The sequence below is a fragment of the Alosa pseudoharengus genome, unplaced genomic scaffold (genome assembly GCF_046254945.1).
Source record: "Alosa pseudoharengus isolate Yale_2024_CS ecotype anadromous, Long Island Sound unplaced genomic scaffold, YU_APseudo_1.1 YU_APseudo_1.1_scf_3, whole genome shotgun sequence".
NCBI lineage: Eukaryota > Metazoa > Chordata > Actinopteri > Clupeiformes > Clupeidae > Alosa > Alosa pseudoharengus.
In genome coordinates this window covers 13,016,068-13,087,381 of record NW_027468718.1, presented here as the reverse complement: position 1 = coordinate 13,087,381, position 71,314 = coordinate 13,016,068, and the positions used below count along the sequence as shown (strand labels likewise).

The window sequence follows — 71,314 nt, the reverse complement described above, 5'->3', positions numbered from 1 at the left end:
TGTCATTTTTTCTGTCAAACAAGTTGTGAATTTGTTGTAACATTAAAACGGGACGACTTACTCTGTGCTCAAAGTAATATGACGAGCTCCAGGACGAAATACTCGGAAGAATCATGTGAACGATTTTCATTGGTTCTTGCGTTCAATCTTACCCAACTACAGAGGTGCTATTTCCTGATTGGCTAGTATGGCCCCTTTCTTTGTCCTTGTTTTTTTTATTGGCTGGTAAGTGACAGGCTCGAGTCATGACTAAAGCCACGGAGATGCGCTCACTCATGAATGACGTTTCCAGCGAGAGCAGCGTTAGAATTTTACTGGGGCACTGGAGACTTTTACTAAGGCACGTGCCCCAGTGAATAAGGTCTAGTGACGCCCCTGGTCATAATACATTTCAGAACTTTTACTTTGATACTTAAGTACATTTGAAGGTAAGTACTTTTGTACTTCCACTCAAGTGGAAATGTAAAAGGAGGACTTTTACTTTTACTGGAGTAACATTTGACCATGACAGGATTTGTGTACTTCGTCCACCACTGTTGCTAACAGACCGCTGTCAAGGAAAATATTTTTGGTGCTTCTTATTCATGTCTTTTATATCACTCCACAAGTAGTTCGGTCACTTCTTCATTCAAGAGTGAAAGCAGACGGTTGATCAGCTGTGTTCTAAAGAATATTTGATTCAAGTTCAGCGTATGTTGTGAACTATGTGTTTCTCAGCCAAAGCCACAACAAAACGGTAACCAATAAATGTAAAGAGATATATCGTGGAGTTTATTTTTTGCTTTGGCAAGTAGCCGTATAATAAGCAGGATAATAATGTATGTGACAGGGACTCAATTAAACCTACACACTACTGTACCAATGTGCACTCAATTAGCCCTACACACCACATTAAATATATGCCTACTGTAAGTTTAATAGTTTAAAAATCAATATGAAGTATTCAAATTACTAAATATGTTTAGCTACTAGTAATTATGCAGATTATAAAATACTATACATTATTAACAAAATATATACACTTTATATGAATTCCAAAATATATGAAATAGAAACATATGACATAAGCCATAGATGTACGTGTGTGTTTGTGTGTATGTGGAGAGAGTCAAGCGGAATCTAGGATGGCCACTTGTGTGAATAATCACACTATATTCAATATAACTGATGACCTCAAGGTGGTGGGGGCTCCCAAATCAAATAAATGTTTTAAAAAGTATCGAAGAAGTATCGAAATCTTGACTTGGTATCGATATTGAAACAATATTTTTGGTATCGTGACAACACTACGTTCTATACATTATCCCTTACATAGATTTCATATCTAAAATGAAACATGCAGCTCAGAGGAAGCGACTTCTGCATCAAGAGTTCCCCAAAAAGCAATGCTATTGTAGCACAATGCTAAAGTGGGCATGAAGCATGAGCTCACCAGCATGAAATGCAAAAGATTGAGAACATTGTTTATGGCATTACCAATGGCCTGTCTCTCATAGTGGTTGGCAAGTTCTCCCATGTGGTAGGCATCATCTTCATCATTATTCTTGGACACCTGTGCCAGCTTTTTCAGAATTTTGCTGGCTGCCAAGGCAGCAGTTGTGCTGTCTCTACACTGTGAAAACAGCACAACGTTTCCATTGATACTGAACATACAACATGAACAACGGTTTTAGTTAATGAAACACTTGCTCAAATGGTTAATGGAAAATAAAGCATGCAGGCAGTAAAGATAACAGGGACAGTTTGTTTAAGCCAGTATGTTAAATTCATAAAAAACTCTCATGAACTGCATTCCCTGTGTTGATGCTATAACATATGTCTGCCATGTGCACGTTCAGTTTAATTATTAAAATACTTGCCTATACTATGAGGGTTATGAAAATATATAAGCAAATTAAAACAAATGCTGATATCTATGCTGGATAAATCTGAAACAAATTCCACTTCAGTATGTCCATTTCAGTCCACCAAACACATACATGTGACTCCCTTTCTCACAAGTCAATTGCCCAGTTTTCATGTGAAATCATCTAAATCAGGGATGGGCAACTTTTATGGTAGAGAGGGCCACAAAATGTTGTTGTCGCTGTCAGAGGGCCAGATGTGACCGCGCAGGTCCACTACTGGGAAATCAGGAGTATTGAAAATATATACAGCCTATGTCTGCACAGTTTATTAAACCAACATGCATTAATGTAATATTTTCTATACTCAAATGCATTTTTAATATTGCTTCTATTCACCAATAAACTCGAAATAAACAAAAAATATTACACATTCACAATAAACCTTTTCCTCACTGTAATGGGTAATAGTGGCTCTTGTAAAAAAGCTGTTGTAAAAGTGTATCTTTACCAGGGTTCCCACTCTAAGTCAAATATAAAATTCCAAGACTTTTCCCTGACAAAAATCCTGAATTTCTGTGACCAATCGGGAAATAAAAACATGTGCATTGAAAAAAACAGGTAGGGCTAACTACAACCACTTAAAGCGATGGTTCGGAGTAATTTCACCCTAGGGTCCTTTGCACCATGACCCGAGCCAAACACCCTCCTAGAACCTGTTTTCCCTTGGTCGAACCCTGGTCGAGTAGCCCTGTCAGAAACAAATGACTTTCTGCAGGCGTAATGGAACCAACTTTTTTTTTTTTTGAAGTATATTTTTTGGCCTTTTTGGATTTATTCAGATAGGACAGTGAAGATAGATAGGAAGCGAGTGGGAGAGAGAGAGAGAGATGGGGTGGGGTTGGTAAATGACCGCAGGTCGGATTCGAACCTGGGTCCCCTTGGGCACTTGGACCCGTACATGGTATGGGCGCTGTAGCCTGTTGCGCCACAGCACCCCCAGGAACCAACTTAGTATCTCATAAATTATCCCACTAATAATGCCCTGAATGGTAAGTACACCAGGAGTTTATTTAAATAACACTAGCCTGACGGATGCTACTATCTGCTACTATCTACCGCTGCGTCGACGCTACTTCCGTGATTTTGGAAAAGCCTGTAAAAGTCCTGGCAGGAAGCGATTACATCAAAGTTTTTTGGTATATACAGTTTTATAATATTTTTTTTCAGAAGTGTTTACAACTTAGTGTTAACTAATAATTGTTGCAAACTGGTACTACGAACAAAATATTAGTGCTTTCCTGGATCTACATCCTTATGCATGCTTCTTGCCAAGACTTTTACGGGCTTTTCCCATCGTACAGCGTTCAAACAGCCCTTGGGCTTAACATATTCAGGACTTATTTGCACGCTTGGCTGGTAAGGTAATTTTTTCAAAGGTGGACTTCATCCTCGGTTATCACCAGGTGCTGCTGCATCCACAGGACGTTCCCAAGACTGCCGTCATCACTCCTTTAGGTTTGTTTGAGTTCCTCCGCATACCATTTGGGTAAAAAAACGCCGCCCAGACATTCCAGCAACTCATGGACAGTGTTCTGCGTGACTGGACGTTCGTTTTTGTGTACTTGGATAACATCCTTGTGGCTAGTACTTTCAAGGTTGAACACCTGGCGCACCTCAGGGTTCTGTTTCAGGATTCGGGATCAAGGACTGATCATCAACACAGCAAAGTGCCATTTTGGTTTGTCTGCCATTGATTTCCTTGGCCACCATGTCACGACCGAGGGGGCGGCTCTGCTCGCTGCTAAGGTGGAGGCCATTGGCCTGTTCCCGCGACCAGCCATGGTCAGGGCCCTATAGGAATTCCTAGGCATGTCCGTGACTGGGCCGCCACCTGCCTTGAATGTCAGCAGGTCAGGGTGCACCGTCTCTCCAAAGCCCCTCTGGAAACTTTTCACGTCTCTGAGAAACGTTTCGAACATAGAAAAAGAAAGAAAGAATAAAGCGCTATACTAGGCCTACAGGAAACCAACACGCATCAGAAATGTAATCAAACGTAACTAACGCACAAATTAGTGACCTATGGTTCCAGAGTAGCCTACCCCTGAGTGGTTTGTCCTGGTGATTTTCCGTTTTTCGTTAGTGGCGTGCGCTATCAAAAGCTTCCATTTACTGCACCCTACTGCGGTGAGGTAGGGCTGTCAACAATATCGCAAAAGCTACCGGTACAATTTTCACAAAACTTATTGGAAAGGTGTAGCACAGGCTAAGGAAATCCCATACATTTTTGGAGCCGATCAGACTGAAAGGGAACATTTTCTATATTGTAGCCTATTCTCGTAATGATAGCGAAAGTGAAACGTTTTATTTTAAATGATGAATTTGTGCAAGCATGTGTCATTTCTTTCACGTCTACATACAGTACAACATAACTAATGCTAACATAAATAATGCATTCATATGCTAACATAAATAATGCATTCATATGCTAGTAGTAATGCCAGAAATTACCGTTTATAGGCCTCTTAGAAATGATTGTTGCATCTTGCATATTATTTAGATGCGCACTCAATCGCGCATCCATGCAGGCAAAACGTGATCAAATGTGGCGACAGCACACAAGTTGGAAAAAACGTTTACAATGTGATGATAGCCTACAGTTAATGTGACAAAGAAAGGAATTTGCACCTCCATTCACCAATTAAAGGCTGTAGTAGGCCTAGTGTTTCTACATGTTGGCACAAAACGTCATTTCTGTCAGAAGCCAGTCTAAAAATGCATACAGGGGTAACATGAAGTGAGTCAGACAGAAGAGGGGCCTGTCTTAGTAGCCTATTCCTGAATCCTGTCCCTTTCAAACTATGTTAAAATTGTGTGATTAGCCGCCAGCATAATAAAATCTAAATTAAAAGACAAAATCTTATTAGGCCAAACCTATGAGTCTAAGCCTTAGTTTAATCTTCAGGTGTAAGTAATAAGTCAAAGAACCACATTCTGTGTAATATAGAGGTTATCATAAGATACTCTAGTTTGTAATTTCTTTTAAAGTATACATTTTGAACACAAATGGAGTCACGGGTCCAGGGATGGATTACTGAATGGGCTTACTGGGCCCAAGAGCTCAGGGGGCCCTGAAGCCCAAGCCTCTGTGTGAAGTTGCTTCTTCTCCACCCTTCTCTTTTCACAAAACTCACCAGAAGTCATCTGGTGGGGCATTTTTTTAAAAATAAAAAAATCTTCCGAGGTAGAATGCCTCAGGACCCCTCTATCTGAAGGGGGGGGGGGCATCTGTGCCCAGGGGTTCATAATCCATCCATGCCATGCCTATGTCCGTCAAAAGTTTGGAATACCCTAATTGACTGACCTAACTAACGACTTGTTTGTGATTTTTAATAATATTTTTGCATGGTAGGAAATGTATTGAAATTCTGTTTGGGGTCCCTCAGACCCCACCACAGATTTGGTCCCCCTGTAGATAACCCTGTTAAATAAGTGTGTTTTCATACTATGTGTTTTATACTTTTATAGCTTGTTTATACAAAGTAATACTAAACTTATAAAAGGGACAAAGGACTTTTATTGAGCACTTCACTTCAAAGGACTTTTATTTTGACATGATCCTACCATGCTCTTCTACGGAAGGAAGCTGCCTGTGTCAGAACAAACAGTACTGTGAAGCTGAATGGAATGTGAAGCTGGAACTGAATGCATGTTAAGATATTGTAACGTCGGCGCATAAAGACTGTGTTAGCGTTCTCCAGCGAAAGGCATGCTGGGACACGAGGGTGAACATTTGGGGGGTTTATGTCGTTATTCTCCTAAGTTATAAGTGTAATGTTAGCGTCTTTATTGTGACATGTTTCCCTTTTAGTTCTCCCTCGTGTGTGATCCTTTTTGTGTGGGGGGCTGCGACCTCCCCTGTATGTGTGTAGTGTGTGTCTGCTTGACCTGCCCCGTGTGTATTGTGTTCTGTGTCTTAGTCTTGGTCTGTGTCCCTGCCCTCGTTCCTGAGTAATAAAGCTTGCTTTGAACTACTCTTGGCGTCCTGAAACCTTTGAACGCTACATTGGTGTCAGAAGCGACTTTCGAACATGGCCTCCACTCAGCGGGAGAAGCTGGGAGCGGGAGACCTCATCACTGGGTGGAGGCCCACGCAAGAGGATCCAGAGAGAGCCCTTGTCAGGGCTACTAAAAAGCTCGAGGCCTTCTATCGTGACTGCCGCCGGAGGAGAGGAGCTGTTACCGGGACCTGCCTGCTGCCATGGGAGGAGATCTGGCCGGAAGAAGCGGTCGCGGAGAAGACGACGCTGGCCTGGGCGCTGACTCCACGGCGAGCCGCGACGCGTGAGCAGAGCCGAGGGAGTGCGGCGAGGAAGAGGTTCTTAGTCGATGGACGGTTGGCGGAGCCGCTGAGGGCAGCGAACTCACGACGGTGGGGCAGCTTCGACGGAAAGGCTCTCTAGAGTGTGACTGTTTCGTGTGTGCTTTAACTTTTGGGTGCGTGTGAGGGGCACCGTGCAGTGCTAGGCGCTAGTTCTAGTTGGCCTGTTGGCCGGCGCCTTTTAAAAAAAAAAAAGAAAAAAAAGTTCGTTGTGTGGAGTTCGATAGCACGACCATCTCGGGGGTCGTGCCTTCGCCGAGGCCGCGAAGGAGTGGAACGGGCCGGGAACAGAGCAGTACGGCTCTGCGAGATGGCAACACGAGGAGGGACGCCGAAGACGGTAGCTGCAGCGGGAGAGCTCAGCGCGGTCCGGTTGCTGTGGAGTCGGTGCCTGTCTGTCCCGGTCGGCGACTCGACGGAGCGGAGTGGCGTTGGTGCAGCTTCATCTGGCCCCCCTCGAACCCCGGTGCTTGGTACAGTGTCGACGGTTGTAAGGCCACCTAGGGCCCCGTCTGGAGAGGAGGAGTGCCGTGGTGACACGCCGCGGAAAGTGCAGCCTGAGGGCGGCTGCTGAGAGGGAGCTGGTGACGAGCGGGTCGGCCACGTGGCTGCTAGCACGCCCGAACTGGATTGCTAGCAGCGTGGCGCCCCGTTGAGTGAGCTCCTGCGGCGCGTGCACCCCACGTGAGTTGGCGGAACTGTCGCACTGAACTGAGTGGCGGGCGACGCGCGCCGACGTTAGCATGTGGCTACCTCGTGGGCATTGCCGAGGACGGCAATGGCTTGTTGGGGGAGCTGTGTAACGTCGGCGCATAAAGACTGTGTTAGCGTTCTCCAGCGAAAGGCATGCTGGGACACGAGGGTGAACATTTGGGGGGTTTATGTCGTTATTCTCCTAAGTTATAAGTGTAATGTTAGCGTCTTTATTGTGACATGTTTCCCTTTTAGTTCTCCCTCGTGTGTGATCCTTTTTGTGTGGGGGGCTGCGACCTCCCCTGTATGTGTGTAGTGTGTGTCTGCTTGACCTGCCCCGTGTGTATTGTGTTCTGTGTCTTAGTCTTGGTCTGTGTCCCTGCCCTCGTTCCTGAGTAATAAAGCTTGCTTTGAACTACTCTTGGCGTCCTGAAACCTTTGAACGCTACAATATGTTATAGTTTAAAGAAAAGTTTGCTCCTTTACTGGAGAGTTGACAAGCTCTTACGGTGTTTGCAGGTGTTTACAAGTGTTAAAGAGTTTATGAAGTTATTAGTCTACGTATTACGTTGTTACACGGCTTTACTCACTTCTGTGTAGGCTAATAAACCAAAGTGAACTTCGTGCAACATCAGTCTTCGAGCCATCTTTCAGTAGAGGTAGCTACACCCCCCCAATGTTGACATCATGACTACGGCCTTGCGAAGCATAGCCTACTAAACACATAAGATCAGCTGTTTCCCACCTGGTCTGAACCTTTACCATCTTGTCTACGAGTTTTCTTTACCAACCGCTCTCTGTCTCTTCCTCGCTCGCTAGTGAAGAAAGCTTGACTCCAATGTTTTATATAGCAAGCGCCCCTATCAGTAGACCGTATCATTACAATAAGGATCCTGTTAAGACGTGGTAAAAACCAAGTGAAACGTACATTTAATGACATTTACAAATGGGCTGCCAGTTGCCTATCCCTGATCTAAATGGTTTCGTTATGATAGTGGAAGACATGAAAACAGAACTATACTGATTTGACAGTTTGTGTTGAACTCAATCTATTCAGCAAACAGTTATAGTGTGCACATCCCACCTTCTGGCAGGTGCAGGACAAAAGAAAACTATACTCAATTGAAAAAATATAATGTCCGCAACGCTGCTTTTGACTCCCAATTATTTAATGCAACGTTTCGAAACGTTGCATTAAATAATTGGGAGTCAAAAGCAGTGTTGCGGACATTGTACTCAACCTATTCCCTTATATTACAGACCACAGTGGTGTGTTTGCTGTTGTTCTGTACCTGTTCCCAGGCAATCTGGGCCAGCTCTCTGTTATTCTGCAGAATGGCCCACAGGAAAAAGTCTCTCCCAGGGTCTCTCTAAGGGACAAGACAGTTAACAGTTTTTTTGACACTCAGAATTAAGAAATTTTGAAGCCCCTAAAGGAATATGTGCAATTTTTTCAAGTTTCTGGTGCGCACCAGGGGCCTCATTTATAAAAAACACTCTTAATTTGATTTTAGATAATTTCTGAAATGATCGTACATGTGATTATCTTCCAGATGTGCCATTTATAAATCACAAATAAACGTGAACTTGTGCACAGCCCAATGGTTTTAGGTCTCCACCTTGTAAACACCCTTTCATCAATATCACTAGCATACAGTGTTGCCACAGTTACCTTGAAAAAGTAATCTGATTACTTTTGATTTTAAAAGTAACTAAGTTAGATTAATATGTTACAGTAACAGTTACATTTAACAGCTGCCGACAATGCCCCTGCCGTCTCAACATAAAAATGACAACTGGATTTGCCAATACTCACTATTGGAAGTGCATTTTAAGTCATGTACAGTAACATGGGACATTCCAACCTGAAAAAGGTAATTTCAGGGAGGTATCTTGACGCCGCACAACCCCCCCCCCCCCCCCCCAACACACACACACACACTTTAGCCTACTTAGATACTGAAATACAGATGAATATGTTTGTCTTAGATACTGAAATACAGATGATATTTTCGGAATTTCTTGTCAGTACACCAAATAAGGAAGGCCTATAGATAGAAATTGTGATAATAAAATAGACTTTGGTAGTTTGGGCTTTTCATGTAGCCTTGGCAACTAGCCATTTAGTATAGACCTGAATAATATGCAAATGAAATGACACTTGTTGAACTCACCTCAACAAGTTTTTTGCATTTTGCATCATTTAACCCGCCATGGGCAATGCTAAGTCATCTGATTGGTTGATTTAGTGAAACAGGCCAATAAGGATGCTCTCTGTCTTGAATGCGCTTCAGGCAGGCTCTCTCCGTTGTGTGCATGCTACACTCGGATGCACACACGATTTAAAGTTTCGGTCTCGTGTGCACACTCTTGCGCTACATTTCGGGAGATATCTAGAGACGGCAGATTTGACATGGAACTATACTCTCATTCAGGCGTAACAATTTCTATTTTCAGGTGCTGTGTGATATCATTGTGTTGCTGCGCCCATAGTGTTCTTTGATTATTACGCTGGATTGAGAGTATAGTTCCATGTCAAATCAGCCTAGAAAATTGCCACGTTTTATTTTCCGTTGGTCTTATTACACTTTCTAACTTGAGAGGAGACAAGTTTTAAACAGGAAAATTACCGGAAATCTTAGTCAGTTTTAAATGTGATGCTAGCAGGGGAAATGCTAATGGTCTAATCCAATTCAATGATCTATGCTAGGCTGGGGCTAAAAGCGGTATCGCCAGACTCAGAAAACGGCTGGATGAACTGGAGAAAATCAATTGTTTAACTCAAGGGGAGGTGGAAAATTAGTGTAATTCCCCAAATGGTGAAATATCCCTTGTTCACGTGCTGTCAGTTTGAATAACTAATTATGGCATTAGATAGTTTCCTGTGCTCACCAGCAACTTTTGCATGCTCACCAAAAACTTTTGTGTGTGCAACGAATTTTCATTTTTTTTTTTTATGCAGGTCCCTTTAGGGGCCCCATAACAAACCTCGCACACACTGTGCATCCATTATCTAAATCAATTACCCTTATTTTTCATTCATCTCCAGACACTTCAGACTTACAATCACAGTGTTGTGGTCTTCGTCGGCCATATTGATGACCTTCCCCAAGGGCGACGAGTAGATTGGCTGGGTGAATCTACCCAGTAACTGGCGCACCATCACGGCCACCGCGGGCAGCGACACCCTCTGCTGGCACCCTTTGTTACCCTGCAGCCGCCTGAGGAAGAGGCAGTCGGGCATGTTGGTGTAGAGCTCGCGCAGCTTCTCTTCTCGGGACAGGAACTGGGGGATGCTCACACCATTCTTCAGCAGCAGCCGCACAAACTCCGACTTGTGGTTCACCAGGGCCAAGGACATGGCCTTGTGCAGGTCGCCGGACTGCAAAGAGAAGAGAGGGAAAATCCATGGGGCATGCAAACTAGTGAGACTTCAATTGTTCCACTAGTTAACTAGTGGACAAAAACGGTCAGCTTGTTTGTGTTTTTAGGTGTAACTAGTTAACTAGTGAACAAAATATGCATGCCAATAGTTAACTAGTAAGGCCCACAACACCCTCACTAGTAAACCAGGGGGTATTTTGGCCTTTACATGTTAACAAGTGACCATTTTGGCATCTTACTAGTTAACTAGTTGGGCTGAAATGGCCTTCACTAGTTAACTAGTGGGCGTTTTGGGGCACACTAGTAAACTAGTGACACTTTTTGCACCTCACTAGTTAACTAGTCGAATGGAAATTGCCATCACTAATTCACTAGTGGGTGTTTTGGTGCGCACTAGTAAACTAGTGAGCAGTTCACTTCACTAGTTTACATGTAAGTGTCACATTGAAGCCACTAGTTTACTAGTTAAAGTTTCTTTTGGCCAGCATGTTAACTTGTGTGCCACATGCAAATGTTGTGGGTTAGGGTCAATTAACTTTCAGACATTACCAAAACATTCAAAAAGATAACCACACATAATGCTAGCAATAAATAAACTACACAAAGACATTTGGGCATAAACACAAAAGAATCCAACCAGAAAGCTCCAGACAATAAACACAAAAAGGCTCTTCCTTCCCCAATGGCAAAGACGTGAAATGGATGTGGCCATAGATAATTTAAACCAGCGGAACGTGCCGCTCTGTCTTGACAATCAGGAAGTCCGTCCGGACCAAATGCCATGATGCACACAGCTCCCGGAGTCGGCCACACTCAAACAGGAACGCCACAAACATGGTAAATCAACGAAATGTGTTAAATAACAAACTCTAACTAATTAACAACAGAACACAAATGTGTGAGCGTTTATGAAAAATCAACATAAGATTTAATGAAAAAGGGAGCGTTAGTGCGTTCGGTGTTGACCATCACAGAGCCTATAGAAAGCCTCAATTTCCAGAGTTCTCCGCCTCCTAATTTTAATTCTGCGCCACTAGCTGACTAGTGTGAATTTAGGCTTGAACTAGTTTACTAGTATACATTTATGACCTCACTAGTTAACTAGTTTGGACAAAGGATGCATCAACTAGTTAACTAGTTAGCCTGCTGCCATCACCTTAGCCATTTATGGTTCACTAGTTAACTAGTGACATTGACCTACTCCAACTAGTTAACTAGTGAGGAGTTTTGCCTTCTCTAGTAAACATGTGCACATTTTTGGCTGTCACTAGTGAAACCCAAAAGCCTTCGACTAGCTGACTGGTATGCATTTTGGCCTTTACTAGTTAACTAGTGGACATTTCCGGCTCTCACTAGTTAATTAGTGAAGCTAACATGTGTTCACTAGTTAACTAGTGGGTATTTATGCTGTCACTAGTTAACTAGTGTGCACAAACATGGCTCACTAGTTAACTAGTTGACAAAAATGGCTTGCATGTTGGCCTGATATCAAGATATCAGAATAAATGCTTAAGCGGCTGGCCAAATTACATTAGAAGTTAACAAGTGGGAATTTGACATTCAGTAGGCAGCTAGTAAACATTTTTGTACCATACTAGTAAAATATAGAAGTCTTTAAACTAGTTAACTAGTGCACCTTTCAATGTCCACTAGTTAACTAGTGAACATGCTGAGCGTTACTAGTTAACTAGTAAGATCTGAAACATATGAACTAGTTAACTAGAGAGAATTTGGGCCTAACTAGTGTGCATTTTGGCTGTCACTAGTTAACTAGTTCCCACAGAAATGGCTCACTAGTTAACTAGTGGACAGAAATGGCTTGCATATACATGACAATTATGCCAATATATCTGAATAAATAGGCTTGCCAATAGGCTTGCCAAACCCCACCCAGTGTTTGTTTGTATGTATATGTGATAATGTTTTTAAGATCTAGATCTGATTGTAATTATCTAACTCCGCCCACGTCAGCTGGTGTTAGTCGAACAGCTGACTCATCTTACCTGTCTGAACACCTTCCCTGTAATGGATTTTGCCCTGATGAAGGCCTAGCCAAGGCCAAAACATGTTGGCAATTTTAACATGATCTACTATGATTAAGCCTATTATTAAAGCTTTTTAAACTTTTTTTTTGAAGAGTGCCTTGGACAATCCATCTTTACACTTACCCAAATAATGTTCGAATGACTGAATAAAAAACATTTATCCTGCAGAAGAGTTGCTGCTTACGTCTCGTGACAGTGCGTCTTCAGCTGTGCCTCTCACCTCTCGCCTAATTACTTTTATCCGTCATTACCACAATTGTAAATGTGCAATTTGTAATGTTTTGCATGGATGTGCACTGGTGTGCGTTCCTGTGGATGAGAGAAGCAGGAATCGTTGTGCACCCGCCCATATTAATGTTGATAATGCGCTCTTAGAATAACGAATACACAAATCGCTACGGATTTCAGACCAGGTTTCCCTTGATCAGTAGCGCAATGCGTTTTAGTATTTAACAGGCACTCTATAACTGCTTCAGGCACTGCAAAAAGAGGACTTATTTATTAAATGACATGCTGCCAACCTGCCACTGGCTCTCCTCCGTGAAGATCTCTCTCTCAGCAATGTCCACGCGGTTCCAGGCCATGGCCAGCTTCAGCTGCCTCTCCAAGCCACTCTGCCCCGCGTTCTCCTCACTCCTGGATGCTAAAGAGACACACACACAATGTACATAAAGGGACACACCTCTACATTAGCGTAACAGTGGGCCTGCACTTAATTGGTTTTGCATTTAACTCATTTGAGTGATTTAAATAAATAACTTAATTAAACAACAATGATGAATTGGCTACTGGCTACAATGATGACCTCTCCAGTCATGACACAGTCTGGGATCACAGCACAGCCAAAAAAGACGATGATGGAGATTGGATTGCTCACTATTGGCTATTCACAGTAATGGGCATCAGTTTTGATGCTTTGCAGTTTCGCCTCAACTAAGTTTGGATCGCTAACCATCATGTAATTCAGTTTGAGGACAGAAGCCACAATGGATGATGCACTACTACAGGAAAGCTTTTAGTTAACTCGTCTTATCCTGTAGACTACTTTTTCAGATTATTCTACATCTGCTGCTATTGGAGGGCGCAGCCAGCCAGAAGCAGATGGGCTCCCCCTATTAACCCTTAGAACCCTAAGCTGTTTTTAGGGCATTTTCACTACCTTTATTCATAAGGATTTATTCTGGTCATTGTAAGTGCCACACACATATATTATATATTGTTTTTTTCAGGAGAGTTTAGGCTATTCAGATCTGCCATCATTTCATGTATTAATACTAGCATTGATTTTATTTTGATTTTTAAAGAATTAAAATATAAAAAGTGTATTATAAAAATTCTTATATTTCGACATGTATCTCACCACAGCAAGCTCACAGCTCTACATGCATTTCATGTGTGTGTAGGGCAGACTGTCCAGAATCGGGCAATATAATTGCCATGTTGGAGGGATACTCTGGGGCTGAGCAATTTACAGAAATATTTGCTGTGTGATTTACGGAAATAAATGCAATTTTTAATTTTTGTGATGAAAAATGACCTTTCTGCGCTCCATATCTGTGACACGAACTGATCTGACCTGACTTGACCCGAGGTTGCGTGTTAGCCTGCTGCCTGTGTGTATGCAGTCATAATAATTCTCAACTCTTTACTGCATTGCCATGAACAAAGTAAAGGCAAAAAAGGTGTTTATTTGTTGAACAAATTGGGATGCAATGTGAGCCTTGAATTGGATGCCATGCAGGAATTTGCTAGGATCTCAAAACCAGAATATGAACATGCTTTGCCATAGAGAAACACATGATAGCATTGGATTATAAACATGCTTTGCCACAAGAACAGACAAAAACGTGGGGTAAGTCCAGCTATATGAAGTTATTATTTTGCTGTCACTTCGTCTGTTTTATAACCCAGAAGGATGTACTTGGTATCAAATGATAGCTCTGAGTCTCCTCTTTCATCTGACATGCGTGGCATATCTATGCGATCACGGGTCCGCGAGTAATTCAAACGAGAGTAATGAGTGTGCAGCTTGGTTTGTGTACATGACGTTATTATTTTGCAGTCACTTCGTCTGGTTTTATAAGCCCGAAGGATCGATAAACATGCTACCAATGGATAGCCCTGTGCTCCCTCTTTCATCTGATATGCTTGCCTTATCGATGCGATCACGGGTTCGCGAGTAATTCAAACTAGAGTAATGTGTGTGCAGGTGAATGCAGAGAAGTATAGACTGTAAATATGATGCAATTTGATTTAATTTCATGATTTTTTTTAATTTTCATACTTGATCGTACAGACACGTGTGTAGTCTCGTTGGAAAGCCCCACTTCTGCTCTGTCGTGCAATAAAGGTTTCATCTCGCTGCGATGAACCATTCCGGAGCAATGTAACAGAGATGAAAGGGTGTGTTTTTTGACGCACTTTGCGTCAATCGGGTTCTAAGGGTTAAGTCAGGTTCTGCTCAAGGTTTCTTCCTGGAATATGGGAGTTTTTCCTTGCCACAGTTGCCATATGGCGTGCTTGTGGGGGGTAAGAGGGTTAAGGCTGCCAGTCTTATGACATGTCATTTTCTATATTTTTGATATGTTGCTGAGTGGATCATAAACGGCCCCAGCAATGAAGAAATGTGATTGATAATGACTGACTGACTATTATTTTGTTACATGCTTCAAATGTAAAGCACTTTGAGCTGCATTCTGTGTATGAAAGGTGCTATACAAATAAAGCTTATTATTATTATTATTATTATTACTACTGTTATTTAGTTTCAAAGTACATTATCTATTAATCAAATTCAAATGCACTGAGCTGTTGACTTTGGATAGAAATACACATTAGAGTAAGAAATGAGTTCTGCATCCCAGGTGACAACCAACACTATGGCAACCCCCCCCCCCCTTTGGTTTTTTAATAAACTTTTATGATTTGACTGGAATTCACGTTGTCTGCTTGGTGCTTTCGGACCTGTGACAGACCTCTCGCTTTCCCTCCTTACTGCTCTGGTCACAATCTGACATAGTCGGCAGGATTGCACAACAAAGGCTGATAATGAATGACTGCGCCAGGAGAGGGCTGCTGTAGGGGCTAACACTACTGCTTCTACCTCCACAGCCACCCCTGATGCACCAGCCTGGATAGTGCCTCCACCTGTGATTCCGGGTCCACCAGCTCCTATGTCTCACCCATCGTTCTGGTCAGGAAGAAGGATGGCAGCCCAAGCTTATGTGTGGCTTACAGGCAATTGAATACCAAAACCCGTAAGGATGCCTTCCCACTTCCCAGGATCGAGGAATCTTTGAATGCGTTGTCAGGTGCTTGTTTGTTTTCGCTCTTTGAGTACAATCGCATGCCCTTTGGGCTTTGCAATGCTCCTAGCACATTCCAACGGCTCATGCAAAGGATTTTCGGAGACCAACACTGCCAGTGGCTACTATTGCATCTTGACGATGTGGTAGTTTTCTCATCTAACACCTCCCAGCATCTTGGCTGAAGGCAAGGCTGGAAAAGTGTGCCTTTTGTAGGCCAGAAGTTGCCTACTTGGGCCACGTCATCCCTGGGGCTGGTGTCTCCACTGACCCAAAGAAAATCGAGGCCGTAGCCAATTGGTGCCGCCCCAGCCAGGTGTCGAGCTCCGTTCTTTCCTTGGCTTTGCAAGCTATTACCGCCGTTTCGTAGAGAGTTTTGCGAAGTTTGCGGCACCCCTGCATAAGCTGGTGGCGGAGCTGGCTGGAACAAAGTCTAGGAGAGGGTTGAGGCGGGACTTCACTGTGGCTTGGAGTGAGTGTGAAAGAAGTTTTGAGAGCCTAAAGACCAGACTCACTTCTGCCCCTGTGTTGGCTTATGCTAACTTTTCATTGCCCTTTATCCTGGAGGTGGATGCCAGTTATGGTGGTCTGGGAGCAGGAGGGCAAGGTTAGGCCAATAGCATTCACCAGCCGAGGTCTGCGACCCCCAGTGGAAAACATGGTCAACTACAGCTCCATGAAACTGGAGTTCTTGGCCCTTAAATGGGCCATTACAGAGAAGTTCCGGGAATATCTGCTGGGGCACAAGTGCATCATTTACACAGATAAAAACCCGCTCAGCCATCTCGCCACTGCTAAGCTGGGGGCAATAGAGCAGCGGTGGGCAGCTCAGCTCGCCTTATTCGATTATGAGCTCTGATATCACTCAGGCAAGAGCAACACAAATGCAGATGCCCTTTCCAGGCAACACTTGGAAGCGGGTCCAAGTGGGCAAGATGTGGTGGTTCCCTGGACTTCTGTACCTACTCACCTGCAGCAGGTAGTATCCTTACCACAGCCCACTCAGTTCAGCCACACTGTTATGTCTGTTTTTCCCTCTCACTCCACATCAGAGCTTTGTGCCTTGCAGATGGCGGACCCTGACATTCACCCAGTACTCAGGCTCTGGAAACAGAAGAGGCGGCCTAATCACACAGAGCGTCGGCAACTGTCAACCTCTGCCTTAGCCCTCCTGCGCCAATGGGGCCGGTTGGTCGAGGAGCATGGATTGCTGTATCGCAAGATCCTCCGCCCAGATGGGGGAGGGGAGATTCTCCAAGTCATTCTGCCCACCTCCCTGAGACCAGAAGTAATGACCCAGCTCCATCAAGACCACAGCCATCAAGGGGTGGAACGAACATTGGAGCTGGTTCGTCGGCGATGCTTTTGGCCTGGCATAGTGCCAAGAGTGCAGTCGCTGTCAAGTGGCCAAGGACTCTAGTCAGGGAGCTCCAACTTATATGGGTCATCTGTTAGCGTCACGCCCGAACGAGATCCTGGCGGTTGACTTCACTGTCTTAGAACCCTCACGCAATGGGGTGGAGAACGTCTTGGTTCTTACCGATGTCTTCACCAAGTACACCTTAGCAGTACCAACACGAGACCAGCGTGCTTCTACGGTGGCCCAGGTCTTGGTGAACGAGTGGTTCTTTAAGTTTGGTGTGCCAAGTCGCCTTCATTCTGACCAGGGGCGCAGTTTTGAAGGCGCCCTTATCCAGCAGCTTTGCAACATGTATGGAATTACCAAGTCTCGTACCACTCCCTATCACCCAGCCGGCAACGGGCAATGTGAGCGGTTTAACCAAACCATGCACAATTTGCTGCGCACGTTGCCAGACTCCAGGAAGAGGGACTGGGCCTCCTGTCTTCCCCAACTGGTCTTTTGTTATAACACCACACCACACCAGTCGACAGGGGAGTCCCCCTTCTTTCTTATGTTTGGCCAGGACCCTCGGTTGCCAGTTGACTTTTTGCTGGGCAGAGTACGGGCACCAGAGGTTGGTACGGTGCATGACTGGGTCCGGGAACATCAAGTCAGGCTCCAGATTGCATTTGATGGAGCCCAGGAGAGCCTGGCCACCGCTGCTGCTCGACGGAAAGGGCGCCATGACCAGCAGGTGAAAGAAGACCCAATACCGGAGGGCCAGCATGTGTACCTTCGGGACCACGGGATGAGGGGACGCCACAAGATCCAGGACCTCTGGTGTTCAACTGTATACCAGGTATTAAAGGCACCTAAAGTTGGCGGGGCTGTGTACACAATTGCACCCGTCGATTACCCAAGCAAGGTCCGACACGTCCACCGCATCATGCTGAAGCCTCAACTTAGGATGGAGCCCCGCAATACCCCCCAAGAAGAGCAACCGCTCCAGCCAAGGCCACATCCAGAAGAAGATTCTGGAGAAGGTCTGTGGGTTCAAGTGACTGAGACCCCCTCCACCTGTAGGAAAGGGCCCAACTGCACCTTCTTCAGTATACCCCTCCACCATAGAGGCTGTAGCTCCTGTCCCATTCCAGATTGACCTGGAACCATGCTCTTTGAGCCTTGATCCTATGGATGGTAGGCGTCCTGTTCCACCTGCACAGGTGCCGGTGGACCTGCCACCTCCAGTCCTGACCCCTCCCCCTGTGTTGTCGACATCTTAAGGCGAGAACAACTCTGACCGCAATGAGACTACCCTTAGGAGGACTGCCCGGGGCACGGCAGGGCATCACTCCAACATCCATCACCTCCCCCGTGGCGTATAGAGGCCGAGTAATGTGATTGCAAGCTCTCCTTGACCTGTGTCTTGAGTAATAAGAGTTCCTCTTAGATCTTAAACTGTCGCCCATTTTCCAGTTGGCCTGTTTATCGTCGGGGCGACGATAAAGAACAAGGGGGTAGATTGTAGCCAGTTCACCTTGTTTCCCTGTCTTTTCCCTATGTTCCCTGTTTTCCCTACATATCCCACACTGGCCTGCTCCCGCTAACAAGGGGGGCGTGGTGATTAGTTACACACCGGAGTTTGTTCGCGCTGATTAATGGGCGGACAGTATAAAACCACCCAGGTACGAAGAAGCGTTGTAAGCTCTGCCTGTTTAACCCCCTAGCGTGTCGGATTCAGTCATCAGGTATGTTGCAACACTCCCGTTTGCTGCCGGACTATTAACATGGTTTAATCAATGTTTGTCTTCACCTGTAGCTTCGCAGTCAGGTACAGGTATGCACCTATGTTTGTCTTAATCTCTCGTAGTTTATTTTCTGTTTTGAGTCGTAACATTTTCTCTTGTATGCCTGTAGCTGAACGTGGGTGAGTGCTCTTCATACGGCGCTTTGTGCACTTATCGTAGTTACGAACATAGGTATATACGATGCTTGCTTTAATGGGTAACTTTCTAGGCTGCAGTAGAAGGCTTTATGTTCAATGTCTTTTCTGTCCTGTCCAGGTAGCGCGGCCCTTTTCATCTACACACAGGGCTGTACAGTGCGACATATATGTCGCACATGCTACAAAAAAATTTGTTTGTGCGATGGATGATTTACCAACGTAGCACTGGTGCTACAGTAGGCCTATACAGTTTTGCTTATGGCAATACAATGCATGCGTGTGAGACTGACAGGGAGGCTACAGCAATTACCTTCTACTGTGATCAGTGCAACTGGCTACACCAGATGTGATAGCGGCGCGTAGGCTACGTTAAAAAAAAAAACAAACCCGTCTTCTGTTTTTGTGCGTCGCAAACGGAGCTCTTCGTTACGCGCCCGGTGTAGGCTCCCGGTGAAACGCTTGTTTGTTTGTTTGAAGTGCGTATGTATAGACTACTTCTGTGAGAGGGGAATCGATGTAGGCTACTTTGATTTCAACTTAGTTGCAGTCTACGCGATTAAAAACTATGTCTACTTGTTTGTAGGCACAGTATCCAAACAATCCAACTCCAAATCAAACAACACCTTTCAAATTATCCTCGCGAATCAAACAAGTGATAGCTATGTTTAGCCTAAAGCGAAAGTATCTTCCGACCGGGCCGGGCTGAGGTGATTAGATTAGGCAAACAGAGGTAGAAGTTTGTGGCAATCGCCTTGTTGCTTTGCATTTTTAGTTCAGTTTAAAACGAACAACGTTTGCTTCTATCTGTCAAATATGAGCCCACTTCATGCGCAACAGTCTCGCTTAGTGCTTAATAACCTTTACAAGATCGGTTCCGAAAAAACCTTCACGACACTTTAATTAGCCTACGACTGCGTTAGCCACAGACCTTCAGCTATCTTTAGTAGGCTACCTATTGTAGCCTATGTGTATGGAACAGTCTAGGGATGCATTTGACATGTCAGTTAGCCTACTCATTTGCACCACTGGTTAGATGTAATTACGGTATTTCACTCGTGCAATGACAATAAGGTTGAATGTAGGGTTACACTAATCTAAAAACTTAGAAATATGAACTAAACGTGAATTAAATCTTAGTGGAATAAAATCTTCAGCATATCTTCTACTTATTCAAAAATAAATGAACTGACTTCCAATGCATGAATAAGGAAAATTAACAAAACATCAATGGCATGACCTGTCTTCCTGATACCCATTGAAAAGTCCAGTTGCAGTAGGTCTAGATCCCAACCACAATTGATGAACTGTGATGAACTGATTGTTTTTAGAGATTTTAGAGGTTTTATATCGATGCTACAGAATTTGTGGCTGGTGCTACAAAACTTTTAACCTCTGTAGCACCAGTGCTACTTGCAAAAAAAGTTAACGTACAGCCCTGACACGGGGTGCATAGCATGGGTCGTGCTGCTGTCTTGTCTGCAGTTAGTTTATTTTGGGGTAGCCTAATTGTGTGCCGTTTTCGAGTAAGGTCCGTGTTTGTTTTGTTTCTTTTTGTGGGCATTAACTTAGTGTCTACGTTTGCTTGTCTGTATAATTTTGTTTCTTTGGGTTTATTTGCCGTTTATATCAGCCTGCATGTTGCTTGCTGCATTAGTAAAGAGGAATGGGTTATAAGTGGCATATGCTTCATTCTTGTAACTGGTTATATAGTGCCTGTCTGGTGCTGGCTGTCATTTGCGTGTGTTTGTATTTCTTTTGTCCTGGTGTGCCTGTATAATCTACCATGTTTGTTTGGCAGATGTGGGGCCCTCTTTGAGGGAGGCTAGTCACCTGGTGGTGGGACCCTGTAGCTGCACATTTGTGGTGTCATTGTTGCTTGCGGTGGGCTGCTGTGTCACTGGTAAGTCACTTTCTTGCAGTGTGTATGCACGTGTGATGGCTGGAACTTAGAACACACCTCCAGTTAGTCTGTCTCCCTCAGGTAAGCCCCCATCTGCTGTATCTTTTTAGCCTTGGCCCCACTTTAGAAATCACCTGTCCATGCTGTATTATAATAATAGATAACAATAATAAATATTTTTGTACTTTCATAACCTCTGACTCATTTCAGGTATTACTGCAGAAAGCCCCCCCCCCCCCTTTTGTTATTTAATAAACTTTTATGATTTGACTAGAATTTACATTGTCTGCTTGGTGCTTTCGGACCTGTGTCAAACCTTCCCTAGCAATTCTCTTAACAAAGTCCCTGGGTACTAAGCCCAGGGTGGCATAGTCAGGCTACTAGGAGTGGCTCATAGTCTCTCTCTCTCTCCCTCCTTACTGCTCTATATACTATATATATTATATTGTTAATAGTGAATAGTTAATATTAAAGTGGTTACCTAATTGGGTGGTTTGGGCCAATATCCCAATTAAGGACAATTGATGGGGTTATTTAAAGGAGAATTCCGGTGTGATTTTGACCTAAAGTGTTTTGAAACATGATACCGAGTGTGAACGTATGTCTCATAGCCCATCTCGGCTTGTCCCCTGCACTCCGAAATCTGGCGCTAGTTAGCCGATGCTACCAACAAGGCGGTCAATGGTTGTGCCTCGGCATCGGCATAGCCATGCAAATAAATCACTGTTTTACACCATTTACGAGGCTCAATGTATCTCCACACTTCATTGGCAGACTTCCAAGGGCCCTGACATTTAAAACGAGACATTGAGAACTTTGAAAAAGCACTGGTAGTTTACTTACAAGACGATATATACAGACAGTATCTTCTCGAAGTTTAGCGTTTGCAGCCATCTTGAATTTAGTCACGATAAGTCGAGCGACGAGTAAGAATGAACAGGTATGATAAGGGATCAGATTCCAAAAATAATTCCGTGGAAATGCATGGATTCCAGTTGCTGCTACTGGAAGAAACTGTAATCCATGCATTTCCACAGAATTATTTTTGGAATCTGGGGGTAAAAAGTGCAGTAGAAGAGGGGTTTAGTAGATTAAGTGGCAAGGGCTGCATACAAAAAGGTGGGGGAGGATTGGGATTGGGTGGGGGGCACCAACAAGGAGCACCCAAGAGCAACAGGGGCAAGGAAAAACTCCCTTGGAAGAAACCTTGGGCAGATCCACGGCTCAAGGGGCTAACCCAACTGCCAGGGGTCTTGGTGTGTGTGTTGGGGGGATGACAGAGGAGATGGGATAGTGTGCTGTGTATGTGGGGAGAGGGCAGTGTGCAATATGTGTGTTGGAGAAGCTTCCTCATGAGACAATGTGCTGTGTATTGGGGGGGGGGGGGCAGTGTGCTGTAAGTATGTTGGGGATGTGTGTTGGAGAAGCTTCCTGATGAAATAATGTGCTGTGTATGTAGGGGGGGGGGGCAGGGACTTACTATTGCAAGCAGAGTCCTGTATGTATGATGTATGTGAGTGATGACAGTGAAGATGTGTGTGTGGGCGGGAGGGGAGTGGAGCAGTGACTGTGTGTGTGTGTGTGTGTGTAGTGTGTGTGTGGGCAGTGTGCTGTAAGTATGTTGGGGATGTGTGTTGGAGAAGCTTCCTGATGAAATAATGTGCTGTGTATGTGGGGGGGGGGGCAGGGACTTACTATTGCAAGCAGAGTCCTGTATGTATGATGTATGTGAGTGATGACAGTGAAGATGTGTGTGTGGGCGGGAGGGGAGTGGAGCAGTGACTGTGTGTGTGTGTGTGTGTGTGTAGTGTGTGTGTGGACAGTGTGCTGTAAGTATGTTGGGGATGTGTGTTGGAGAAACTTCCTGATGAAATAATGTGCTGTGTATGTAGGGGGGGGGGGGGCAGGGACTTACTATTGCAAGCAGAGTACTGTATGTATGATGTATGTGAGTGATGACAGTGAAGATGTGTGTGTGGGCGGGAGGGGAGTGGAGCAGTGACTGTGTGTGTGTGTGTGTGTGTGTAGTGTGTGTGTGGGTAGGTGGGGGCAGTGTGCTGTAAGTATCTAGAGGATGTGTGTTGGAGAAGATCCTGAAGACAATGTGCTGTGTATGTAGGGGTGGGGGGCAGTGTGCAGCAAGTATGTAGAGGAGGCTTACTGTAGCAAGCAGTGTGCTGTATGTATGTGAAGTGATGACAGTGATGATGTAAGTGTGTGGGGTGGGAGTGGGGGGGGCAGAAGGCTAGGCAATCAAGGACATGGGTAGATGGAGGACAAATCAAAAATAATAAATAAAAAGTTCTATGGAGATGTGCAAAAGTTGGAGAAAGTCAGATATGTGTGTGTGTGTGTGTGTGTGTGTGTGTGTGTGTGTGTGTTCGTGTGTTTTGACGTGTGATGAAATAAGAAAATAAATAAAAGGTCTGTAGCATAGGGAGAGGGATGTAAAAGTGCTAAAAGTCTTGTAGGTGTGTGTGTGTGTGTGGGGGGGGGGGGTCATGAGTGCTGAGTAGTGAATGAGTGCAAAGTCAGTATAGTGTGAGTTCAGAGTTGGGAAATGTTTGAGAGTGCTGAGGAGTGAATGTGTGCAAAGTCAGTATAGTGTGAGTTCAGAGTTCGGATGGCCTGGGGATAAAAACTTCTCCTAAGTCTCTCAGTTCTGGCTTTGTGACTACATAGGCGTCTTCTTGATTTCAGTGGTAGGAATAATCCATTGTTAGGATGAGAAGAGTCCTTCAGAATCTTTTGGGCTCTTAGGAGTACTCTTCTGGAATAGATATCTTGTAGAGCAGGGAGTTGAGTTCTTATAGTACGTTCAGCTGAGCGCACTACTCTCTGCAGAGTACTACAATCTCTAACTGTGGAGTTCCCATACCAGGTGATGATGCTACCAGTTAGAACACTCTCAACCGCTGAAGTGTAGAAGGCCTTCATGATGGATGTAGAAACTTTGAATTTCCTTAGCTGACGAAGGAAGTAGAGTCGTTGTCTGGACTTCTTCAGAACATATTGAGTGTTAACAGTCCATGTTAAGTCTTCAGTAATGTGGACACCAAACTTGTGACTCTCTCTACAGGTTGCCCGCTGATCATTAGTGGGGTGTAACTGTAGTTCTGCTGCTGCCTTCTGTACCACTACCATTTCCTTGGTTTTATTGATATTCAGTGTCAAGCTGTTAGATTGACACCACTGTGCCACCTCATCAACCTGATCCAAGTAGAGCTGTTCATTGCTGTTACTAATCAGGCCCAAGATCACTGTGTCATCTGCAAACTTGATGATGGAGGTATGACTACTGTTGGCTTTGCAGTCATGTGTGTAGATGTTGTACAGCAGTGGACTCAAAACACAGCCTTGGGGAGCACCAGTGCTGATGGTTAATGAGTCAGATGTCAGACCCCCCACTCTAACCACTTGTGAACGGTTGGTGAGGAAGTCAAATATCCAGTGACACAGGGTGGTGTTCAGTCCTAAGGCCTTCATCTTTGTGACCAAGGTGAGAGGTACTATCGTGTTGAATGCTGAACTAAAGTCAATTAACAGCATCCTCACATAATTCCCATTCCCCTCCTCCAGGTGAGTTAAGGTGGTGTGCATGAGGTTTGAGATGGCATCCTCTGTAGACCTGTTGGCTCTGTAAGCAAATTGGAGTGGTCAAAGGAGGCAGGGAGGGATGAGCAGATAATGTTTTTCACAAGCTTCTCAAAACACTTCATCACTGTAGACGTCAGGGCTACTGGGCGGTAGTCATTCAGACATGATGGACTTTTGTTTTTCGGTACTGGAACAATAACAGACTGCTTGAGGCAAGTAGGAACTGTCTCTTGAGCCAATGATGTGTTAAAGATATAAGTGAACACAGGAGCTAACTGAGCAGCGCAGGATTTCAAAACCCTGTTAGAAATTCCATCCGGTCCAGTAGCTTTTCTACAATTTACCCTCCTAAAGGCATTGCTCACATCGACCTCAGAGACACAGAAAGGTGCATCCTCATTTGCTTCACATGCTGCAGTTAGTCCAATACAGTCTGTGTTTTTCATGTCAAAGCGAGCATAAAAAGCATTAAGTTCATCAGGGAGGGCTTTACTCACATTCATCATAGGAGGGGACTTTCTTTCAAAGCCAGTGATGGTTCGGAGTCCTTTCCACACTCGTGCTGGATCACCCTCCAAGAAATCAGCTAAAATGTTCTAAGTCTGGATTGCTTATGACTGGAACACTGAACTTATTTGCTGTTATGCTGTTTTGTTATTTAATAAATAGAGTTGAACTGTTTAAAACCTCCAACAACCTCTCCTGCACCTCCTTTTCCACCTACAACACCAAGCTCACATCCCAAACTGTGGGCTGGCCGCCTTGGTCACTCACAATCCCTGTCATTAAGAAGTCAACTATAAAAAATATAATATGTCTGTCTGTTTTTCTAAACATTTTCAACATAAGGTGTACTCCAAACACTTCAGGTTTGGCAGTTGTTTCATTTTACCTGCTTATCCCACAACAATGACTATTTCTGCAATTGGTATTATTTTTTACCATTAGACGTCTTAAAAAGGTCTTAAAAGTCATTAAATTTGTTCCTCAAAAACATGCAGATACCCTGTTTCAGGATGGTCTGGAGGATGGCCACGTCCACGTCACTGTTCTTGTCCTTGTCCATGCTGAACACGGTCAGATGTGGCATCCTGATGATGTCCTGGATCTGTGAGACAGTTAGGTGTTAAGGTGTGTGTACTTACACATACATGTAGTATGTGTAAAGTGTTTCCATCGCTTAACTGAAGTAATATGTAGACAATTCCAAGGCTCTGAGTTTGAATCCCATACTGTAAACATATTGAATATATCGCACCTTTCCACTGCTGTGAAGGTGTCTGAGTCTTTTAATTTAATTTTGTCCTTGCTGGGGCAAGACAACCATTTTCCTAGTAAACATCACTCAGGCTTTGATTTAGGAACCCAATATCATTTCATCAATATCATTTTTCCAGCAGCAGAGGTGTTAGTCACAGAAAGTTGATAACTGAGTTAAGCTGGGGGGGGGGACTCCTTAAAGGTGAATTCCGGTGTGATATTGACCTAAAGTGTGTTGAAACATGATACCGAGTGTGAACGTATGTCTCATAGCTCATCTCGGCTTGTCCCCTGCACTCCGAAATCTGGCTCTAGTTAGCCGATGCTACCAACAGCTTTTTCAATGCTACCAACAGCTTTTTCCAGCAGCATTTCCACGGAATTATTCTGATCCCTTATCATACCTGTTCATTCGTACTTGTCGCTCGACTTATCGTGACGTCTGTATAAATCGTCTTGTAAGTAAACTACCAGTGCTTTTTCAAAATTCTCAATGTCTCGTTTTAAATGTCAGGGCCCTCAGAACAGAAGTCTACCAATGAAGTGTGGAGATACTTTGAGCCTCGTAAATGGTGTAAAACAGTGATTTATTTGCATGGCTAGGCCGATGCCAAGGCACCCCCATTGAAAAAGCTGTTGGTAGCATCTGCATCGGCTAACTAGTCCCCGATGTCACAGCAGCTCCTTGTGGACAACAAGAAGAGTGCACATATTCGATGAGATTTCTGACAATCTCTGGCCTTACCAGAGCCTTAGCAGCTATTGTTTATGAATAAAAAATGATATGGAATAGAAACATCTGGAATTTTTCTTTCAGCTTAAAGTTGGCTACAAAGAGCATTCATAGCCTAGAGAAAACAATACTTTTTCTTTATCTGCAATGTTCCAGGAAGATAGGCTTACATAGGCTATTTTTAGGCTGTCCCTGTTTGATCACAGGTCCAAGAAAACGCCTTAGAGTGGATATAACGTCAATGCATTCTAGTTATATTTCATGTAGCCCACTTTATTTCATGTTGAGTTTTGCTTCCCAGTATGCATTGCGATTCATTTATGCATTTTAGGCTATTATTAGTTTGTTTTGAAATTTGAATCAATATGGTTTGAATAATTTAGCTTTAAGCTAGCCTAGGCCTACTCTGGTGATGTTTTGAACAATATGCTACGGGACATGCCCATTAAAAAATTGTATTAGTTTATTACGAAAAAGACACCGTAGATGTGAAAGTAGCATATCCTAGCCCGGTATAAAGGTCCATGTCTACTGATCATCAGTGTAATGCTTAAGGAAGATGTGATATCATACACGACTGGTCGACATGAAAACATTAGATAAATGTAATTGTTTGTGTAATTGTCAGGCAAATCATAAATGTGATCTCATGTTACGACAACAGATCTCCTAACAGCCTATGAAGCCTACAGGATGTAATACTGTGAAATCATGTTTCATTGTTTACTGGGTAAGGTCTTCTGTTTATTTTGATATACCAGTGAAGAGTTTGTGAGATATTTCACCTAGAGTAATGGGTGTGCAGCATGCAAGTAACGTCTATCACAGCAACTTGTGATGAGGACTCCGCGAGCAATACAACTGAGAAGGAGGGGTGTGAATTTGGATGCAATTTCAGTTAGTCGGCCACATATTAGGTGGGGCAGAAGACACATTTACCTAGCCCCATTCTAGAGACAGCCATGATGTACCATGATACTTATGAACATGCTTGAGTGTTATGATGCATCATCATAATTCAACAACTGAACATCCACCAATAACAAACACGCAAGAATCTGAATCATCATGCAGCAATAACTAGATGACCACCAATAAAAACACAGATATGACCACCCCTATGACACTAGACTCCTCTGATGTACCTTTTTGACCCACTCGTTGACTTTGTCTTTGCAGCTTTCGTACTCCTGTCCGAAGAAACTTTTCATGTGCCTCTGGATCAGAGCCGGGGTGACCTGTGATTCGGGCTTCCGGGCCACGTTAGCGATCACGTCTGCCAACCGGCCCGAGCCCTCCAGAACCACACACGGGGTGCCGTTCAGCATGGCACTGTAGATGGTCTGTTAGGGCACAGAGATGGACACACTCTAAACCCTGACACTCAAACAAAATAAAAAGTGATTAACTTGATACTTAAAATTACTCACATTACACATTACAATGAATTTAATTAAAAAAATACATTGCTTAAATAGGAACTCATTCAATTGAAGATGGTCACAGAAAGACACAGACATGGACTCACAACAATATGCTAGATGCCCCTACAAGGTAAATTAACTCCATATGCAAAAATGTTAAACAGAAGCTCTTACATTCAGAGTGTCCAGTCCTCCGTCCAACACCACACACACAACAGGGATCTTCACATCACTTTCTGGAAGAGGCACGAGATGCACACACACACACACACACACACACACACACACACACACACACACACACCAAGCAGAGATTGCAACCATTTGCCTTAGGATATTGGGGAGATGTTATGTATTGTCAATCACTTTGGAGAATAGTGTTAACCAAATGCATTAAGTTACGTAACTTTAAAATGAACTTTAACATTAAGTTATTAATACATTCCAATAAGTAAGTCATAAGTAAATACTTCGAACTACTGTATATGGTCATACAGTGAGCGTGTGTGTCAGACAGCTGACCTCGGTTTCCCAGGTGCTTCTCCAGGCGGCTGCGCAGGCGATTCTCCACGCCGTAGTGGCCATGCGTGCCGTCGTCCACCAGCAGGAAGTGCGAGTGGTTGCTGTCCAGGCAGAAGAGCTGCCCCTGCCTCCGCTCGTCCAGTGTGTAGTGGGCAGGAAAACAGCCCTGGAGAGAGGAGGAGAGAGACAAGCAATAAACAAACAAACAAATAGAGAAGCAGGCAGACAGATAGACAGTGAGACAGATACAGACAGACAGTGAGACAGATGGATGTGTGTGGCATGAAGTGTAACAGTATAGTCCAAATGTGATATATAAAGTTTACAGTCTATGTTTAATGTATGCATATACTATACTGTATATGTACAGTATGCCTATGTAGGGCATTTATACAGTACATCTACAGCACACAGCAATATATAAATACTGGTGAGTCATTCTGTATCAAATCAGACAAAATCCAGGAAAATAGTTGCAGTGCCGACTCCGATTTTCCTCTTTCCTCACTTTACTATGAACTATTTACTATTAACAAATAACTAAGAATAACAAATATATACAGAATGACAATAGTGCATATTACTACAAAAGTTTGTCTACACAATGTTTAGGTCCCATTACTAAAACCTGTCAAATATTTTTGTTCAATTCTATTGTTTTCATAGTCTTTTTGCTGTTGATTGTTTACACTCTCTGAAAGGTCTTATCTTGGAGGCCATGTTTGGACATTCATATCTTAAAAAATATTATTCCTAGCCTGACCAAACAAAGTTTGTACTACAGTCTCATTGGTTTTATAGAAATCCCTAGTTTCAGGAAAAAAACATGCAAAAAGTGATATTGAGGGTCTCAAAACTCCTATATTGTGACACACCTGGGGGGTATTCCAGAAAGGAGGTTTAACAAACACTGAGATAAAACTTAATCTCTGGGTTGTCTGAACCTGTGGCGACTAAACCCGAGCTGTCAGTTCCAAAACACCGGTTACCAGTTAGTTCAATCAACCCTGTGTTAGTTAACCTACAGTTGTGAACGTTCACGGCAAACTTATAAAGGCATCATCTATTGAGAGTCTAAACCATGAGTGAAACCGGCGAAACGAAGAGCACTGTATTTTTTCAGAAGCGGAGTAGCAAGTTCTCCTCAAGGCTTGCGAGGAGGAGAGCACTGTAATAAGAAAAAAGAGCAATAGGCTACTTGAGCGTCTGCCAAGGAACGAGACCTTGCTTTGCAGAGAATGGCCTTAACCATGTGTAAATACGTAAGTTTAGCATAGCCTATTAATGTCAAAAGCACAATTAAATAATTCAGTGGACATTACGTATTGTAGGCTATTGACTGCTTTGAATTATGCTTTCTTAAACTAGCCTTGTCACAGATTGAGTGGGCCATAGACTCCTTGAGAATCCCAAATGTGATTTTCTATTTTAACACGGGTTCTACAGCTGTGGGCCAAGTTAAACCTTTGCGCTGCAGCATCGGAAGGGATGGGTATCCTCTATCCCCCAGTAACATACCCATCAAGTTCTCCTGTAATTGCATATACAGTATGACATTAAGTTACAGCCTACACATGAATTAGTCTGTAGTGGATCTGATAATATTCTAGTAAAGTGTATGCCTGTTGAAATGTGTCGCTCAAATTAGATTCCCGGTACATCCTGGCATCATATAGGCCTACTGGGCCCTCCACGTTAAGATGTGAAGCATCACATATCATCTGGCAATTATTAAGTAGCCCCCATTGACTAATTTATGCCTAATCCTGTGAACATTTCAGATGCAACACCATTGCCAAACGCACATGGCAGCAGGTGAAAATGAAACACAAAAACATTATTCATTATATAGTTCTAGCTTGCATTAATATTTCTTAATTATGAAAACATGTTGTATGCTTATTATATATCATATAATATATATAGCCTTCACTTGGCCTCTGTTTTACAGCTAACAAGAAAAAGGTGTCTTTGAACACTACTGTAGGAGGAAAAGCATGTTTTACAGTAGCAGAGGAGTTGGCCATCGCAAATAGTAGGAGGCCGATTATGGAGGGGGTTGAGGGAGGCATTCGGTCTGATTCTGGTACTGTGGAAATGTGCAGCCTTTATGTGCAGGGTAGGCCTAATATGACAGTCAATTTTATGTTAAAATGGTGATTTTAATTTATTAGGCTTATGCAAGGCCGTAGTCATGATGTCAACATTGTGGGGGACCAAATCTGTGGTTGGGTGTGAGGAACCCCTGGGCACAGATGCCCCCCCTCCCTCCCTCCAGATAGAGGGGTCCTAAGGCATTCTACCACGGAAGATTTGTTAAAAAATGACCCTTTAAATGATGACTTCTGTCTATCACCGCAAGTGCATTGTAAACGTTTTTTTCCAACTTGTGTGCCGTCGCCACATTTGATTCTTATGTTTTACCTGCATGGATGCTCGATTCAGTGCGCATCTAAATAAAATGCAAGATGCAACAACCATTTCTAAGAGGCCTATAAAGAGGGTATTTCTTGGCATTAGTACTAGCATATGAATGCGTTATTTATGTTGTAAGACATGTGAAAGAAATGAATTACACAGGCTTGCACAAATTCATAATTTCAAATAAAACATTTCACTTTCGCTATCATTGCGAGAATAGGTTACAATAGGAAAATGTTTCAAAGTTCCCTTTGAGACTGTGCTACACCTTTCCAACAAGTTTTGTGAGAATTGTACCGGTAGCTTTTGTGATATTGTTGCCAGCCCTACCTCACCGCAGTAAGGTCAGAGAGGGTTAAAGCAGAGCTAGTAATCAAGGATCTTTGGTAGGGTGCAGTAAATGGAAGCTTTTGATAGCGCACGCCACTAACAAAAAACTAGGGTGACCAGATGTGCTCTTTTACAGGACATGCCCTCTTTGAGACCTTAAAAATCGTTTTTTTCTTTCTTTCTTTTTCTATGTCCGTATATTGGGGGGGGGGGGGGGTTAGGTTTGGTCATATTTGAATATTGGGGGGGACACGTCCCCCTCAATGTCTATGGTGACTACGGCCCTGGGCTTATGTCCGATTTATTTTCGGACATACAGTAGGCTATTCTTGCTCAGATGTTCAGCATAGGCCTACTGTAGGCCTATGTCTGATTCATTTTCGGACACAGTATTCTTGCTCAGATGTTCAGCATCACCGATGGAATACATGAATTGTCCACGTAAGGGCATTGCTGGTGACATTAGAGACATCTGCCTAAATTAGCTGACAAAGATAATGAATTCCCTCGGCTAACAATCTATATCTTCATAGAGGATATCGTCCAGGTATATCAGCGGATTCTGGCGGTCTCTAAAAACCCTCGCCCTGCAAAGAGAGCTCCTCCATTGTTAGTGGAGGGGTGGTACTTATAAAGGGTGTGGTTAAACGGAAACCTCGGGTTAACCAAGAACATAACCTGCTCGGAGCAGGTTTAAGATGCAGCGTAAACACCATGGCAGCATACCTCAGTTCAAACCTATCCACCTTTTGTAGTATGGGTTAATCGGGAAGTTACGCCACACGTGATCAAGTTACTCTCGAAGTTACCCAGATAAGCCAGTAACCCCGCTTCGTAGTACAGGCCCCTGGTCTTTTGATGTGGAGACTTCAAATTGTTGGAAAACATCAATAAACTGATGTATTTGAAGAGGAAATAGTGACTGATACCAAATTAAAAAATCCAAACTGATTTTAAATACCCTCAATATGACTTAATGCACATTTTTTATGAAATCTAGGGCCCTTTCGAAAGTTCGGAGATTTTTAGTACAGACTTTAAATTGCTCACACATGCTTTTTATGAGTTGGTCTTCCACCCTAGACAATTTGAGGAGGCTAGGGAAAATATTTGTCAAGATATTAATGCCCATGGCCCTGCCCGTGGCACAACTGGCCGGGGCACCTGCAACGACACCAGCGACCCGGGTTCGATTCCCGCCCCGTGGTTCTTTCCGGATCCCACCCTGACTCTCTCTCCCACTCACTTCCTGTCATTCTCCACTATCCTGTCAGATTAAAGGCATAAAAGCCCCAAAAAATATACCTTTTAAAAAAAGATATCAATGCCCAAACATGGCACGTGTTTTTCAAGCTGTAAAAATGAAAGAATTTCAAAGTCTGAAAAATATATGAAGACAGAAGATTTGCACAGAAATATTTCACAGGCTTTGGTTTTAGGACCCATTGATGATGTAGACAAGGTTTGAACAAAATCTGAGACGGTGCAGCAACAACCTTATCTGGTTTGATACGGAATTCCGGCCCTGGTGCAAAATGGTCAGAAATTGTCAGATGGTTTATGAATCCTTACATATAGCCATATTAGCACTTGTTCGTCCATACCTCAGGGTGTACAAGGGACTGGCGTTTGTGCACGTTGCCCCAGGTGGCCACTCCGATGACCACGATCTCCCCTCGGGCAGAATTGCTGCTGAGGGTGTAGTCACGCACGGCCATCCCCACATGCTTCATCACCCCAGTGTGGGTGCCCCCGGTGATGATCCAGGCACCTGCCCAACCACCAGTAATACTGATAATTATTAGAACCATACCAGATATACAGTAAATATAGAGAGTGGGAACTTGGTCGTGTGCTTCTAATGTCAGTTGGGATGGAAATCATAAGTACTTTTTAATTTCATTACGTGCAAAATGTAAGATAATGTAATGAATGTGGCACAGTAAAGCAGCACGGTCTGGGGCAGCCGTGGCCCACTGGTTAGCACTCTGGACTTGTAACCGGAGGGTTGCCGGTTTGAGCCCTGACCAGTGGGCCGTGGCTGAAGTGCCCTTGAGCAAGGCACCTAACCCCGAGCGCCGCCACTGTAGCAGGCAGCTCACTGCGCCGGGATTAGTGTGTGCTTCACCTCACTGTGTGTTCACTGTGTGCTGTTTGTGTTTCACTAATTCACGACTGGGTTAAATGTAGAGACCAAATTTCCCTTACGGGATCAAAAAGTATATATATATATACTGTCTGTGTGTTTATGTGTGTGTGTATAGCTGATATGGCCCCCCATGAACGGAATTTTTTGAAACTTGACACAGAACCATTATTTTTTGGTTTGGTTCATCACCCCCCCGCCGGACTGGACCCCCCAAACGTGGGGTGGGCAGATACAGTTTTCTGTGAATATCTCAAGAACTATAGGAGGACCAGACTCAAGGGGCCATGTCAACCCATCCCATAATCACTCATTTGATGTATAGCGCCACCTAGTTAAAAATGGAAAAGCAAAAATGAGGTGTTGTAATCCCAGGTATCTCTGGCTGACAGAGGAGTGGGATCATTCTGACACCCTCTGGATGCATGGCTTCTACCCAGCCGTAGAAGCCGTGACGTGGAAAGCAATGTGAAGCACGCTGGATTTTTTACACGGGCACATTGTCTCCTGGAGGACTGAATGAAGACTTTGACCTGACTTGTTTTTTGTAAACATGGACATTTGTGTGTGACTAATAGTAATGTTTCTCAACTGTAATATGCACTTGCAATGTGATGCAGTATGTTAGTGTTGATAATGTTGTGCGTCTGGAGTGGATGATTGAACATGCAGCTAGTCTCTGGTTCTTGTTAATTATTATTATTAGCTATTTGCTAATTGAATGTTTGGTTGAGTCAGATTGGTCCATTTTAATCCTGCTAATGATGTCATGTCCTTTATATGCTGTGAACTCTGATTGCTGGGAATTTGCACTGAGGATGGGGTCACCTGAAACGTTTGCACTTGCACTTCAGTTTTACCAGTATAGTCAATAATACATCACTGAATTTTGTTTACAAATACAAATACAAAAATGAAATTTGTTTTTTGAGGACACTTTTTGAAGAGCAAGCTCCTTCCTTGATTTCTGTCCTTATGAATTGTGGGAAACAAATTGTTCACTAGAAAATGTTGCCAGAAGTTTGCCAGTGTAGGCCGCTAGAGGCAAACTTCCAACAAAGTTCTGGCAACAATGAGAAGTTTGGCACTAATGTATTCGCCAGTGATTTGCCTTCACACTTTGCCAATAATGGCAAACTTTCAGTGAACTTCTGGTGACAAACCTCAGTTGTTTCTGAGGGCGGGCTTTATCTCTCACTTTCTGTTACGCATAGCCTGCCTGCTATGGCCTGCAGCAGCTATATGACCAAGGAAAATAAGAAAATGTTAGCTAACAAACACGGGCCACATGCTACACTCTCTCTGACTATAAACAGGGTAAAACATCATATTGTTAGGCTACTTTTCTCTTGCCCTCGGTGGGTTAAATGAAAGACTTGCTGAGGTGAGGTGTTTAGGCCTACTCGCAAATTCACGTTTCCGCAGCTGGCCGTTTTGAATTGCTTTGCGAAACAAAACGACTCTGCACTGAGTGCGATTGTGAATTTAGCTCGGCTTAATAGTTTAATATTGTCTTGGAAAGTTATTGCTTGTTCACATGGTTGTTAGACGTGACGTTCTCAGGGAGCGCAGACCTTTCCAAGGCCAAATGTAGTTATTTGCAACAAATCTGAAAGTGGAGCGAGCAAAATATTTTGACTTGCTCAGTGATAGGTGTTTAATTTGTTTGTTTTCTGTGTAGCATATAGATGACAATTCTTGATAATTAGCGCGCAAACAAGCGAGACCTAGGCTTCTAGAGTAGACTGATAATGCACCTATTGCTGAGACCCGCCCCGAGTGTTGTAGGAGATATTGACGGCACAATTTACAAAAGACCAGAAAACAATGTTTAAGACATTTGTGGAGAAGAAGGATGGTCCATGTGTTCTTCCTACACCTCACAGTAAGCTATTTCGTTGCTCTGATTGGTTAGGTCTATCCCGTCAGGCTAGGATGGAGTTAGTATGGGAAAAACCTAGACGTACTTCCGGCAAATTCGAGATTCACTCTGAAAGTCCGTCTGGCCAAGACCCATTCTAGCCCATTTCCAATTTTCCTAGATCGAGGAACCAATCAGAACCCTTGAGGCGGGCTTTACATGATGACGATAGCGCACCCTGTTGAAGAAACCATGGCTGCTGCCACTTGTTTGAAGCTGATATCATGTTGGTTTAAGACAGGGAGTTAGATGTTTCTTAACTGCTTCCTTATGTTGGAATATGCAACATTGTACAAACATGTATGTAAGGGATACCTATGTGATATCTGCAACAGTGGTAGGCTACTGAAAACGGTTTGATATTCTGTTCATTTATAGGACTATAGTAGCTGGACACGTAGCCGACAGAAAACACATAGGCTACTTTTGAATTGGTGTGCTATGCGAGCATAACTCGAATGCTACACTTCAGTCGCTCGTCCCCCACTTCAGTCTCTCGTCCCCCATTCCTGCTTTATATGTCCCGGTCAGCCAGAAAGAACAAATGACACGGTTTTGTTCAGAGCTGAAAATGCAATTGTGTTTGACAGAGGGTAAATTGCTAGTGACAAAATATTAGCTTTCAGTGTGGCACAATGTTTTTGTAAATTAGCCTATGTTTAATTAAAAAGTGGTTAATTCTTCCTGCTTCTCCCTACAACCAGACAGTGTTGCAAATTGTGTGTTTCTGTCACTCTGTCTCTTTCGTTGCTCTGATTGGTTTTTGGCCTCTCCTATTGCGTCTGAGGCATTTTGATTGATGTCCGTTTGGGAACGCCCTTTGGAAATGGGCTGTGAACGAACCTTCCCCAGACCCACTCTCAGTTACGACTGAGAAGGGTCTGGTTTCAACCAGGCTAGGATGGAGCAGGAGATGTAGACAAATTGACAAGCATGATTTATGGAGTGTGCTGACCTGTGCTCTGTGCCACTTTGATGAGGCCCCTGCGGAATTTCTGCTTCAGCTGTGTCCTCATGTCGAAGTTCTTGGCCCCACCTGTGACCGAGATGAGCAGGTTCGGGGGGCGGAGCTTCCAGTGTTGCGTAATCATGTGGTACAAAACATCGGAGGGGGTGTCTGAGGAGACGCGCACATACTGCACACTCACAAACAAACACACAAGCACACAAACACACACACATACACACACACACACTCACACACACATGCATACAGTACTTATGAATAATTGCACAAATCACCATACAAAGTGCACAAGGTGACATGTATGTAGAGGCATCTGTTCATTCATACATGCACACACCCACTAATGGATTTGTGCATGCTATTGAGCACACAGATTTACAGACATGAAACTTGTGACATGAGACATGAATTAGCACACAAATGAACTATTATTTGCAATGAGTATGATGTAAGGCAAATGGAAAAAGATGCAATAAACCATTTATATTTAAGCATGCAAAAAAAGGTGAATGAAGTCGGAAGTGCAACTGAATTCACACAAAGCAGAGACTGAATCAGGCCAACGTGTTCACCTTGCTCATGTTTTGGCCAAAATCGATGTCCCCAAAGGCATCAGTGGGAACCTCGCGCATGTGCTTCTGTTCTTTCCAGGACTGTCCCAGAAACCTCTCTGGCTCGATAGCGTCCTTCTCATGGTTGTTTTTTGGGTAGCCACATTTACAAAAGCCCTCTCTGTAAGGACCACAGTGACATAACAGTAAGGGAAGAGAGTGATTTTTTATAGGGAAGAATGTTTCTGACAAGGTTTTAAAATGAAAATGTGTGGCTCTGGGTTAATTATGGCACCAAGGGTGTAGGTTTGGTCTGAGGTTTGGTTGGGACACTACACCCCCCCCCCCCGAATAAAAATCCACTCAAGTCTTTCACCAGCCACTAGAGATACAGTATGAAAATGTGATATCATGATTATAGTAACCTAAATGGTCCCTGTTATTTGATCATTATTGCGATACGCTTAAAATGTGCTGAATTTTTCTCTAAACAAGTGTTGGACAGAACTCAAAATTGACCTGTCCTCCATGCACAGTAGCAACGACACTAAAGGTCAACATAACAGCATTCATCCAAGTGGTGTGACTCCTTTAAGACAATCATTTGGCATGAGTTCTGGAGCTGTCTAGCTTGATACAGTAACTACTGTATTTAACATTTATTTTCTATTTAGTCTGGTATGATATCATGCATTGACCAATTTAAAGAAGCAATATGCAACAATTTTAGCAAAAATTATGCAGGTTGAGAGCCGTTCTGATAACCTGACTCTCGCCAGATGAATTTCCGCCTAGCTCCACTCATCCATCTGGAATCGATCCATTGGAGAGTAGTTTCAGAAGGCTGGGCCTTATCAAAAATCCATGCATATGATTTGGATATGTCACATCTATGAAACTCCCGCCCTGTATCCTGATTTGCTCTACCATAAAATCTGGTGCCGAAATCACTCTCAACGGAAGCGATCCCAGATGTGAGTAGAGCTAGGCGGAGCTAGGCGGAACGTTTGGTGGGTCCTTCGTCTCCCCCTAGTGCTTCTCCGTGGAAAAAACGTATATGCAACTTTCTGGTCCTGTCCCGAACAAATCCGGATGTGACTCAGCGGTCGTATCCAATCGCGTCTCGAAAATGTATTCAGATTGTAGTTTCTAAGAAGACTGCAAAACGGACTCCGACTTGGCGTTGTTGCAGTTGAAATTGTAAGTTGCCTACAGTATACTTGGGTGAACTTTTTTTTGTAACATGGTTTGATAGTCTCTTGAACAATGTGTTTGCTCGACCGTTTTATTGTGAGCCCTGTATGTGTTTAGCTTGGTTTCTTGATGGCTAGCTGGCTAGCTAGTGGGAGTTTAGCGTAGCAGTCACTTGCTACCGAAGCTGCAGGGGAGCTATGTCCTAAAAAATGCGAGCCCAAATCAGGCGAAAACCCAGAAACAGCGAAGGAATAACCAGACCTGCATAGGGCTTCTTTAAGCACAGCTCAGTTTTAAGAAACTTAAATACATACATGCTTAGCATTTTGTGAAAATAAATCATTAAGACTACATGGACAAACACTTAACCATGAGCAATATATTCTCTGATTCTAATATTTACAGATAGCTAGGCAATGTAAGCACAGCACAGTTTTAAAAGCCCAAAATTGGAGACCATGTTGAATTTTGCTACAATTTATTTAAAAACCGGATTACTCTGGTACGGCTTATTATACACAGGAATGCATTACACCTTTGTGTTCGGTAAGGTCTGCTGTTTATGATATATGGTTTGTCATGTGTTGCCTAAAGAGTTTGTGAGATATTCTACCGAGACGAATGAATGTGGAGATGGGCGTAGAGAATAATGATTAAATCTCTTGAAAATTCGAAGTTATTTTCCTCGCGAACTGTTTATCACAGTAAATAGCAGCTAGCCAGCACCATTTAAAACATTGAATTGACAGCATACAGGAAGCTAAGCCAATAAAAAAACAGACCTGTCTCAAACACGTATTTCGGGAGGCAGTACTGAAGTGGGAAATTATTTAACCCTTTGTGTATCGCATGTGAGCGTTTTTTTTTTTCGTTTCAACCTGAATATTGGTGGGGACATTTCAGTCGTAATTTGACATTGGTGTGGACACATCATTCAGTCCCCACCCAAATCTACGTCCATGTATGGCACCACTTGAGCTTGTGCCAAAATTAGACAGGTTTTTGAGTAAATTTGAGTAATAATGTCCTAATAGCGATTTTTAGACAATACGCCAGACCCCTCCTTATGTTGTTAATTGCCACACCCCTTAGCGCATTGCTCAAAAAAAGAGACATGCAAGATAAGTATAAATGTTGCACTGGGATAATAATCTGCTTTCCGCCAGGTCGGAAAATAGGGCCCTATTACAGTAAGTATAAGTATAAGTATATATACTCTTTTGATCCCATGAGGGAAATTTGGTCTCTGCATTTATCCCAATCCGTGAATTAGTGAAACACACAGTGAACACACAGTGAGGTGAAGCGCACACTAATCCCGGTGCAGTGAGCTGCCTGCAACAACAGTGGCGCTCGTGGAGCAGTGAGGGGTTAGGTGCCTTGCTCATGGGCACTTCAGCTGTGCCTACTGGTCGGGGATTGAACCGGCAACCCTCCGGTAACAAGTCCGAAGCGCTAACCAGTAGTAACTGACCCATAGCCCTGTTGTATAAGCTCACCACATGCAGCCCATCGGAAAAAGATTGAGATAATTTGGGACAACGTAGGCCAAGTTATGGACAGGCTGCTTCAAGCAGACCCATGGGGGCATCAAAACTGAAACTGAAAGTAACTTCTCACTGCCCCATGGGTCTGCTTTAAGCTGCCTGTCCATAACTTGGCCTATGCTGTCCCAAATTGTCTCATTATTCTCCCTATGGGCTGCATGTGATGAGCTTGAACAACAGGACTATGGGTCAATTTACACTTAACTTACACTTTAAAGACATGCATACAATGGAACTGTCTTGAGACACCACAGACTGTCATAGGACCTACAGACAGTTTGTGACATACTGTCCGTTTTACATTGCTCCAGCCAAAGAAATTCAGACAGAAATTCATGTGCATGTATTGATCATGACAATTTCAAGCTCAGTGTTGAAAGGTTGTACCAGAAAGGCATTCTACAGACAAACAGTATTTCAGATCTGCTGGCTGGTATTGCATGTGATACATCCAGCAAACAATGCATGTATCGTATGTGTGTGAAATGCTGCTGCAATGAGGTGGAATTTGAGGGCCCTCTCGATGAAGACATTCTAACTTGGCAGCAGTGGTCGAGGATCAGGTGACACAGAGCGGGAAGACTGCTGACCTTCTTGGTCTTCTCAACAAGAAGCTTGAATCTCTGGCCAAACACCAATTCAACTGGATCCATCGACACTACAAGATGATGAAATCTGCATCCATGTAGATTTCTCAGAAAACTACAGCTGCAAGTTAAATACAGAAATTCAGGCTTTTCATTTCGGTGGCAGCCGCAAGCAGGCCACCATCCATACCTGTGTGGTATACACAGCACTGACATCATATTCCTATGCCACCATCTCTGCCTCACTCCGCCACGATGAGCGTGCTGTGTGGGCACACCTAGAGCCTGTACTGAAGGATCCCATCCTGAAGTGCAAATCACCACCTTCTTCACTTCATATAATAAGTGATGGGCCTGTTAACCAGTATAGGAACAGGATTTTTTTAACAATTTATTAAGTGCCTTTTCTTTATGGATTCAAGAATGTTTCGTGGAAATTTTAGTGAAAAGGCCCATGGAAAGGGCGCCCCTGATGGCGTTGGTGGGGCCGTAAAGCGGCTTGCTGATACAGCAGTCCTGAGGGAGAAGGATTTGCAGACCGCAGAGGATGTCTTCTAGCCTGACGGGCCAGACCCACATTAAAATGTAGGGTCTGGGCACTCACCGTTCACAGTGCTCAGTCCGAGGGGCGGGATAATCGGTTGTCTTTAAAATTCCCTCTGCACGCAATAGGACAGCGCTATGAGTCCCATGCGTTTCCCACCAGCGGAGCTAGTTGACTAGTTCAAACTTTTTCCAACTTTAATAAAAGCTTAACTCGTGTCACACCGTTCGCCAACAGCAACATCCATCTTATTTGTTTTCAAGTAGCAGGGAATTCAAGAAAAAACGTTGCAACTCTGCCATTAATCATTATGTTAAGCCCGCCTAACGACTTTTTACACGATTTGATTGGCCTGATAGAAGTTTAATTTTTCGAGCTCACAAGCCAACGGAGAGTTGCTGCCGCTAGGGTGAGTCTAGATTTCTAGCCTAGATGTCTTCAACTTTCTGAAGGATGAGTCCAGTGTCCGTTGCTACTAGATCTCAGAATAAGAAATTGAAAGGTAGGAAGAGAAAGTCCCGGCCTTCATTCCAACTGTGAAAGGTACACTAAAGATTCACCAGGTGACCTGTGCAGAGCCAGCTGTGATCCAGTACAGGGAGATTTCATGCTTTTGCAAAAGACCCAATATCTGCAACTGTCACGGGCCATCTGTAGTCGATTTCCGGGACCCACCAGCCACCACCTCAACATCTGACAGCGTGTAAGATCAGGAAAGTAAGCAGGGAAAGTTTGCTCTTCTCAGATACTGTAAAAGGGCAAACCATGTGGGGCAGATCATTCAGGTAGTTTGGGATGAAGTAGAGGTAAGCTGCATGCAACGGCTAGCCAGGAAGAATGTCTTTTACCTGGCCTCATCCACATCCTTCCTGTTCTATTTTGAGTCTGATGTTCTTCACATCATTTCTGAGCCAGAACGTGTGAACTCGCGTCATTCCAAACTCCCAGAAGATGCCTGGAAACAATTCCAAGCACACAGCCTAAAAGGTTAATTTTCCACAGTCTCAACTTATCTGGTCAGGAATCAAGTCTTAAGTTTCTGAGACGCTGTTTCATTTATTGTTATGTTCATGTGAAATAATTTGTGCAGATCTCATCAGAGGGCATGAACTCACACTGATGGTTGTCAGTTATTAAAATTGTAATCAAAACAGTTTAGTGATGAAAGAAATGAAAAAATATATACTCTCCACACACTCTATCACTCTCTCTCTCACACACACACACTCACTCAGTCACTCTTTCAAAACAATGGCTGTTATTTTACAAAAGGAAATTGTATGAGAACGTAACTGAAATTACAACACAAGTCAATCCTGTTTGTTCATGGTTGTTAAGAAATGATCATACCCACTCTTCACTCACTCTTATTCTCTCACAAACACACTTTATCACACTCTCTTTAAAAACAATGGGTATCTAAAATTGTATGAGAACTGAGCTGAAATCAAGTTAATGGAACATAGTTAATCCTGTTTCTTCATTGATGTTGTTTATTTATATGGAATATGATTAATTACATGAATATATATTAAAATATCCATTTTCTGTGTCAATTTCTTGTCCTATTGCTGTAGACATTATATGGCCAGTTGGTGTAACCGATTAATGTCAATTGGTGTAAGTAACCAGTATTTTGTCTAAAAGACTAATATTGTACAAAAAAGTTCATATGGATAATGATTTTATAACATTTACAACTCTACTACACTGCAATAATGGGTGTTTAAACCATTTTTACTCAAATGGTCAAAGAATAGACATAAAACAAATGTTTACAGCATATGGTCTTGCTCAGTACAATGAAAAACCCATATAATTTAAATTTAGAAATACATATAATAAAACATATTCTCATAGGATATTAATAAATAAACTATAATTTCATAAGAGCAATTGCATGAACTCTAGGAGGTGTGAAATATGTCAGTTTTTGTGGTTACACCATTTGACAGTTTAACAGGCTGACCCTTATCTGTCACTGACCCACACACACACACATGTAACACCAGTCCCTGACATTGTTCCACCAAAACCTACACAAAGATCAAAGCCTCCAGGCCAGACGGACCCACCTCTCAGTCTGTACGTAGAAGCAGCATTCCTTCTTCTTGATATTCTCCTTAATCCAGGATTTGAGTTTGGGGGTCTTGCCGGCAGCCAGTTTCTGAAGCGGAAGCTGAGTTTCCATTGCAACGATGCATAAAATAAAAAATAAAACTGATGCAATGCGATAAAATGTGTGTTATCTTCTTGCGATAGTCATACTAGATGAGTGTGACAACAGCGTTGCAAGCAGTGGGGTTATGGGCCTTATAACACCTCCACTTAACACCTAACACCACTTCTTGTTTCTGTTGACAGGCCCACGCAACTGCTTCAGGGGTGGGGGTTGTGGGATAGGGAAGTGAAACAATCCGGCCAAATTATAAATAACTCCCTACTCTAGCAATTATCTGCTGCTCTAACAGAAGATCTATTCTAAGCTATCTGATTTAATAGATTGGTGTAAGTGAAAAGGTACTGATCTACATCTTATCTGGACTATTCTGGATCAGAGTTGGGGAAGAGTTTAGCCTATACTGGAAAACATTGGAGTTGGTGAAAATTTAGCCTAAGAGTAAAATGTCAACAGAATACATGATAATTTGCTGCAAACCTACCAATAGAGATTTTGCTTCATTCTGATGACTATTATAGAGCACATTCTTATTTAGGACTATTGTTAAATGTGGTTCACTGGAATGTCTCCATGTCCATGACTCTTTATGACAATAGTGTATGTACTGGGAATGTTTAGAGTCTACACTATCTTGCACTGTGCCCTTAAGGTTTGAGTTCACACAAAACCAGGAAGAAACAAACACAGACGCCCATTCAATTTAGAAGCTTTGGGTGGATTACCGGTATATCTCAGAAAACTACAGCTGCAAGTTAAATACAGAAATTCAGGCTTTTCATTTCGGTGGCAGCCGCAAGCAGGCCACCATCTATACCTGTGTGGTATACACAGCACTGACATCATATTCCTATGCCACCATCTCTGCCTCACTCCGCCACGATGAGCGTGCTGTGTGGGCACACCTAGAGCCTGATGAGTGTGCTGTGTGGGCACATCTAGAGCCTGATGAGTGTGCTGTGTGGGCACATCTAGAGCCTGATGAGTGTGCTGTGTGGGCACACCTGGAGCCTGATGAGCGTGCTGTGTGGGCACACCTAGAGCCTGATGAGCGTGCTGTGTGGGCACACCTAGAGCCTGTACTGAAGGATCCCATCCTGAAGTGCAAATCACCACCTTCTTCACTTCATATAATAAGTGATGGGCCTGTTAACCAGTATAGAAACAGGATTTTTAAAACAAATTATTAAGTACAGTGCCTTTTCTTTATGGATTCAAGAATGTTTCGTGGAAATTTTAGTGAAAAGGCCCATGGAAAGGGCGCCCCTGATGGCGTTGGTGGGGCCGTAAAGCGGCTTGCTGATACAGCAGTCCTGAGGGAGAAGGATTTGCAGACCGCAGAGGATGTCTTCTAGCCTGACGGGCCAGACCCACATTAAAATGTAGGGTCTGGGCACTCACCGTTCACAGTGCTCAGTCCGAGGGGCGGGATAATCGGTTGTCTTTAAAATTCCCTCTGCACGCAATAGGACAGCGCTATGAGTCCCATGCGTTTCCCACCAGCGGAGCTAGTTGACTAGTTCAAACTTTTTCCAACTTTAATAAAAGCTTAACTCGTGTCACACCGTTCGCCAACAGCAACATCCATCTTATTTGTTTTCAAGTAGCAGGGAATTCAAGAAAAAACGTTGCAACTCTGCCATCATTATGTTAAGCCCGCCTAACGACTTTTTACACGATTTGATTGGCTTTAAATTTTTATTTAGGACTATTGTTAAATGTGGTTCACTGGAATGTCTCCATGTCCATGACTCTTTATGACAATAGTATATGTACTGGGAAAGTTTAGAGTCTACAACACTATCTTGCACTGTGCCCTTAAGGTTTGAGTTCACACAAAACCAGGAAGAAACAAACACAGACGCCCATTCAATTTAGAAGCTTTGGGTGGATTATATCTCAGAAGGCAAGTGAGATGGGCCTTCATGCTTGTGTGTTCATCAGTGTCTTATCCAGCATTTTCATTGTGGATATTGAGAAACCATGTAATTGACTTAGACCTTTAAGAATTGAAAATGAGTGAGGAAAACTGTGAGCCATATTTATGTTCTCAGCATAGATGTAGACATACTAATTGTTCAATACGTGTGATTGGTTATCAATGATGTCATTTGTGACAAAGTGATAGATGAAATATTGTAATTATATGAATGTTTGTAATTATATGAAGTAATCAAAAATATCTTTTGCTGAATAACTGCTATTTTAACGGCAATATCCAATGATACATAAATTATTTTCAAAAGATAGCAAAGGAATATGCAGCCATGTGAAAAAGCATAGGAAATGTGGGTCGTTTTTGACCCATGTCTGAAAACTGGATGAAGTAGGACTAATGAAAAAACTGTGAAAAAAGATCAAGTTAAAAGTTATGATTTGTAATAATCCAAGACAAGATATTACATTAATATCTGGGAAATTGACTGATGAAATAGCCTAGGCTACATAAATTCTAAAAATATTGCACACACATCCATGAATTAGGCTACCATAGGAAATGATTAGCTATATTTCTCTCTCTGCAGGAGAAGTTGTGCATTATGCTATTTCAAACTGTGGAAAAAAGTAACGATAAAGCACATGAATTTCCCTCTTCCTTAGCGAAAGAGTTAGATATTAGCTACGTTTGGCAGGCAGAAGAACAATGTTAGAAACAGATTTAAAAGTGAGTTTTTTTTGTTTCTCACTTCTCTTAACCGGGATGGTGGTCCCAATATTGCTGGTTGGATGCTAAGGGGAGTGGGGGAAAGTCACCATTGTTTGGAGGAAACTGGTCTGATTAGCCTCAGAGAATGTCTAATAAGAGAACCGCCACTCTCGGGAAACTTCCTTTTCTGGTTCCACATGAGGGCGCTCACGAATAAGTGCAGAATTAGATAGATAGATAGATAGATAGATAGATACTTTATTGATCCCCAGGGGAAATTCAAGGTCTCAGCAGCATACATAACACACAACCACATTCTTTAACATCAGAAAGAGTAATAAAGTATATAATATAAAACACAACTAAGCAATAAGGACATTAGAAGATAAAGAATGCTAAATATACTAAAATACAAATTATATAACTAACACTTAATGCAATATATAAAAATATACTAAATACAAATTACAAAAATACAAATTATACTAGCTAACACTTAATCTAAGTCATTCTAGAAACAGTATCCACATAGTGGTGACTAATCAATCAGAACCATCCAATTAATGGAGGTCTATGGAGCTGTACCCCTCAAATCCATTTTTCTCGGGATATAATTTTTTGCCCAGAAATTTGAATGTTGCATGTGAAAGAAGGGACAGAGAAAATACACACCGCTGAGTATTATATTTTTTGAGTCACGTATTTGTTCTAAAAAGCCTTTCAAATGCGTCAATGACGTCATTCATTATCAGAAAGCTAGTGTGTTGTGGGCAACAACGACCCAACCTGTAAGAAATCGAAAGGACGTAAGTACTCGTTTATTCAACTTTTTACCTATAGTGAGCTTGCAGAAACCACAATCAAATCTTCGATTTTTCAACAACCAGATGAAAGAGACAAATTTAGCCGTCTAGCTCCATAGACCCCCATTGTTTTTGCACTTATTCGTGATCGCCCCTAGCGGAACTGCAACAGATTGCAGGTACAATGGGCTGTGGTAGCCTATTTTTTTAAATCATTATTAAAGATCCAGACTCTCACTCCATTTCGGTAGGTGGCGGTAATGCTTCCAAAAGTTGTTTGCGAAATGCCATTAAAAGGGAAGAAGAAGCACGGACGCCCACTTCTGGTGAAATGAAACCAAAACATTAGCATTTAGCAGACCATTTAGCTTGTAGCTTGTGTGCCTGTAACGTTATGTGAAGAAGAAATGGCCTTTATTCCTGTGTCTCAGGATGAGTTCAACTGTTGTGTTTGTCTGGACTTGCTGAGGGACCCGGTGACTGTTTCCTGTGGACACAGTTTCTGTTTGAACTGCATTACAGGCTGCTGGAATCAAGAAGACCAGAAGGGTGTTTACAGCTGCCCCCAGTGCAGGGAGACCTTCACTCCAAGACCTGTTCTACGCAGAAACACAATGCTGACTGAAGTTATAGAGAAGCTGAAGAAGACCGAACTGCAGTCTGATGGTAAGGCTCCTTCCTACGCCGGACCAGGCGATGTGGAGTGTGACTTCTGCATTGGGAGGAAACATAAAGCCACCAAGTCGTGTCTAACATGCATGGGATCTTACTGTGAGGTTCACATCCGGCCTCACTATGAAGTTACCTGTCTGAAGAAGCACAAGCTGGTTAACGCCATCTCACAGCTACAGGGGAAGATTTGCTCTCAACATGACAGGATCATTGAGGTGTTTTGCCGTACAGATAAGAAGTTAATCTGTATGCTGTGTTTATTGAACGATCACAATGGACATAAAACTGTCTCAGCTGCAGCAGAATGGGCTGAAAATCAGGTTAATTCTCTTGCTTTTTCTTTATTCACAGGATACAAATGTACCATCTTATCATTTGCTAAGTAACTCAAGAAACAGTTTTAAAAAGAATGAACCTGACGTATACTCTTGCATTCTTATTTGTATACACATTCAAGGAATTGATAGCCTACTTTAATCAGTGATAAACTAGTCTAGGCTAGAGTAAACTGCCAACCCAACAACTGTGGTAGGCTACACACACTAGCAGCACTGTTAATTTCTCCCTTTGATATTATAATATTAAGGGGAGAAATTAACAGTGCTGCTAGTGTAAATCATTGAATGATTAACTGACTCAAATTAGGAATACGCTATAAATAAAATATTTATGGACAAATTACTTTGTGTTGGTGTGTGTGCATCTACCTATAGACAAAGTTGCAGGGGACGAAGATGAATAACAAGACACAGATCCAGCAGAGAGAGAAGGAGCTGCAAGAGGTCAAACAGGCCCTGCAAACTCTAAAGGTAATGATACTGTTTAACTTCAACATAGCATATAAGCTGTTTAGTCACCTTGCAAATGCTTGTGGTTCAACTTCACAGCATCTCCCACCAAACAAACAAAACCACACAGACATGGGAAGAACATATAAAGAAACAAAACAAATATAATGACGTAGTGATAGTAATGATAGTATTTTGACATTACTATTTTACCAGGTTGATGGGGTCAGGTCAGGTGGGGCTTGAAAGTTCCCCACCTTCAAACTGGGTAGTGACAGACAAAGTTTGAGAACCACTGCTGTAGACTGATTAGCCTGGAAAATACAGACCCTGATAATCTAGAAAGATTAAGGGTCTGGCAAAGAGCAATGTAATGGCCCAACTCGAGGGGCGGCAACAAGCATGTATTTAAAAATCTCACTGCACGCAATTGGATAACACTAGACCATGTTTACTCTGAATGATTTCGGACCTCGACACAGTCGAATAACACTACGCCCAATGTGTACTGTCCTCCAACGTTGCAGTGCTGTCTTCATCAGTTTAGCTGGTTCCCCGGAATGCAAGGGGAAAAAGTAACGTGCATCATTGCATCAGATATACTATTTAAGGTCTATGCATAGATTTGGTCTACAAACACCTGTTTTTGGAGAGGGTCAACTGTCAGCCACTGGGTGATTTGACACGGAATGACCCTCATGGGATGAGTGAGTGGTTCTCAATCTCAAAAAAGATCCAGAACGACTATAAAATTACTAGAAAACTAGCTGATTGTCTATTTCTGTCTGTCTTGTTTGCCAGAGTGTCTCGCAGAGACAATTCCATTGTGCTCTCGCGAGAACTCTGGATTTCCAGGGTATAGACTGGTTAGAGAGGAGCAGAAACCTGGGCTGGAGCCAACTGTCTGGTGTAGACAACTCGTTACAAAGATGGCAATTATGCTAAATCCTCTTGCTGCATGTATGATGACCAGTCAGTCCATGTGTATAATTTACTTGGTCAGTTTATTTTCTCTAAATAAGATTTATTTATGTGTAGTATGTTGTTCATGCTGCAATAATTATTTGAAGCAATTCAACTATGAACCATAAACTGTGTGTTTAGATTGGATATGTGCAGCAAAGAATCCTGTTAACTGTCCACATGGTGAAATGAGAAGATGAAAACGGGCTTTTTGAAAATCAAGCCCAATTTAAAAAAAAAAAAATGCTCTGACAATATGATAATGATAACAACCAAAGTTAATGCATGGACATGACCTTATAATCCTAAATATAAGTGGGAAAAAAATCTGATGAATTTGTGTCACATATACCTTTTGAATGAGAAGCCCTCAGAGGTGATGATGTCTTTTCACATAATGAATGTTATAACCATTTTCAGAGCTTTGCAGAGGGGAAATTACACAAGATACGTCTGATCCGATTGGATTTTTTAATTCAACAGGAAAATGTACTTCTATTCACATAGTTTCACTAATGTGTGTTGAACAAAAAGGATTGTTCACCACGATGCTTATAATGACTTGAAGTTTCAAAGGGCTGTAGTTTTCCAACGATTAGTTATACAGATATACTATTTAAGATCTATGCATAGATTTAGTCTACAAACACCTGTTTTTGGAGAGGGTCAACTGTCAGCCACTGGGTGATTTGACACGGAATGACCCTCATGGGATGAGTGAGTGGTTCTCAATCTCAAAAAAGATCCAGAACGACTGCACTATAAAATTACTAGAAAACTAGCTGATTGTCTATTTCTGTCTGTCTTGTTAACAGGCCTTTGCACAAGAAGCTGTTGAGGACTCAGAGAGGATGTTCACTGAGCTGATCAGCTTCATGGAGCAAAAGCGCTCTGAGGTGACCGAGTCGATCAGAGCTCAGGAGAGGGCAGAGGTGAGTCAAGCTGAAGGACTCCTGGAGCAGCTGGAGTTGGAGATCACTAAACTGAAGAGCAGAGATGCTGAGATTGAGGAACTTCTACAGAAGGAGGATCCTATTGATTTTCTGCAGGTAAAATCATCAACCCTCAAATCATAAGCTACAATGTTGGCCTGTAAGCGAAAATCATAATGATGATTTCTTCATGCCCACATAATCATGGATTTTTTTGGGGGAAAGCCTTCATGATGGAATACATAATACAAATTATTGGTTGCAGATTCAGTACCAATTAGAATTGTTATGTGAAGGCCGAGGGTGATCTTGTGGTTGAAACCCTCAACGTCCTGGTTAACCGGGAAAACTGTTGACTAATATTAACCATCTGAAAGGGCTCAATTGTTCAGGATATTTTTGAATTGGCAGCACTCCATTATGTTAAGTGTAGCGGAGTGGCAGAGCATTCACCAACTGTACTACAAGGGGCAGCCGTGGCCTACTGGTTAGGGCTTCGGGTTTGTAACCGAAGGGTTGCCTGTTCGATCCCCGACCAGTAGGAAAAATGTGGGCGGGGGAAGTGGTTGAGCACTGCTCTCCCATACCCACATCCAGGGCTGAAGTGCCCTTGAGTAAGGCATCTAACCCCTCGCTGCTCCCCGAGCTAGCAGTGTGCTGAGTGTGTTTCACTAATTCATGGATTGGGATAAATGCAGAGACCAAATTTCCCTTGCAGGATCAAACAAGTATACTTTTACTTTGGAGACCTAGGTTCAAGGCTAGGTTGGTTGACTTCTCTGCCCCTTTGCTACATTAGAAATGGTTGGCCTTTTGTGGGGCCATGAGGCATGCCTCATGGAGGAAAATATTAGTGATTTCTGTCAGCTTCTAGCTTTCATTGTTGAAAAATTATCTCTTGAAAAGAGTCGGAGCCCTGATTTCTAAATTTCACATTTGTATAGTCTAAAAAACGCATTTATGGTGTTCATCAACTGCAGATACCAGCACTAATGCTTGTACATGGCCCTGTGCATAGATAGATACTATGTCTTTAAGATATGCAACTGATTCCTTATACACATACTGCACATGTGTTTATTGGTTTGTCTTTCCCTCCAGAGCTTTTCCCTCACTTCACCTCAGTTCGAGATCCTCTCCAGTGTGACTTCAACGCCACATTTGTCCTTTACTGAAATTAAGGGACCAGCCCTCACGGAAATAAAACAAATGATGTCGAAGTTCAATCCAGGTGAGGCATCTGTGTAAATAAATTCATAAATTATGAATATGATGTTCACACAACACACTTTCATCACCGCCAGGCACCTGATAGGGCAGTTGACACCACAGAAGGAGAGAGGTTTACGAGGTGTAACATCACCCACTGGATGGACTCTGACGAAGACACCGTGTCAAAACGTTTGTCTATTGCTGTGCACTGCAATCTCTATGTGCTCCAGTTAACCTTCTCCCTCTCCCTCTCCCCTGAATAGGCTATCCCTCCTGCATGCGGGCTTTAGCGGGCGGGAGCGGGACATCATGTTACAGATGCGGACGGGAGTGAGACTAAAAATGACACATTAATGCGGGAGCGGGACAGAATAGTCTACACTACACTCACTGCCTGAGCCTCATGCTCCTTAATTAAACCTCTGTACACTACAATGGTGTTATTAAAACAACAACAATAATTAATAATAATGTTCAATCAGTATTTCAGCAGATAATTCTCTGAGCTGGTCAGTGGTAACAACTTCTGCTTTTCCTGTCATAGGTTTCAGGATTGGGGATCGAGTCCAAGTGAGAGCTTCTGTTCAACAGCCAAAGAATGGGGGATGGGGAGGCGTCACTCACAAAAGTTTGGGTGTGATAACATGTGAGGCCCTCATGGTGTTCGTTTTATATTTAAAAAAACAGAGTAGCCACACTCTCTGATATCTTGATAAATGTATTAATGACCGACCTCAGTCACTTAGGGGACACTTAGAAATTTCCATTCCACTCCATTATTGACAGAATATCAGCTATAGAAGGGAAAGGGGTTCTCAACTGTTGTAGAAAGAAATGGCTTATCTTTAATGCAATATCTACATTGCCCATTATCAGCAACCATTCATCCAAAGTTCCAAAGGCACACTCTGTTTACTAATCTGATACTATTTTAAAAGAACCCTTTTGCAATTATGTAAGCACATAATGTCATCTGAAAACTGCTGCCCTGATTACAAAAAACAATGCAACTGATCTCAGCTGGTATTCTGTCTATAATTGAGTAGAATGGAAATTTCTAGGTGACCCCAAATATTTGACCAGTAGGGTACATTTATCAAGATCAGAGTGTGCGGCTGCTCTGTTTTTTAAATTGATAACTTCCTGGCCAGCACCTCTATTTGAGTGTGCATTCCTCCTCCACGTTCTTTTGATATTTGTCTAGAGTTTTTTGAAGCATGATCGGAAGCTAGCCCGAATTGACCCTGCCATCAAAATTTGAGTTTGGGAAATTCAATCTAGAGTCAGTTTATTGAGACGTTTCTATGACTGAATCACAGGAGTTTGGGCCAACGCCCAATGGGAAACGCCCCACAATCAACGCCCCATAACGCCCCATAATCAAGTCCAAAGGGTGTGATGCCAGTCTCAAATTCTGATGAGAATTTGAGTCTGGCTAAGCCAGGCCACAGGCATGAACGAGTGTGCTGCCGAATCCTGGTATTTGATTGTGACTATGATTAGTACTAATCATGTTGAACATCTCTCCCCTGTTCCCATAGCATTCAGCTCACATGGATACATACTGGTTGATTTTCCTGAGTGGAAACAGTGGAAGGCAGATCCCTTTGAAATCAAGCTGGTCCTCAGGATTGGGGACAGAGTCCGAGTGAAGGCTTCTGTTCAAAAGCCAACGCATGGGGGATGGGGAGGCGTCACTCACAAAAGTGTGGGAGTGATAACATGTGAGGCCCTCACGGTGTTCTTTTGATATTTTTTGAAAGTTTTCAGTCTGAGTGTGACGCTTTAATCCTGGTATTTGATTGTGACTATGATTAGTACTAATCATGTTGAACATCTTTCCCCTGTTCCCATAGCGTTCAGCTCACATGGATACATACTGGTTGATTTTCCTGAGTGGAAACAGTGGATGGCAGAGCACTATGAGATCGAGCTGGTCCTCTAATGCATCACATGCTAAATTCTAAAGCAAACTGTTACATGCATTCAAAAGCATCAAATATTTTGATGTATTGAAACTTCCATGATCTCTGGTGTGCAATAAATAGGTCCAACAGTATGAGAAACATCCCAACATGAATTGTACACCACCATGCTTTACTGTCTTCACAGTGTAGGCTAATGTGGCTTAAATTCAATGGGGGCCGCAGACAGTTTGTCCAACGATAGTCCAAAGATTGCTTCCCAGATAATGTGTAATTTCAGGTTGTAAAACTGAAGTAATTTCAAGGACTGAAAATAATATGAAGACAGGATATGAACATAATTAGTTATGTTTTGGGAGCCATTCATGATATAGAAAAGATTAGAACAAAATCAGAGACTGCAGCAACAATCTTATCTGATTTGACACAGAAGTCTGTCAACAAGGAAAGTTCTCATGCTTGAACTATCCTTGTGGAAGGTGGGAGCATTGAGCTGACTCATCAATATCCAAGCTTAAAGTAGCCCTAAAGAGTTATGTTTACCTTTAAATAACATTTCCAAAATCATTTTATTGGCACATACAGTAAAGTCTTCATAGGGTGAACAATACTTCTGCCACACTGTGAGCAGGTGGCATCGCTTGTAAAACTAAGCAGGTAGGCTAAGCTGTAGCAGGTCGGGACATTGTTGGGGCAAAACTGCCAAACCACAACAAATGTCTGATTGTGAATGTGTAATTTACTTCCATGGCAAGACATTGTGAAGATATAATGTTCAGTATGCACACATGTGGCAGCATAAGTCATCTTGGTTATTATCACTGAGTGGCAAAAGCGAATTGAGTGGCAGCATTCCATTTGAATCTCCAGCAAAAAAAATTAAATAGAAAAGAGCTACTGTATAGACCAGTGATTCCCAACCTTTTTCCCCTATAAGAACCCCCCCTTCACATGTAACTATGGACACTGCCCCCCAACCCCATCCCGCACACACAAGCACTCTAAGCACACCTAAGATTCAAAATTAAGTTCAAATAAAAAAATAAAAACGTTATGACATACTTTTCTTTTTTTTAAACACACTTCAGTGAATCAACACATGGAAACATGACCAAACCCATTAGATTCATGCCAACTCCTTATCATGTTCTTTTCTTTTGATAAACTAATGGTCATGAGCTTGCATATTTCTAACCAGGGATGAGATGTTGGATATGTTATTAGTGACAGCCAACCTAGCCAGCTGTCTTAGATTGATCTGTGGATACATTTTGAGCAGTCTCGCGCCTACAGGCTGACTGTATGAAATTGCATACAAGCTGTGGCTCCTGTCTCAAAATCTACTGCTCCAGCCAGTGTGTGGAATTAAGAGTTTTAGGATACGATCAGACAGGAAGCGCTTTGCCGCTTATAAAACGTGAGGTGCACTGTTTTCATAAAAACACAGGTGCCGTCACTGTTTCTATGTGGTCTGCAGTGTTCCGCTTACTGCTGTAGTCAAGACCACCTTTGTCAAGTCCAAGACCAGGACTTGTTGAGACCAAGACAGAGTCCAAAGAGGTTGAGTCTGAGTCAAGACCGAGGACAGAAAAAAAGTCTTATGCATGACAGTATCAAGACAATCATTTTGGGTTATTATCTGTTGATCTAAAAGTAAAAACAGTGTGACAACACCCAGGATTTGTAAGTATAGCCATTCCCCTTTCCCTCCAATATTATTATAAACATAATAAAGACACCTGGACTTGGTCGAGACCAAAAGCCATATTTGGCAAGACCAGAGGCGGAGACAAGTCCAAGTCCAAATACCAGCGAGTCCGAGACCATAGAAAAACCGTCTTGAGTCCAAGACTGGACTTGAATACTACAGCCCTGGTTCCACTGGGCAGAGGTGTAAAAGTCCAGCTTCAGAAAGACATCAGAAACATGCCCAGTGGTCTCTACACACACACACAGTGTTAAAATGTTGAAGCTGGTAGCCTAAACACTGGCACTCGTTATTCAGTTTAATTATCATGATGCTAATTTACCATAGGCCTATATTTTTTCACATTTTGGGTAGGCCTACACGTTATATTTCCTGTCTTGGTCCACTGGATCAGATGTTATATAAGGAATAATGGCTGCCAAGGTGTCCCGTTATACGGAATTCATGGACAAGGTGGAGGTAGTGATGGGCAAATGAAGCTTTGGTGAAGCACTGAACCACTTTGAACAGTTGATTCGAAAATGGGTTCATTACTCGAAGCTTCAGTAACAGCGACCTCTCCTGGTGAAAAGCCAGGACTGCATCTAAATTATCCCGGCTAGATAATGGACAGGAAGCTTTACTAGTGAAATAAATCTAGTGCACGCACCTAACCACCCCACCCCCACACATACTGTACATAGTGCACATGAATAAGAATGGGATATCATTCTTTTTACAAATAAAGATTGATCAGGAGCCATCAGAATAAAGTTTTCCTACGTTTCTCTTACATTGTATCCTACTAAAAACTAGATATACCGCAGAGTGGTACAAAATATGACCGCCGCCCAGTCCAGCACATTTTGTCCACAAAAATAAATCACGCTGAAAGGCCTATATGATTCTAACTGTCTCACTAAATTGCATTATCCACACTCAATTCTCACTGGTATCTGCTAGACAACAAGTACCAAAACATGATTAGTTCATAGATTTCACATGTAAAATTAATTTTATACAACCCCACCTCCATCTTGCCTGTTCATAATTCTGAGAAATTCTTGAAATGTGTGCATGTACATGTTTATGTTGTGTGTGTGTGTGTGTGAGTGTGTGTGTGTGTGTGTGCGTGCTTGTGTGTGTGCCTGCGTATGTGCCTGTGCATGCAAGCGTACATATGTCTACTGTGTGAGTATGTGTCAAACGTATGATTACTGTGAATGTATGTGTGTGTGTGTGTATCTGTTTGTTCACATGTGTGCACATGAAATGGGTTAACATGACCCCTGGAGGCAAACATACGGAAAAAATGGTCATCCTAGGCCCTACAGTTCTCAAGATATTCACAGAGAACTGTGTCTGCCCTACCCTCCTTTCGGGGGTTCCAGTCCAGCGGGGGGGCTACAGATCAAAACGAAAAATGACGGTTCCATGCTATCCATGTGGGGGTACATGCCCACCAAGTTTTGTGTACCCCGGTCTTTCAGTGTCCCGGGAATCCTTGTTGGTGTACGTCACTAAATGTACACAGAAATTATTTTATTGTAAGGCCCCCCATGAACGAAAGTACACAAAACTTGGCATGCAATTAGGTGTTTTCATCACAATATCTCTGGCTGACAAGGTCAAAACTGCACGAAATTAAAAGTGTAGGATCATTATGACACCCTCCGAATGCATGCCAAGTTTTGTGTTTTGGTACTTGTTGTCTAGCAGATACCAGTGAGAATTGAGTGTGGATAATGCAATTTAGTGAGACAGTTAGAATCATATAGGCCTTTCAGCGTGATTTATTTTTGTGGACAAAATGTGCTGGACTGGGCGGCGGTCATATTTTGTACCACTCTGCGGTACATCTAGTTTTCAATGGCTTGCGCGAGTAACAACTGGCCTGCCACTGAGCAAAGCAAGCAACATTTTGCATCTTGTGCGTGCCATGGTCGAAATTTAACCATAATGAACTTTGACCACGCCGGGCTGTAAATCACAGATATTTTATTTTGAGCCTGGCGACAAAAATCTTTGGGACGTTACCTCAACCATATAGCCTAACCTAGCGGCGAGCGCAGTGCATAACGCATAATGTGAACCCGGCTTAACGGTAGGCCTACACTTTGAAGGCCGTTATCCCACTTTTCACCTGGTTGCCACTATAGGCAATAGTCATGCTTTAGCGGCCGACTTCAGTTTGTTCAGTTCAGTTTGTTTTACACCTTTATTTGGCCCTAACAGTGATACCTGTGGACAGTTAGCTTGTTTACAGTTGATTCCATTGTTGCGAAGCCTGCTTCCAGGCTCAACCTTCGTCCTACTATAGTTGCTATAGTTCAGAGGCGGACAGAGTACACAGCTTCATTACTTGAGTAAAAGTACAGATACCCTTTGCTAAACAGTCAGATGTCTACTTAAGTAAAAGTACTGAAGTACTTGTTTTTATATTGCATTACTACTGCCACAGTGCTTACATTTATGTACAGAAACGTCCTACATGGAGTTATGAAAAATGTTAGTGTTTATACCTTGGAGAATGTAAAATGAATTGGAAGTAAAATCAAGTCATTTTCATCTTTTTACCATGTTGCCAGGGATGGGCAGTATTTCTAATACATGTAGCCTATTTGAAATACATATTTCAAATACAAAATACTATTTTGTAATTAAAACACTTGAAACGAAAACTATCATTAACTTGTTCAGAAAATGTAAATAGTCTGGCGAGGTGGGGCCACAGGTTGGCACATTCCCGGGATGGACCTGCTGCGTCTTCATCCATTGTTTCGTCCATGGTCTGACCATGGAGTTGACTTTGGCGGAAAGCTGAAGGTGATTGCTGATAGGCTGTCCCGATCAGTGGCACCTGCACAATCCAATCATGTTTGAGAGGGAAACAACAAAATGAGGGTTTCCGAGATTTTTATTTTTTCCTTTTTTTTAGAAGTAGTAACGGGTACTCACAGTTATGGATAGAAATGTAGTGGAGTAAAGAGTACAATATTTGCCTCTCAAATGTACTTGAGTAAAGTCATGAGTACTCCCCAAAAATGATAGGCCTACTCGAGTAAAGTACAGATCCCTCAAAATTGTACTCAAGTACTGTACTCAAGTAAATGTACTCCGTTACTGTCCGGCTCTGCTATAGTTACATTCTTAAGCATTGATATGGAATGATGATTAAACTTTTTTTTTACCAGATCTACTTCATAGGTGACCCATAGTCAGAATTAATAGCCATAATAATTATAATTTAATGTATATATTGGACTGTTTCCAGTTTGTTTGTGGCTGTTTCATTTTGGAATCTACAATCTTCAATAGGCAAAAAGTTTTTTTTTTTTTAAAGATTAAAAAAAAAAAAATCCACCTGTCAACAAAACAAAACCCGGCTTCATGCCCCACCTGTCATGTCTCTATTCCCCCTCCACACTTTGAGAACCACTAGGCTGTGGGTGAGATGTGAAGATAAAATCAGACTAACCTAGATTTTTGTGTTGAGCAGATTTGTAGGCCTATAATAATATAATTGCATTATTAGACTATCTGGACTATCTTTTGATCTGTGCCTTTAAAAGTTGCGTCCACGAAGAATAAACACACTCCCACTTTTGATGAAACGAAACCTTACTGACTTTTGTAACCAGCTGCCTACACGTGTGTCTATGAGCAGGTGAAATGGCCAGCGCTTCGGTATTTCAGGACAAGTTCAGCTGTCCAATCTGTCTGGATCTATTGAAGGACCCGGTGACTGTTCCCTGTGGACACAGTTTCTGTTTGACCTGCATTACAGGCTGCTGGGATCAAGAAGACCAGAAGGGTGTTTACAGCTGCCCCCAGTGCAAAGAGCCTTTCACCCCAAGGCCTGTACTGGGTAGAAACACAATGCTGACCGAAGTGGTGGAGAAGCTGAAGAAAACTGAAATCCATTCTGACGATAAGGTTGTATGCTGTACTGGAGCAAATGATGTGGAGTGCGATTTTTGCACTGAGACAAAAGAGAAAGCCAGCAAGTCGTGTCTTACGTGCATGGGATCTTACTGTGAAGTTCACATCCAGCCTCACTATGAAGTGGCCTGCTTAAAAAAGCACATATTAGTGAATGTCACAAAGATACAACAGAGGATATGCTCCCAACATTACAAAATCATTGACGTATTTTGCCGCACAGATGAGGAGCTGATCTGTTTGCTCTGCTCGATGGATGATCACGACGGGCATAAAACCGTCTCCGCGATAGCAGAACGAACTGAAAAGCAGGTTAGTGTTCTCTCTGTTTCACCCTTCCAGTCAGATTAAACACGTGCTTGGCAACAAAACAAAACAAACAGTATTTTCGTGTACAAAACAGCCTTATAACTTCGTTAAAGTTTAACAGCAAGTTACAGCTCAGGAATGTCACTTTCGCTTGCTAAAGATGGTCTGTAAGGAACTGTTTCTGAAAGTCAAATTTGTGTTTTGCTAATGGGAATTTTTTGCCTAGCTATTTTATACATTGTGTAAATCTATCCACAGAAAACGTTGTAAGAGATGAAGGAGGACAACCGGTGTCTAATTCAGCAGAAGGAGGAGGAGGTGGAGGAAGTGAAACAGGCTCTGGAGTCACTGCAGGTGAACACTGTGCCAGACACCGAACTTTTTTCTTGTTCTGGGCTGCATCCTACAGGCGAGACGGAGTACGCGGATGCCTGGTGTCTGTTTTTGCTAACATCTCCAGTGTGAGAATGCTCTTAACCAGAATAAATCAGGTAGGCCAAGTAGGCCTAGGCCTTCTTGCGTATACAAGGAATTTGGTCTCTGCATATCCCATCAGTGAATTAGTGAACGCACAGAGCAAACGGTGAACACAGAGTGAGGTGAATAATAATAATAATAATAATAATAATAATAATAATAATAATAAGTTTATTTTATATAGCGCCTTTCTCAAACCCAAGGTTGCTTTACATAGTAGGAAGGCAAGGAAACAATAACAAACAACCAAAAGCACACACTAACCTGGAGCAGTGAGCTGCCTTGCTACAGTGGCGCTTGGGGAGCAATGAGGGGTTATAGGGCACTTCAGCCATGGATGTGTGCATGGGAGAGCGGAGCTCAACCAAGGGCAGCAGTGGCATACTGGGGTTCGGACTTGGAATAGAACCAGTAGGAAAAATGTGGGCGGGGGAAGTGGTTGAGTCATGGTTCTCAGGGGTCATGGAATTTCTGCAATATCATAGAATTTTGGAAAGTCTATTCCAGACATGGAAAGTCATGGAATATCATGGAATTTGTTGTAGCAGTTTAAAATGTAGCCTACTTGCCAAAATACATTAATGCAAATAAATATTTCCACTCAGAATTGGTGTATATATGATTATTAGCTTTACTGCTTGCTTGAGTAGTTGTAGTTAGTTCAACTTTTTTATTCAATCAGGGTTCCCACGGGTCATGGAATTTCTAGAATATCATGGAATTTTGGAAAATCTATTCCAGACATGGAAAGTCAGGGAATTTTATCATTTTAGGGTCAAAGTCATGGAATATCAGGGAATATTGTTGTAACTGTTTAAAATGTACTTAACAAAATATATGAATACAAATATTTCCATGCATGTATGCCTGGATATTAGCATTGCTGCTTGCTTGAGTAGCCTAACTTTGTTTAATCAATACCCGCTCCAAAAAAGTTAAAGATTCTTGAATGCTACACGACTTGAATGCTACACGACTGCTCTGAAATCACCGGTGATGTCCTTATTTAATAAGTCATGGAAATTCTGGTTTTTTGTCAGGGAAAAGTCATGGAATGTTATATTTGACTTAGAGTATGAACCCTGTTCAATGCCCATTTATTCATCTGATTCTTGAACACTACGCAAAAGTTCTCAAATCTTTGGTTGGTATACTTTTCATTATATATAGTAGGTCATGGAAATTCAGTTTTTTGTCAGGGAAACTCGGGGAAAAGTCATGGAATTTTACATTTCTCTTAGAGTGGGAACTCTGTTTACTGCTCTCTCATGCCCACATCCACGGCTGAAATGTCCTTGAGCAAGGCACCTAACCCCTCACTGCTCCCTGATCGCCACTGTAGCAAGGCAGCTCACTGCTCCAGGTTAAAGGACAACACAGGTATGATAAGGGATCAGATTCCAAAAATAATTCAGTGGAAATGCATCAATTTCAGTTACTGGAAGGGGACAAGCCGAGATGAGCTAGGAGACATACAGTACGTTCACACTCTCCTTTAATGTGTGCTTCACCTCACTGTGTGTTCACTGTGTGCTCTGTGTGTTCACTAATTCAATGATGGGATAAATGCAGAGAGCAAATTCCTTGTATACGCAAGTATACTTGACCTATAAACCTGATTTACATTTTACTTTCTAATGAGGAGACACCGCACTCCCTTAGAAATGTATGGGGTTAGTTCGTAACACAAACACGGCAGTTGTCTACACATATTCCGCCCCTTTCGCCGACAAAAGTTCACATGTTAATACATTGTGCCAATCATGTGGTGTGTTGTGAATGCATCGTGCCAGTAATGCAGCTGGAGCGAGGTTTGTGATTCATGAAGCCTTGCGCATGCGCAGTTCTGCCCGAAATAGATGCCCGATAAGTGCCCAAAAAGCATTACAATATGTCCACCGAGTGGAGGGACTTGCCTAAAAGGACTTTGTCGTCACTAAGCATTTGAGGAAATGCTTTGAATTGACATGCACTGAGTCTTTATGTCTTGTTTACAGGTCTCCGCACAGGCAGCTGTTGAGGAGACTGATAGGATCTTCACTGAGCTGATCAGCTTCATGCAGCAAAAGCGCTCTGAGGTGACCGAGTCGATCAGAGCCCAGGAGAGGGCAGAGGTGAGTCGAGCTGAAGGACTCCTGGAGCAGCTGGAGTTGGAGATCACTAAACTGAAGAGCAGAGATGCTGAGATGGAGAAACTTCAGCCAATAGAGGACCCCGTTGATTTCCTACAGGTATCTGTAATAGATGGACCACTGGCTGAAAGTCCCAGATGTTGATGGCACCTTTTTACATTTACATTTACATTTGTTAATTTAGCAGACACCTATCCAGGACTTAACATTTGTCAATTATATTATCCCTGGAGCAACTTGGGGTTAAAGGGGTGGATAGGGAGTGGATAAGACTGTTTTTAGTGGCAGGCTAGCACATACCGTTGACTTGCGCTAGCCTAGCACCTGCGAACTCTGCAATTAGAAGGACTGGATGAAACGTGTTGAAAACGGTCTCCACTGATAAATATCACACTTGCTTACTTGGAAATGAGGTCTTATGTCCAAAATCCTGAACCACCCCTTTAAGTGCCTTGCTCAAGGGGCACAATGGTGAAAGCTGTGTATTGAACCCACAACTTTTCAGGCTACTACATTCTAGCCCAGCTCCTTAACCACTATGCTACCACCGCCCTCTGTCCTCAATAAGGCTAGGTCACACCGCTCAATTCTGTTTTTTTTTTTTGTTGCTCAAATCCATTTTTTTTCTGTGGTTCACATTGTTTTAGTCAATTTAGCCAATATCAGATTCCTACCCCATGTGCAAAGCAACAACAAACAAACTAACGCACAGAATGCACCAAACCCAACTGACTTACTAACTGACTGAGTGATGGGATAACACACATCATAGAGCAAGCTCCAAACCTCTTTGGTGCTCCAGTGAAATGTTACACCAGAATTCTGATGAATGTCAATCAAGGACGTAAAAGTTGCATGAATTCCAATAACTGTCCAATAGGGATGCACAATATATCGGTGGCCGATACGTTATTGGCTGGTAAGTGAAAAAAAAAATATTATTATCCTTCCGATAACAGACTTTCAGGCAATAATTTGCGCCAATATTTTTTAAAGCCCTCATTTCGTTATTGGCCCTAAAATTCCATATTGGAGCATCTCTACTGTCCAGTTTGCATGTTCTATTGCAAAACATCAAACCACATATGAAAGTGGCCTAAATCAGAATTGAAAATGTCAGATTTCATGTGACATGCACTTTTCACACTTTTTTAGCACCATTAGATATGTGTCACATCGAGTGAAAAACTTGGATTTGGCCTGGGAGTGTGACCCTTATGGTCTATTACTCGTCCCTTTGTTTTCCAGCAGAGTATCAAATTACATCTCGCTTCTACATCTGAGGATTTTCCCGAGGTCACTTTTGAACCAGAGTTCTCCTTCAGTGAAATATTGAAAGAAGTTTCCCCATATCTGAGGGAGAAAACAATAGAGTTCCACCAGGAAATACATAAAGGTAGGTGTCTTCAGCATCATGCATCATAGGCCCATAAGGCCAGACCTACTGTAAGCTTGGCTCTAGACGCAATGTTGAGAAGGCACCTTTCACATACTTTAACCATTGAAAGTATTACAAAAGAAACAGAGAGGGAAAAAATGAAAATTAAAAAGGACGGGCCTAAAAAAACAGATTTCAAAGAAAATAAACGATAGGAAGAAAAAACCTTGGAATTAGAATAATATGTTACAAATCTTGCAGTAAAGATAACAAATGTATTACACTGAGATGAACACCTTTTTAGATTTTTTAATAAGCATTCTTTACAAATACAGTTAACAAAAAAATTAAGTATACAAGGTGGATCCAAGGAGCTGTCAGGTAGAGACAGTGATGTCAGTAACCAGCAATGATCACACACAGTACAAAGATCACAATGTAAGAGTTGACATTTTAGAATACAGGCAATGTCACTACCCTGACAACAGACTTGTGCTGTTAGTGGATGAGTGTGGGCAAGGCCCTCCTGGTCCCAAGAGGCACTATAAAATAGACATGAGCAGGTAATTAGCGGTCAGATGGTTGATGTGAGGAGGATATGAGCAAAAACAATCCAGTTTAGCCCCTCAGAGGCTGTTAACGCTTGAAATTAATTTGTGTCTTCAGTTGTTGGTACAGTATCTGAAGAGATAGTATGGTCAGGATGGCTTAGCATGGCATGGCTTGTAACTGTAGGTAACTGCAGGTGATGAGGAACATGTTGGGCATGCGGATTAGCAACGTCCCAGTAGCAGGAGACAGCGGTAGAGTAGCAGAGAAGGTCTCTGTTAGTCAGACATTATTCACACATGACTGTCTCTGCTCCTTTTCTAGTCACAGGCTTCATGAAGGGCGACACAGTCAAACTGAAGACTCCTGAGACCGTTCTCAAGAATTGTAAATATGCCAGCACTTACATCAGCAAATGTGGGTACAAGCACAGTTACAACATCAGTGTTAGTGATGTGGGTGTGGTATCAGGTAAGGCCCTTAGATTTGCACCTACATCAATTCATGCTATAATAGATGGAAATGATTCAGTGGTGATATTTAAAATGTTAACATTACATTTGTCTATTACAAATGTTAATTGTACACTTAACATTCCACTTAACATTAAGTGTACAATTATGATGATGCAATTCCAATGACACATTGATCCTTTCAGATTTGACAGGGACAGATTCGATGATGGTTAACTTCCCTGACCACTCTGGCTGGAAGGGAAGTTCATCTAAGCTGGAACTGGTATTAGCAATACATTAAAAATCAGAATCACTTACAGTATAGTTGCATGTGTTCTTACAATGACATTTTTGACAAAACCACAGCATTCCTACTTTACTAGTATTTTATGTACCTTTTGTTACAAACCATCCTCATTTATTAATGTAATGTGAGATAGTTGTAGAAATCTCTAGTCTTTTTTAGTTGATTTTGTTGTTTAAGTTGCTCTTGAATTTATTTTCATGTGATGCGGATTGCATAGGAAGGTAAAAAATAATGCATTTTACTCTATATGTAACCATTTGATTAGGTCCAGTTTCTAGTTTATTAATTGCTATTCTTGGTGTTTATCAGTCAAATAAGCAGAGGCTTTCCATATACAGTACCTTTAAATGGACATATTATTGCTCTTGCTTTATGAAACATTCCTAATAAAATTATTGAATGCAAAACAGTCTCTTGTAATGGTGATTTTGCATTTACATTTACAATAATAAAATCCGAAATTCTTATGCACTATAGTGATGTAATGTATCTGATCACACTGAGGAGTAATTGTGACAATAGATTCCATACTGTTGGCTCATCCTGTTAGCCCCTGCAGCCATTTTAGTGAACTCATCCATCCAACCCTAAATAGGATGTAGTGTGGTGGTTAGGGATCAGTCATCACATGACTTACAGCACATACTGAGGTAGAGGCCCACTAACAGAATACCTCTCCAGTGGTCTTGGTAGTGCTTTGCATAACTAACCATGGCTTCTTACTTTTGAAGTTTTTTTTTTGAATGGTCTGGCAGTGGACAACTTTTCTTTCTTTTTATGACACAATAGTTTTCTGAAACAGACTTAGATAGAGTGTATTAAACTTAACCACATAGAACCAGGAAGGATTACAAATATAATTCAACATTTAGTACATTATAGCACTGTGAAAAAGGAGTCCTCTCCTTTTCCCCTATGACAAACGTTTGAAAAACTGCCTTGTGCCACACCTGCATGGACTGCACCCAAACACACTCACCTGCACTCAGTTTGTTTTATTGCTGTGTATGTATGTCCAAATGTTGCCTTGTTTGGACAGGGAGCCGAGAAGGTTCCTGGTGCCTAGTTTTATGGCACGGTATATGTTTGTAGACTGAAGAACCCTGCATTTCATGTTTGTGCTCCTGGATCTGCCTGTTTGTTTATGGACAATAAATGATAATATTTTTGTACGGAACTGCTGTCTCCTGCCTTCCCTCAACACCACCTAATCCAGTGGCGCACCTCCCTAAACGTGGGGTAGTCGCCCCGGTCCCTCACAAGCACCATAATAGCAACAAAACATTATCTGATTAAAAGGAAGAACTTGTAGAAAATAAAGTATTCAAAAAATGAAGTATGTGACTATTTTACTGTTTGCTGTCGTTATATTCCAAAAAGTGTGTAATTATTATTTATTTTAAATCATACAGGAGTCTATATTCTTGTTGTTATAAGCAAACAGATTATTTGACTGTGTTGCATGTCTAAGATGTATCTCTTTTCTGTAGAATTCTGCCATCTTGTAGAACTTTTTTCTGTAGAATTCCGCCATCTTGTAGAACTCTTCTCTGTAGAATTCTGCCATCTTTCACTTTTTCACTAATTCACCGATTGGGTTAAATGCAGAGACCAAATTTCCCTCACGGGATCAAAAAAGTATATATACTTACTTATACTTATCTTGCTCTGTGCCTTTAAGGTTTGTGTCCACACAGAAACAGGAAGAAACAAACACTAACTCCCACTTCTGATGAAACGAAACCTATGTAGCTTTACTTGCAGCCAGCGCAAGTGTTTGTTTATAAGGAGAAATGGCGACTGCTTCAATGTTTCAGGATGAGTTCAACTGTTCTATATGTCTGGACCTACTGAAGGACCCGGTGACTATTCCTTGTGGACACCGTTTCTGTTTGAACTGCATTACAGGCTGCTGGGATCAAGAAGCTCAGAAGGGTGTTTACAGCTGCCCCCAGTGCAGAGAGACCTTCACTCCAAGGCCTGTTCTTCATAAAAACACAATGATGGCTGATATGTTAGAGAAACTAAAGAAGACAGAACTCCGATCTAATGTCACAGTTTCTTCTGACGCCAAAGGCGATGTGGAGTGTGATTTCTGCACTGGGATAAAACATAAAGCCATCAAGTCGTGTCTTTCATGTCTGCTTTCCTATTGTGAAGTTCACATCCAGCCTCACTATGAAGTGCCTCGTCTAAGCAAGCACAAGCTGGTGAATGCCACCTCACAGCTACAAGACAGGATCTGCTCTCAGCACGACAGGATTAGTGAGTTGTTTTGTCGCACAGACCAGCAGTTAATCTGTATGCTCTGTTCCATGGACGACCACAACGGGCATAAGACTGTCTCAGCTGCTGCCGAACGGACTGAGAAACAGGTTGGGTCAGTCTCTCTTTCTCTCTCTTACATACACACACACACACACACATACTTTGGGACCTAATGGTGGACAAAGTTAGTCAACAAGCAAATGTGTTGTGCATTCGTACATTGTGCTATTTTTAGACTATGCCCATCATTAAATGTGGTACCTTATTTGGTTTATTGAATTTCAGATTGAGAATAGCGATGAATCTAAATAACAAGGCTTTGGTCAGTATTTTGCGTATGGTTGTCTTTGTACTTTGCGTAAATGTTCTCTAAAGGTATGGGATATGCATGCGTCCACAGAAGCAGCTGGTGAAGTTGAAGGGAGATATCCCCAGTCAGATCCAGCAGAGGGAGAAGGAGGTGGAGGAGGTTAAACAGGCTCTGAAGTCTCTGCAGGTGACTGATAAACATGGCTGTCAATGTGTCTCATACATGCATATGCACACTTTTCATATGTAGAAATGTAACTATTTCATGTGTATCTTAATGCATATGTGTGAATGTGTTTCACATGTGAATGTGGATGTGTTTTTTGCTCCCTATAGAATTTAGAAAATTATATTTATAATATAATATATAGAATATAGAATTACAGTGCAACTAGTGGTTGAAAACAAGATATGACGAGATTAGCCTCCCCATCTTCCATCAGGTCTCTGCACAGGCAGCTGTTGAGGACGCTGAGAGGATCTTCACTGAGCTGATCAGCTTCATGGAGCAAAAGCGCTCTGAGGTGACCGAGTCGATCAGAGCTCAGGAGAGGGCAGAGGTGAGTCGAGCTGAAGGACTCCTGGAGCAGCTGGAGTTGGAGATCACTAAACTGAAGAGCAGAGATGCGGAGATGGAGAAACTTCAGCCAATAGAGGACCCCGTTGATTTCATTCAGGTACCTCAACTTTTGTTCATTTATGGAGACTCCTGGCTAAGTTTATTGGTTTTCTGGTTGCCAGGCTTGCTCTTTGTAATAAGTATATTGTCCCCTGCAGACTTTTGTGAGTTCTGTCCCTTTGCTTTCCTGTAGAGTTTCCAATCACACTTCACTTCCTCATCTGTGGCTGAGACCCTTCCCAAGGTGACTTTTGAATCCCAGTTCTCCTTCCATGAAGTAATGAAATCAGTGTCTCCATCTCTGAGAGAGAAAACAAAAGAGTTCCACCAGGCAGTATTCAAAGGTACGTTTTTTTTTTTTAAACGATATTACATGCCGATGAGAGAGGCAAACCTGGACTGAGAAGTAGAGACCAGAGAGAGCTGATCAGAATTTAATTTAGTCCTATCATGGAGGCATGAAGAAAAAAGCCACAGTCCAAAAACAGTCCAGATGTTCAGGGCAAGGCTTATACAGCACAACACAGAGCTAAGGCAGCGTGTTTTACATGAAGAAAAGCAAAAGGAACAGATCAATAGACGACACAAATAGTGTCCGCACAGACACAGTGGAAGTCAGGCACAGCTGATGTCAAAACAAACAAACACCATTTGGCAGGTGCAACAAAGCCCTTTCAAGAGAGTTCCATTATCAGCATCATAGTTGGCCCCACAAGGCTTCCATTTTAACATTCCATATGTTATCTTGATGCAGAAGAAGTTGATTGGGAACCAAATAGAATGTTCAAGCATTGTTTTTGTTATTATTGTTGAGCAGGCAAAAGCTCACATCAAGGACACGCAACACCAGTAAACAGCACAAGTACAAGAAGCACCAGGCCCAAACTGAATTATAAAAAAACACATGCATGTTTCGTAACATGAAAACAAAACAGACATCAAAGCACTTGAGTATGGCTTGAGAATCTGAATAGATATTGTGCTGAGAAGAACGACATGGCTTTTAACTGTGTGTAACTGCATCAACACCTAATAGCTAAGTAGCAGGTGAAAGTTGTTTCTCAGATATTATTGACATATATCATCTCTGCTTGTTTTATAGTCACAGGTTTCATGGTCATGGACACAGTCATACTGAAGACTCCTGAGACCATTTCCAAGAGTTGTCGTCCATATCCGCCACAGTCATTCAATTTTATTGGGTTTGGTTCAAATCCGGCCACAGGCTTTGCACCAAGTGCTGGAAGAATTTTTGATGAACCTTCCAGACTATTTGGCCATTCATTTGGACAGGCTGCAAGTAGTTGCGGTTATGACCACAATTATACCATCCCTGTCGATGGTGTGGGCGTGCTAAAAGGTGAGGCTCTTAGACATTTACACTCATTTCATCACACTGTAATACAGGTGTAAATTATTTATTTGCATTCATTTAGACCCTTTCCATATGCTCCAAGAGGATAACCAAAGCAGATACTTTGAAATGAAAATGAATTACACTTTAACTTAATGCTCTACAAAATGTCTCCTTTAAAATATACATTTTTAAACTTTCTTTGTCCCTTATCATTAGCTCAATATTGTTTTCTGTGCTACTGGAAATGTCTTAGGAATGCACATGTTTGTCTGTTGAAAGGGTCTGTATAGAGCAATTCCAAATAACACATGGGTCTTCTTTGACAGCTTTCAATGGGCCAGATAACATGATTGTTGACTTTCCTGAGCACCAGGGTTGGAAGGGGAGTTCATCGAAGCTGGAACTGGTACTTATGATCAATTAAGATTCATGATCCCTTACGTGTTTACTTACTATGTACGTGTTTACTTACTATGGCATTTATTTTTGATCAACTGATCAATACTTTGCTGTTACTCTATGTAAATAATATTCCTCTGGTTACGGAACATTGTCTTTTATTTTATGTAATGTTATGCACAGGTGCAGAGTTCACATAATGTCACAGACACGTCACCTTTGCAGTTTCACAGTAAGGGAACTGAATAAAATGTGTAACATATGAAAGTATTTGCAATTACTTTTGTTGGTCATGGAGTTGTATTTCAAGAATTGATTGGTATTGGGATACTGGGGACATGATCCCAGGAATAGGAAGCCTCTTGCACAATGTGCTTAATCGCCATGTGCAGCCTAGCAGATGAATACATGTACACTGTAAAAAATAACATTACATCTTACTGCAGTAACACAAGTATACTTTACTTACTAAAGGCTGACCTAGTGTTCTTACTAGAGTAACATTAGTAATGTGCCGAACTTGCATCAATGGGGTCTAAAACTTGAGATACACGAGTAAGCTTCACAACTCAGACCTGAGTAAACTGGACTCACGCAGTGCACACGCGCACAGTCAGCAGAGGGAGCATTCTGGATTCCACAGCCAACGGTCGGCAGTGTTACGGTGTGGCTGACTTTTGGGATGGGAGTGTAATGCAGCTTCACCAGTGACTTGCTCTGTCCGGTAAGTTTACAGTATGTATTAATGTGTCAAATGTTTACAGTATAGGTTGAACTAACAGCATTTGTGCAAAACTGTACATTCGGTTTCATTAACAGCTGGGGTAATGTTAAGTTTAACTTGCGAAGTGGCCGATATATGCGCTAGCTGCTAACAGTTTGCAGCTAACTGATAGCAGCTAGCAGCTATGCGAGTTAACATTGCCTCAGACCATGCAGAGCAGAAAACAAATATTCTAGGTATTCAAGCCCTTTGATATTTTTTGTTATCGAAGTTATGAGGAAGTGGTGGCGCCTGGGGTCTAGAACTAGGCTGTATAAATTTGCCAATAGCAGTCTTCATGAGCTCTTAATGAAGTTTAGTTCTAACGTTTCTCATGAGAAACGCTTGCTAGCATGCTAAGTTGATTCAAAACGTGTAAAGATTAAACTGTGTATGGTTTACGTCGATAGTCCTACTGTATTGATAAAACAATTAGGATAATTGGACTCATAACCTTACTGACTGAGAAAGCCATGGTCTTTTATCTAAAATCTTTCGTTGTGATTTAGCAAGAGGACTTAGGTTGCAGTGTGTGGAATTTAAACGAATGTGCCATTATTGAGGTGCAAAATGGCGTCATAATTCCAACGTATGATTGACATTTTAAATTCTATTGTGATAAATGTACTAAGCCTGAAGCAATAGAGAAAATTCAGTTGCCAAGTCATAATATTTTTAGCTTAACAGTATTAATTAGGTCTCTGGAGAAATAATTTAAATGAACATTTAATGTGATAAACTTAATCAGCTGTTTTAGTTAAACATGGCCAATAGATGCATATTGATAATAATTTTGCCCTCTTTTTCTTTTTGCAGTTGGAAAACTGAAAATGCAGAGCAATGAACTGGACATGTAAGTTGTGCTTGTTTGGATGTGAAGTCAGAGGTCAGTTGCTCAAACACTACAGATTGAAACATGAAGGTTACACCAGAATACAACCGAAAAAAACTGCAGAGGGTGGTGAAAACTGGCCAACGCATCACCGGTTCCTCACTCCCCTCCATCAAGGCCATCCAGGGCAAGTGATGCTTGCGTAAGGCGCGCAGCATCATCAAAGACTGTTCTCACCTCAACCACAGACCGTTCACCCCACTCCCCTCTGGGAGGCGTTACAGGTCTCTCTGCACCCGAACCAGCAGGTTCAGAGGAAGCTTCTTCCCTGCGGCTGTCACCCTACTGAACTCTAGCTCTGCATCCCGGTGACAACCAACCAACTAAGCCCCCGCCCGATGCCTCCTTGCCTGTGCCTGTTGAGGTGTCCACCATGACCATGGAAACCTTGACGGGGGACACCCACCCCCGCGGACAATTGCACTACTCTATCCCACCCATAGTGTTCTATTTATTTACAAATGTACATACTGTAATTACACTTATACATGGCATTTTCTACTGCTCTTCATACTATTCATCCTGCACATACACATATTTTTACTACTGTTATAATGTTACTGTTTCTGCACTACAGTACTGTTACCACACTGCACATAGCTGTATACTGTACATATATGTCTATATGGTTCATACCGAATATCCATATTTATTCTGCTAATACACTGCACATATTTATACCTAATTTATATTACTCTAAACCACCTTCTGTAAACCAACTGTATACTACTGTTTACACCGCATATTTCTTATCCTGTCTATGCACC

The 71,314-nt window shown here is 42.4% G+C and overlaps 4 protein-coding genes and 1 pseudogene across 5 annotated transcripts; 3 read left to right on the top strand and 2 right to left on the bottom strand.

Annotated features, from left to right (window-relative positions):
- Positions 1–3,358: 3,358 nt before the first annotated feature.
- LOC143099841 (transient receptor potential cation channel subfamily M member 2-like) lies at positions 3,359–11,138 on the bottom strand. The gene is made up of 4 exons (XM_076262753.1): positions 11,028–11,138; positions 9,983–10,300; positions 8,211–8,288; positions 3,359–3,529 (listed from the first exon to the last, which is right to left on the bottom strand). Exons 1-4 carry the CDS (start codon positions 11,136–11,138, stop codon positions 3,359–3,361), a joined length of 678 nt encoding a protein of 225 aa, XP_076118868.1.
- Positions 11,139–12,584: 1,446 nt separating this feature from the next.
- Positions 12,585–42,905, bottom strand: LOC143099840 (transient receptor potential cation channel subfamily M member 2-like). The gene is made up of 10 exons (XM_076262752.1): positions 42,659–42,905; positions 36,733–36,892; positions 36,149–36,329; positions 32,731–32,897; positions 28,376–28,541; positions 28,028–28,089; positions 27,575–27,772; positions 25,442–25,544; positions 12,869–12,990; positions 12,585–12,656 (listed from the first exon to the last, which is right to left on the bottom strand). Exons 1-10 carry the CDS (start codon positions 42,772–42,774, stop codon positions 12,585–12,587), a joined length of 1,347 nt encoding a protein of 448 aa, XP_076118867.1. The 5' UTR covers positions 42,775–42,905.
- Positions 42,906–46,550: 3,645 nt separating this feature from the next.
- On the top strand, positions 46,551–53,758 carry LOC143100217 (E3 ubiquitin/ISG15 ligase TRIM25-like). Its single transcript, XM_076263187.1, has 7 exons — positions 46,551–47,204; positions 47,598–47,693; positions 49,451–49,684; positions 50,669–50,798; positions 51,324–51,425; positions 52,321–52,503; positions 52,636–53,758. The coding sequence occupies exons 1-7, from the start codon at positions 46,620–46,622 to the stop codon at positions 52,722–52,724; spliced, it is 1,419 nt and encodes a 472-aa protein (XP_076119302.1). The 5' UTR covers positions 46,551–46,619; the 3' UTR covers positions 52,725–53,758.
- Positions 53,759–57,832: 4,074 nt separating this feature from the next.
- LOC143100216 (E3 ubiquitin/ISG15 ligase TRIM25-like) lies at positions 57,833–65,237 on the top strand (annotated as a pseudogene).
- A 413-nt stretch (positions 65,238–65,650) lies between these two features.
- LOC143100224 (E3 ubiquitin/ISG15 ligase TRIM25-like) lies at positions 65,651–69,297 on the top strand. Of its 2 annotated transcripts, XM_076263196.1 has the most exons (6): positions 65,653–66,315; positions 66,609–66,704; positions 66,961–67,194; positions 67,330–67,480; positions 68,239–68,496; positions 68,820–69,297. In XM_076263196.1, exons 1-6 carry the CDS (start codon positions 65,734–65,736, stop codon positions 68,915–68,917), a joined length of 1,419 nt encoding a protein of 472 aa, XP_076119311.1. In that variant the 5' UTR covers positions 65,653–65,733; the 3' UTR covers positions 68,918–69,297. The 2 variants fall into 2 exon arrangements, with proteins under 2 accessions (XP_076119312.1, XP_076119311.1); XM_076263197.1 differs by lacking the exon at positions 66,609–66,704 and having other exon boundaries at positions 65,651–66,315.
- The last annotated feature ends 2,017 nt before the right edge of the window (positions 69,298–71,314 follow it).

Bases quoted from the DNA above. Each gene is read 5' to 3' on its own strand.
- LOC143100217 (XM_076263187.1), top strand. From the start codon at position 46,620: ATGGCCTTTATTCCTGTGTCTCAGGATGAGTTCAACTGTTGTGTTTGT. The intron at 47,205-47,597 runs GTTAATTCTCTT...ATCTACCTATAG, and splicing joins CAGAATGGGCTGAAAATCAG to ACAAAGTTGCAGGGGACGAA. The intron at 50,799-51,323 runs GTGAGGCATCTG...TTCCTGTCATAG, and splicing joins GATGTCGAAGTTCAATCCAG to GTTTCAGGATTGGGGATCGA.
- LOC143100224 (XM_076263196.1), top strand. From the start codon at position 65,734: ATGGCGACTGCTTCAATGTTTCAGGATGAGTTCAACTGTTCTATATGT. The intron at 66,705-66,960 runs GTGACTGATAAA...ATCTTCCATCAG, and splicing joins AGGCTCTGAAGTCTCTGCAG to GTCTCTGCACAGGCAGCTGT. The intron at 67,195-67,329 runs GTACCTCAACTT...GCTTTCCTGTAG, and splicing joins ACCCCGTTGATTTCATTCAG to AGTTTCCAATCACACTTCAC.
- LOC143099840 (XM_076262752.1), bottom strand. From the start codon at position 42,774: ATGGAAACTCAGCTTCCGCTTCAGAAACTGGCTGCCGGCAAGACCCCC. The intron at 32,898-36,148 runs GTCAGCACACTC...GTGGTTGGGCAG, and splicing joins CAAAGTGGCACAGAGCACAG to GTGCCTGGATCATCACCGGG. The intron at 28,090-28,375 runs GTCAGCTGTCTG...TGCCTCTTCCAG, and splicing joins GAAGCACCTGGGAAACCGAG to AAAGTGATGTGAAGATCCCT.
- LOC143099841 (XM_076262753.1), bottom strand. From the start codon at position 11,138: ATGTTTGTGGCGTTCCTGTTTGAGTGTGGCCGACTCCGGGAGCTGTGT. The intron at 10,301-11,027 runs GTTTAAATTATC...TTCTCTTTGCAG, and splicing joins CAGAGCGGCACGTTCCGCTG to TCCGGCGACCTGCACAAGGC. The intron at 8,289-9,982 runs GTAAGTCTGAAG...CTTGTCCCTTAG, and splicing joins AAGACCACAACACTGTGATT to AGAGACCCTGGGAGAGACTT.